This window comes from Dermacentor albipictus, unplaced genomic scaffold, assembly GCF_038994185.2.
Source record: "Dermacentor albipictus isolate Rhodes 1998 colony unplaced genomic scaffold, USDA_Dalb.pri_finalv2 scaffold_46, whole genome shotgun sequence".
In the NCBI taxonomy this organism is placed as follows: Eukaryota; Metazoa; Arthropoda; class Arachnida; order Ixodida; family Ixodidae; genus Dermacentor; species Dermacentor albipictus.
This window is the reverse complement of record NW_027225600.1, coordinates 309,215-381,303: the sequence shown is the minus strand read 5'-3', so window position 1 is coordinate 381,303 and position 72,089 is coordinate 309,215. Positions and strand designations below refer to the sequence as shown.

Below are 72,089 nucleotides of genomic sequence, written 5' to 3'. Positions count from 1 at the left end.
ATAAAGAAAGGCGTCAGACAGGGAGATACGATCTCTCCAATTCTATTCACAGCGTGTTTACAAGGGGTATTCAGAGACCTGGATCGGGAAGAATTGGGGATAAGAGTTATTGGAGAATACCTTAGTAAATTGCGATTCGCTGATTTACCTTGTTTAGTAACTTGGCAGACGAATTGCAATGCATGCTCACTGACCTGAACAGGCAAAGCAGAAGGGTGGGTCTAAAAATTAATTTGCAGAAAACTAAAGTATAATGTTTAAGTCTCGGAATAGAACAACAGTTTACGATAGGTAGTGATGCACTGGAAGTGATAAGGTAATACATCTACTTAGGGCAGGTAGTGACCACAGATCCGGATCATTAGACTGAAATAACCAGAAGAATAAGAATGGGCTGGGGTGCGTTTGGCAGGCATTCTCAAATCATGAACAACAGGTTGCATAAAAGTGTATAACAGTTGTGTCTTACCAGTACTCACCTACGGGGCAGAAACGTGGATGCTTACGAAAAGGGTTCTGCTTAAATTGAGGATGACGCAACGAGCTATGGAAAGAAGAATGATGGGTGTAACGTTAAGGGATAAGAAAAGAGCAGATTGGATGAGGGAACCAACGCAAGTTAGTGACAATAAATAAATGGGCATGGGCAGGGCATGTAATGAGGAGGGAAGATAACCGATGGTCATTGAGGGTTACGGACTGGATTCCAAGAGAAGGGAAGCGTAGCAGGGGGCGGCAGAAAGTTAGGTGGGCGGATGAGATTAAAAAGTTAGCAGGGACAACATCGCCACAATTAGCACACGTATGGGGTAGTTGGAGAAGTATGGGAGAGGCTTTTTCCCTGCAGTGGACGCAGCCAGGCTTATGATGATGATGATGAAAATAGATTAGGGTTGATGGAGGTGGATTAAAGTGAACTACAGTAGGTTTTACAGGGCTTTCGCATTCGCGTCTCTCAGGCGATACCGAAGGACACCTTCAGTTTTGGAATTTGCTTTGAACTGCACTTGCATGCACGCATAAGTGGGCAACGATTATTATTTGGTTTTCTCACGGATACAGACCATGTGCAGGCGGTGTTCACATGATAGCGCACGCTTGCTGTTGATATCGACATCTGGGCGGAGGCTGGGAATGTTCGCTTTAATAGCGGATGTTTGAAAACCACCTTTCTGCAGTTTTGTTCAGTGGGGAAACTTTTTGCATTGATAAGCACGAACCGAAATCATTGCATCAATGTACTTTGATTACGAAGTTTGAGCAATCAATCACGATTGTGGTCATGATGTAGTAATGCAGAGAATATTCTGCAGAATATTTAGCACTGCAACGTATTTCATCCTAATGCACCCTAATCCACCTTCATCAACCTTAATCCACCTTAGTTCTTCTTAATCCTCGTTAAAGGGCCCCTCTCTAAGTCTGGCCTTTTTGAGCTGAGAAGCGCAGAGCACACATTGCGGGATAACGAGCAGATCTGCAAAGTAATACATCGTTAGGTGCCGCGGAAAGATCTGAAATTTGAAACCGAATGCTGTTTTCCCTTCTCGCCTCCGCCGCGCTTCAAGCCGAAGGATGATGTAACGTGCTAGTGTGTCTACGTGCACGTGTTCGCTCTGTGACATCGCTCGTGGTGACACGCGCCTTCGAGAATTATTCAAGCCAACATCTTTTATTTGTGTAATATGTTGGTAGAATATACGTATTAAAGCTTAGAGAAATGATAAAACTCACAAACCGAATGTCTGCATGTTTTTGTTTTACTTCGCACCGCAGCAAGGGAAATGTACTTCCGTTTTGTCTGCTTGTTGCCACGTCGTGCAGTCGCGCGCGCAGACACCGAAACTATGTCATTTTCAACTGTGTTCCTGCATGGGATCATGCTGTGATCCACTTGCGTCTGCCTCAGTTTTCGTGTAGAACAGACTTATACCTCTAGTCAGGTGCCCTCGTGCACAGTGAGCAAAATCGTGTGCTGCGCGAAACGAGACAAACGCAACAGAAGCGTCTCCCCGCAGGCCGGCTGCACCTGGTTTGGAGCAAAACCGGATATGATGTGAGGTCAGGGGTGTACTCCCTGCCCCCAGACAGGTACTTTTGTGCCTAGGGAAAGACGCTGCTAGGTGCTGCTGTTGGGGTTTCTGCCGGCTCACATAGGTGGACATTCATGTGGTCTTGTTACCCCTCGCCAGACTGCATTCACGTGGACTTGTTACCCCTCATCGGATTGTGTTCAGTCATGCCATATTTGCGCAGTGTCATTATTGGCGACAGTCAGGTGAAATTCTTAAATAGGTTACGTCTGCGCCTAATTAAGCATTTTCAAACCTGCACATTCATTTAGGTGGCTACAATGCAGTGTGGCTGGTGGGGGCGGTGTACATGAGGCGCTTCCAGCATGTTCATTTCGCCGTTCTCTATGTTGGCGGAAACGACCTTGATAGCAACATGGATCCGCAAGAATTATGCGGCAACATCAAGGTAAGTCTACTGAAATCACAACATTCTTGCTTGCTTAACCGGCTACGCTCTAGCGCATGCCGTGTCTGCGGATTTTGAACCCCAAAGTATGAGCCCCTTTTCCCAAAGGCATGCCGTTGCATACCCTGCGGAACACGCATGGCTTAAATTTTTGACTTGGTTGAATATGCTTCACTTTTTTCGCTGCTCGCTGCGGTAGAAATGCAGACCGTTTGTCGTAGGTGTGAGCCTCCATGACAGAATCGCATTACTGCGGTGAACAAAGGAAGTGTTGCGATACATACTGTACTTATAGTTACGCATTTAATTCACCCTTTGTTGGACAGTCGGAAATATTGGTCCCACTTTTCAGGGCAACTTCGCAACTGTTTAGCGGTGAAGTATAATTTCTACAATTGAACATTCCTGTGTGGATATATGTTCCTGAATCATTTTAGGCGTATTTTTTCATTCATTTCTTTGTCAAACAATGCGATAGAACTATTTCGTCGATTGTTTACTTTCTTTTCTACAGTGTTTAGTTTATTCTATTGCCTTCCTTCAAACAACCACAGCGGAAAATGGACTCTTTTGATTGAAATTCGATGTTTTCATAATAGCTCTGCTTGTAAGATTTTGGTGAGGTTAGATGTCTAAATTTATGTGCCCCCAACTACCAAAACAGGTGATCAAATTGTTAGCATCTCCAAGAAATCACATTGCTACACATGAGAACTGCATAGCCTTCAAGGATTTTCAAGAAGTATATTTTTTCTAAGAACCCTTGCGATATTGGAAAGCCCAGAATGAGGATGCTCGTACAAAGCATGTTGAATAAGTACAATGAAAACATGAACAAGCTGCATGAATAATGTACTGGGTACTCTGGCTGCTTCTGATCATGGGGGCAGCGACCATGAGGAGTGGGAAACAGGCCTTGAGGTTGTATAGTGGGACATAATATTCCCACTTTTTGCTATTACAGAATCATTGTCAGCTTTGAGATTTGACGTCTTAGACACAAAGCGATCTGTTCTCTGCTTGTGTCTATGAAAGGGTTAATACGCATGCAATATTCAAAGGTAAAACCATGCACATAGCTTATAATATGAAACCCTGTTTGCCTCTTCCTTGGTCAGTGGGCTGCCGCAGTCCTGCCGATTTTGGTCACGGTGTGTCTGGCATTGGATATGTGCAACTTGGCATGTGTCCAATTAGCAACTTGGATTACCGTTTAAGTGCAGCTGAACATGTGTCACTGGGTATGTGCCTCGGTGTACTAGTAGAACAAGAGGCAACAAATTAAGTCCCCAACAGGAAATGAAGAAGTCAGCCACAAAGAAGTCGGAAAGCCAGCATCAAAAGCAGCCGAGTGTGGACAAAAATGAACAAAACGAGACCAGGACATGCATTGAGTGTAGAGATACGTAGAAGCGAACGAGTGATTACATTTCATTGAACATTACAAAGGCTTCACTTATAACCGATTTTCACATATGCATGGAATCTGCAAACTTCTGTTTCTGTGCAAAACACAACCGGAAAGGATGTATTGCATCCATCGGTGTTAGTATATTTTCAAGCATATATTTTTGTTTCCAGCCAACACACATTCCCGTTAAATGAAGCATATCACTGTAGATGACTGTCACAAGCATGTTACAAGAACTGTGAATTGGAAGCTGTTAGCTACCTGTGGCATGAAGTCATGCAAGGGTACATGTAGTCTTTGTGCACATTGACCATGTTTTACCAGTTTGATCGGTTCCTATTGCACTCCGCATGGATAGCAAAAGCACATAGGCCCCTTTACGCTCGAGCTGCAGAAAGCCTGCGAAAGCTGAACGTACACCCATGAGCAAAAGTATACGGACCAGGGGTTCCTGGATAAAATTGATTTTCTCCTCTTCCTGTAAGTGTAGCTTGAAACTAAAGACTGCAGTCTAAACTTGACGTTGCGAATTTTCTAGTGCACTCGTCAGTTTCAGTTTACGCCTGTTAATTACGAAGACATTCTGTTTTTTTTTTTGGCGACCCTGTGGTCCGTATATTTTTGCTCACGGGTGTACATTCATGAGCAAACGTTCATATAAGATCATGGCATTAGCGAAAATTTTCAAACTTTTCTGGTACAGCCGTACGCTTTAAGAAGTATCTCAACGCATTGTATTTCTTGGACAGGAACATATTGGCTGTGCCACTTGGATTTCAGCGTGCTTGCGTAGGCTGGATTCTGCCATATTTTGCCTCCAAACTTTTACTCACGAGTGTAAAGCGCTGTTTCTGTTGTAAATAGATGTGGTTTGCACAAAAGGCATATGCATGCTAAATTTCTGGGTAAAAAAAAGATATGCTGCATGAAACACAGAAGTTGTTGCAGCCACATAACGTGACCTTTGGTCTTCGTTGCGCGGACAGCTTGAAGGGACGGAACTAAGCAAATATCTTTTAAATGCTTGATTTCAGCCAGTTGAATTTACCAACATGGGGATTCAAAGCACAGCTGTCCATCTGCTGTTAGGCTGGACTCTATTTAGGGAGAATTCTAACTACTGCGTTCATTGGTGCTGACAGATATCAAATCAGTGTAGCTCAGCATACTGTATTCCATTTGTCACCAAAATGCTTGAGAACCACTTGAGATCCTTTGGTGTCAGCATCCTCATAATCATCGGGCACCCCGTAAGAAAAATAGACAAGTTCAGTTTTGGAAGGTATCCTTGCAAGTACTGGAAGTTCTTGAGACATGCATCAGGTGACACGGGCAACTATGAGAAGGCTAGGCCACATAAACTCGCATTTCTGATTTCTGCAGTACTTTTTCAGCCTATTTTATGTCCACTCCAGGACAAAGGCCTCTCTCCACGCGATCTCCAATTATCCCTGTCCTGCGCCAAGCGATTCCAACTAGCGCCTGCGAATTTCCTAATGTGAGGAGCCTAGCCATCTAAAGACGAGGAGCAAGCAAATTGAATGCAGCTACCAAGCAAGAAATGTGAAAGTGCAAGCTGTTGATTTCGACTCTAAAGCAAACACAACGAGCATAATCAGTATCAAATGAGAATAATGAATACAGCAAAGTACGGCAGACATTTGCGCATGTGAATGCATGCTACCCTCTTGCACCACCTGCAATGTCCAGGTTTGTGCTCCATATGGTACATATCGCAATGACCTGAATACTTTACAAACATTTGTCCCAATTGCATTGCTTTTTTCCCCTCCAGCATCAATTTCTCAACGCGTCCAAGAAGCCGAGGCGCGCCATGGTTGCAGACGATGGGTGCCATCTGCACAGGGGCCGAGGAACTGACCAGTTAGCAAAGATAATTGTTAATGCTATTGCTGACCAGTTTGACCACGGTGTCAAGTCATCTGCACGTGCTGAACCAGGCGCTGTCTACAAGGCAGTCAAGTGCTGCTTCTGGTACACCAAGGGCCACAAGTCAAATGAATGCATCAAGTTTCGTAAGCCACCTTCTCGACAGATGTCAACACAACGCTAAATGTTGCCTGTCATCAAACGGTCCTTCTCAGGGACCATATGTTGTCCGGCAGGTTCGAGATGCTCCTGACCATTGCCCTCTCCTTTTTCCTGTTTAGCTAGGAATCGTCTTGCTTAGCAAGGTATGTCGAGAAGGTAAGGATGCGCATCTGGCATGATGCTAGGATTTCTTTCCCTCCAATTCTATACTTATCATGATCACGGCCAGCCAGTTTCTGCAATAACATAGGCAGAGCATTGCTCAGACCATGCAGTGCAAAAGGCATAAGATTTGTAGTATAAATGTTACATTATCTCGGCCCAAGACTTGGGCGTGGTAATGTCATAGGGAGGGTGTTTGTAGAATATGCAGTAGAATATACAGGGTGTTTCAGCTAACTTGTGCCGAGGCTTTAAAAAAAGAAAGAAAGAAACTAGTTCTGCAACACTCAACTGCAATCAATTCAGTAGACTACCCTCTTGAGCAACTTTAATACTTACGGCTTATTGAGAAATATCTAACTGCTTTATTTTTTGTGAGGATAGCTGCTGTGGTTATTTTTTCAGGGCTAAAGAAAGTGCACAAAATCGCAAAAAGTACCACGCAGCTATGCACTTTTGCGTAGTGACGTGAATGCTCTCACACATGCTTTAAACAAATGAACAATACGACCTGCAGACAAGATATAAAAGATATACAGATCCCACGACTGTGGAAATTATTTAAGCTAAGCTTTATGTGCAGTCTGTGTTTATTGATGCCAGTTGGCAATGATTTCGACGGCATACGACAATGATGTGTTAAATGTTAGCTTGCGTGCACCACTTGTGTTTGCAGTGTATACACAGAGCTCACAGGGAGACATGCACTTCGGCGCTCGAGTTGGTGTTGTGCACCATCCATATCCTGCGAGAATGGTGGCACTGTCATTCCCTCTCACAGCGTGTGGTATGGTGGGTGAGATAGAGAAATTCTTTTATTGAATCCTTAGGAGAAATAGCTGCTGCCACGTCCTGTGCCCGACGGACCAGCGCGTGCTGGCCACACAGGCTTCTGTCGCGCAGCACGACCTCCCAGTGTTGCAGGGTAGGAACATCGTGGTTGAAGTATTCATGATGGTGGACCACCACTTGCGTATTGTCGTTTTGATGCCGCAGTGCTTTAATGTGGCTTTGCGTCTGCCCGCTCTGTGTCAGTTATTGGCATGCGCATATTTTGCACTGTTTATTTTTCAGAAATAACATAAACATGCCGTTCTGTACCTTGAATTATCATTATTACTATATTTTTAGTTTGCCCACAACTGTCACCATGTCTAGTTGTAGCTATTTTTACTAAGGAGGCTCCATACGAAGGATCCTTTCCGACGGCACCTTTACCTTCTCCCGTGATCATTTCGTGTATGGAAGCGGTTTCATTCTATTCATTCTACCATTCTATTTCCCCTCTAGGCTGTTGCACGTGAGCACAAAGGTAAGCACTGCAGTTTCTGCAATGCTTTTGTCTATTCCTTCCAAGCACACAACTCGCAATGTATCGTTGGTGCTGAAATAGAACACTGCCCATTGATCAAAGTAGCTCCAATGTAGGTTCCTGATCGGAACAACAGGCATAGACTTGTGGAAGTATACGACGTTCTATAGCCATAAAAGGCAAGCCAACATAGTGCGGCATCTCAATGCTCGCAAAAGCATTCAACTCCATGTACCTCCAAATAAGTAAGCTCAAGCAGACACTGTCAAAATCCGTGTTTGTCATGGTGAGTTGGTGTGGTAACTTGGTGTTGTCACTCTTCCTTCATTTTTCTGTCTCTTATGTTTTTACTAAGGCTCTTGCCAAGGTTAAAGTTGCTCTTGTGGTATTTTAGAAGAGTACTTTATTACTCACCTAGGCGATGTCATTTCCTTAATTTGGTTGCACCAAATGCCCCAGTTCAGCATCAGTGCAACAAATGGGTCAAACGGCTTAATACGAAATGTCGCCAGGCCTTTTTGGCACATGACACTCGTGGATAATGTCACGTGGTAGTAACGGTGAAGAAAGCAGCCCAACTGGGAAAAACAAAACTAGCGTTTTATTGGGCGAACTTGTGCGCTCAAAAGCAGGCTACACTCAAAGAATGGTGACAGCGGCAAACACAGTCGACGATCGTCGAAAAACTGATCAGCGGGTCAAGCGCGTCGGCTTTTATACATCAATCGACAAATGTTCCAGAGCAATCGCTGGGACCCGCGTTCCTTCCACAACGTCCTAAACCATTCGCGTTGTGCATACATGCAATCAGATTGCGCAAGGTTCGGCACCTGATCTAGACGAACCTTTCACTGTGTCAGAGATAATACACGTTCCCTTCAATCTAAATGGCAGATCAGCCCCGGGACCTGATGGAATCACGAAAAAACTTCTCAGGAACCTAGACGATAGGGCAGTCGAGATAGTCACGGCCAAAATAAATGAGGTATGGAAAAGTGGACAGGTCCCGATAAACTGGCGTACCGCAAAAGTGGTACTCATACCCAAACCAGGAAAACCTCCACATATAAATAATCTGCGGCCTATTTCTCTTACATCATGCATCGCCAAGACTGCGGAGCACGCGATACATAACAGGATCACTGAACAAATTGAAAACAAGTAGCTCTTAAACACAACCTAATCGGCTTTAGACAGGCGTTGTCCACACAGGACGCTATGCTTTTTCTTAAGAAAGCAATCTTTGATAACCCTACTCGCGACGTGAGAGGTATCCTCGCACTGGACCTCTCCAAGGCCTTCGACAGGGTCGCGCATAAACACATTCTGAAAGAGATTTCGTCTCTCAACCTGGGCCAGCGGTTTCATGATTACACCAGATCTTTCCTCGCGGATCGCAAGGCACGCCTCCGACTAGGCATGGTCACGGGAGGACCCTCCGAACTAGACACCTGCGGCACCCCGCAGGGCTCAGTCCTCTCCCCACTCTTATTTAATATAGCCATGCACGAACTCTCCACTCGCCTCGCTGCAATCCCGAAAGTGGGTCACGCCATTTATGGGGACGATATCACGATCTGGGCGCCGGGCGGATCGCTAGCCATGCTCGAACACTCGTTACAAAGCGCGTTGGAGGCTACCGAAAATTTTCTTTCAAACACGGGCCTTGAACTCTCCCCCGCTAAATCAGAGCTACTGTTATACCGCCAGTCCAGACAGGGGGTCAGAAATCTTGCGCTCTGGAAACACTGCCGATAGAAATTCGAGCTAAAAATGGGCATCCCATACCGAGGAAGGACTCGGTGAAGATACTAGGCCTCCTCATTGATGCCAAGGGCTGTAACTCGACGGCCCTCAACAGGCTCACTAGACAGTCTAGTAATGTCCTAAGTCTTGTAGCCCGCGTCTCAAATCGAAGAGGCGGTCTTAAAGAGAATAATTTGCTCTGAGCTTATCAGGCATTCTTCCTGAGTCATGTAATCTACATCGCGCCGTACCTTAATTGGGGTAAAGCGGAAAAGGCCAAGCTCGACTCCCTAATCAGAACCGGCCTCAAGCGCGTGCTCGGCCTTCCGCAGTCCACAAGCACTGAGAAGCTGCTGGAGATAGGACTCCATAACACCATCGATCAGCTAATAGAAGCTCACACAGCGGCTCAGATAATGAGACTTTCATTTACTAAGCCAGGGATTAGGATTTTAGAAGAAGCAGGAATCCAACCAAGACACGAATCGGCGACGAAAGTTAGCTTGACCCGGGAAACCAGAGCTAGCATCATGGTTGACCCCGTCCCGCGAAACATCCACCCAGTGCATAACCAGGGTAGAAGATTCGCGAGAGCCAAGTCCATCCTTAAAAAAGATCAATCAACAGAAACTAGATGCCCTCTTTGTTGATGCTACCAGATATGACAGTGGGGATAAGTTCGCTGTCTCGGTGGTAGACGCGGGGGGCAACCTGGTCAATGCAGCCTCTGTTTATACGAAGTTTGCCCATGTGGCGGAGGAAGCGGCGATTGCTCTGGCTTTTCACAGCTCAAAAGTTCCCGCTATCGTCTTCTCGGACTCGCACACAGCGGTTAGACCCTTCTCGTCCACCCTCATATCTGAACAGGCGAACAGTATTGTGATTAAAGCACTTCAAAGGACTAAGGAGAGTACCGAAGGAGGATACCAAATCTCGTGGTTCCCAGCCCATCTAGATAGCTCACTTAACCCGCTTGGATGTAATCCTAACGAGCAGGCCCACCGGAGAGCGCGCGATTTCACGCACCGCGCTGTCGCAAGTAGCCAGGCTTGGAACGAGGTCAACATCCACAAAGATCCATTATGTACATTCCACGAAATTGTTACCCATTATCGACTAGGCAGGAGGACATTTCCATCCCCTCACCCCAAAGTGGACAAACCTCAGGCTACTACACTAAGACTCCTGCAAACCCGTTCGTATCCCACTCCTCGGTTCCTTAACAAGATAGATCCTGAACACTCACAGTCGTGCCCCAAATGTGGTCATGACTCATGCTCCTTTGATCACATGCTCTGGCTGTGCCCAGCCCTTAACGCCTCTCTACCCATCACAAAAGAAAAATGGCAGTAATCTCTCAAGAGCAGCAATCTCCACATTCAACTCCAGGCTGTCCCGAGGGCCCACGACACTGCGGCGGGACTTGATCTCCCGGTTCCATCGTAGGCGGAGCCACCGACTTGATCTTCGGGAGCCTTCGGTTTTGACTCCCCGAGGTCTCAGTCCCTCACGACTCAAATAAAGTTCTTGTCATGTCATGTCGGCGACAACAGACAGCGGATATAAGCATCGATAACATTCCAGAAACTTCCGATACATACAAGCGCGTTCCGCGCTGTGCGATATAATTTGTTAGGCAGTGAAACGTGTCGCCCGCGAAAGACAAGCAAGTGCACGTGTCAAAACCCCCTTCTTAAAAAGCATCGACTCGATGCTGCAAACAAACGAAAGTATAAAGAAAAACACCCGTAGCAAAGAAACAACAAAACAAGGAACTTCGGCAGCGTGCGTAAAATGGTTTAAGACGCACCACGTGGACAACTTAAAGTCGTGCGCGGCGCCGCTGTGAATGCGAAATGCCGTCTGGCACGACCTCATAGTCCAGTACGCCAATACGTCGAATGACCTTGTAGGGTCCAAAATAGCGTCGCAGTAGTTTCTCACTGAGTCCTCGTCGGCGTATCGGGGTCCAAACCCAAACACAGTCACCGGGCTGCTACTCGACGAAGCGTCGTCGGAGGTTGTAGTGTCGGCTGTCGGTACGCTGCTGGTTCTTGATCCGTAGGCGGGCGAGCTGTCGGGCTTCTTCGGCACACTGGAGATAGCTAGCGACGTCAACATTCTCTTCGTCAGTGACGTGCGGCAGCATGGCGTCGAGAATCGTCGTCGGGTTCCTGCCGTAGACCAGCTTGAACGGCGTGATCTGTGTTGTTTCTTGCACCGCCGTGTTGTAAGCGAATGTTACGTACGGCAATACGGCATCCCAGGTCTTGTGTTCGACGTCGACGTACATTGCTAGCATGTCGGCGAGAGTCTTATTCAGGCGCTCCGTGAGACCATTCGTCTGCGGGTGGTAGGCAGTTGTCCTCCTGTGGCTTGTCTGGCTGTATAGCAGAATGGCTAGCTTGGGTGAGCTCTGCTGTAAAAGCCGTTCCTCTGTCGGTGATGAGGACTTCTGGAGCACCATGTCGCAGCAGGATGTTCTCGACGAAAAATTTCGCCACGTCGGCTGCGCTGCCTTTCGGTAGAGCTTTACTTTCAGCGAAGCTGGTGTGATAGTCCGTCGCCACGACAATCCACTCATTTCCGGACGTTGATGTCGGAAACGGTCTCAGCAAGTCCATCCCGATCTGCTGAAAAGGTCGGTAATGAGGCTTGATCGGCTGTAGTAATCCGGCTGGCCTTGTCGGCGGTGTCTTGCGTCGCTGACAGTCTCTACGTGTCTTTTGTAACGGGCGACATCGGCGGTTAGGCGCGGCCAGTAATACCTTTCTTGTATCCTCGATAGCGTCCGTGAGAATCCGAGGTGCCCAGCGGTCGGATCGTCATGTAGGGCGTGCAGTACTTCTGGATGCAGCGCCGACGGAACAACAAGATGGTAGTTGGCGCGGACTAGTGAGAAGTTCTTCTTCACGAGTAGCTTGTTTTGAAGCGTGAATGAAGACAATCCGCGCTTAAATGCGCTGTGGACAACGTCGGTGTGCCCTTCCAAATAATCGACGAGGCCTTTTAGCTCCGGGTCTGCTCGTTGCTGTTCAGCGAAGTCTTCTGCGCTATTTATTCTTCCAAGGAAGGCGTCGTCATCCTCGTCATCTTGCGCCGGCGGGTCAATGGGGGCGCGTGATAGGCAATCGGCATCAGTGTTTTCGTCCTGACTTGTAGGTTCCAGTGGTATCATATTCTTTCAGTCTGAGGCTCCACCGCGCCAGCCGTCCTCAAGGGTCCTTCAAATTCGCTGCCCAACACAACGCGTAAGGGTCGCAGACGACTTTGAAGGGCCTGTCATATAGGTAAGGGCTAAATTTTGCTGTTGTCCAAACGATGGCGAGGCATTCCTTTTCGGTCAAAGAATAATTGCCTTCCGCTTTCGGCAGCGACCGGCTAGCATAAGATATCACCCGTTCAAGTCCGTCTTTCATCTGGACTAGGACGGCACCGAGGCCTAGGCTACTGGCGTCAGTGTGGATTTCGGTATCGGCGTCCTCGTTGAAGTGTGCAAGTACAGGCGGCGACGGCATGCATCGTTTGAATTCTTGAAATGCATCCTACTGCGGCGTTTCCCACCTGAACTCGACATCACATTTGGTTAGATGTGTTAGCGGCTCCGCGATGCGTGAAAAGTCCTTGATAAAGCGCCTGTAGTAGGCCCACATGCCAAGGAATCTACGCACTGCCTTCTTGTCGATGGGCTGCGGGAAGTTTGCGATGGCAGCTGTCTTCTGCGGGTCGGGGCGGACTTCAGATTTACTGATGACGTGGCCTAGAAACAGAAGCTCGTCGTAAGCGAAGCGGCACTTTTCCGGCTTCAGAGTAAGCCCTGACGACCTGATGGCCTCTAGTACTGTTGCAAGCAGCCTAAGGTGATCGTCGAAATTTCCGGCGAAGACGACGACGTCATCCAAGTATACGAGACAGGTCTGCCACTTCAAGCCTGCTAAAACCGTGTCCATCACGCGCTGGAACGTTGCAGGCGCCGAACACAGTCAGAATGGCATAACCTTGAACTCGTGGAGCCCGTCTGGCGTGATGAAGGCGGTCTTTTCGCGATCTCTCTCGTCGGCTTCTATTTGCCAGTAGCCAGACTTGAGGTCCATCGACGAGAAGTATTTAGCGTTGCCGAGCCGATCCAATGCGTCGTCTATTCGTGGAAGGGGGTATACGTCCTTCTTCGCGATCTTGTTCAGTCGATCATAATCGACGCAGAAACGTAGGGTTCCGTCCTTTTTCTTCACGAGGACTACAGGAGATGCCCACGAGCTTTTTGATGGCTGGATGATGTCGTCGCGCAGCATTTCGTCGACTTGGTGCCTTATAGCCTCACGTTCTCGCGTAGAAACTCGATAAGGGCTCTGGCGGAGTGGTCGAGCACACTCTTCGGTTATTATGCGATGCTTTGCGACTGGCGTTTGTGGAATCCTTGATGACGCCGAAAAGCACTCTTTGTATCGTCGAAGTAAACTTCTGAGCTGTTGTTGCTTAAAGGGAAGCTGAAGAGTCTGTCGAATTCAATAAGCTAAACACTCATATTCGGATGCGGGAAGTCAACAACAATACCAGTACATATCCTAGACGAAGACGGAAACAAACTGGAAGAGGAAGCGGCATTAAATTACGTCCGAAAATTAACAGCCGAATCTTTCCAAGGCAATGACGAGGTTATAATTGAAGAAAAAAAGAGCATGAATGAGATGCAGGTGGGAGAAGGAGCTGGTGCTGACAAATTTCAATTGGAAGAAAGCCGACGAGAAAATTCCGAAGTGCACAGCCACAGGGCTAGACGAGGTTCCCGTTAGGCTGATGAATGAACTAGGACCAAAAAGTCAGGAAGCTATGGTGAAAGCAGTGGAAAGAACTATAAAAGATCGACGAATATCAGACAGTTGGCGACAAAGTAGAATTAATTCAATTTATAAATGTAAGGGGGAGAAAGATAAGAACTCACTCGTATAGCCCGTTCACCATTACATCGGTAATATACAGGTTAGCAATGCAGGTAATTAAGTTAAAGCTGCAGGATGGGCAGATAATAACGGCATTCTGGGAGAACTTCAGAATGGCTTCAGTATACGCAGGCGTTTGGATAATAACTTATTTGTTTTAACTCATTGTATTGAAATATCAAGAGTAGAAAGGAAACCGTTATTTGTGGCCCTTTAGACATTACAGGAGCTTATGAGAACTATAGACCGCAGCATTTTGTGGGATATTCTGGAAAGCGAAGGCTTAGGCGACGATTGTCAAGAGCTTTTGAGACAGATTTACGTAGAAAATACCGTTTGCGTTGAATGCGAAGGGATGAGCAGCAAGGAGAAAGTTCATATCAACAAGGCACTGAGGCGGGGGTGTCCTTTATCCCCATTGCTGTTTATTATGTACATGGTGAGGATGGAGAGCGCGCTAGAAGGAAATAATATCGGGTTTAATCTCTCATACAACCAGGCGGGTACAGTAGTAGAGCAGCAGCTTCCTGGTTTATTTTATGCGGACGACATGGTGTTGCTTGCTAACAAGCAAAGTGATTTGCTACGTCTGGCTAATATCTGTGGACAGGAAGGCGAGAACTTAGGTTTGAAATTTATATTTAGAAAATCAGGTGTTACGGTATTCAATGAAAACAGTGAACAGACAGTGGGAATATAGGACTACGAAATACATTGGGTAAAAGATTATAAATATCTTGGTATATGGATAAACGAAAGCAAGAGATATATGGAAACACAGGAAAAAACAATAACAGTAAAGGGGAAGAGAAATGCAGCCATAACGAACCACAAAGCGTTATAGGGATACAATAGGTACGAGGTGCTCCGAGGTACGTGGAAAACAGTTATGGTTCCAGGACTTACTTTTGGAAATGTAGTTTGCATGAAATCAGGTGTTTAATCAGGACTCTATGGCAACCAAAGGTCAGTGGGACACCTCGCATTGGGCGCTCACGGGAAGACTACAAATGAAGCTGTGCAGGGTGATAAGGGCTGGACAAGTTTTGAAGTGAGGGAAGCTCACAGTAAAATTGATTATCAAGAACGACTGAGGAATATGGAAGAAAGTAAATGGCCTGGGAGAGTGTTCAGGCATCTGTACAGGCAAAACATTGATTCACAGTGGAGGAAAAGAACTAGGAAGCTTACCAGCAAGTATGCGGCCTGTAGGGTGAGCAGCACAGCAACAAAGAACGTCAAGCGGAAAGTACGAGAGGCTGAAATAATCTCGTGGGTGGTGGCAATGGAAAAGAAACCAGCCTAGCCTCGGGCACCAACATCAATAACCGTTGGACAAATAAAGTTTATTCCTATCCTATCCTATCCTATCCATAAGTAACTACTTAAGATGAAAAAACGAAATCAGGAATAAACAATTTATGATAACCCAAAGGGAAGCTCAATACTTTTCGAAGCGAAATCAGGATGCCTTAGAACACGCACCTCTAAAGCAAGATATAAGAAGGAAGAAGAAGCATGTGCTTGCTGCGGTAAGGCTATGGAAACGATGGAGAATGTCTTATTAGAATGTGAAGATGTGAGCCCAGCGGTCGATTTAGGCACCACTGCACTCCTGGAGCCGCTGGGTTCAGCGAGAGCAGGGGGAAAGTACACATGTCCACAATAGAGATTAGTAAGAGGCGATTAGAAGATTGGTGGACGACAATTAAGTAGGGAAACTACAGAAAGCGGTGACGTACAAAAACAAAGTTCACAATAGGTGGTCAGAAAACTTGGTTATGGGAATTCATCGTGTTTTCTTTTTATCTTGTTTCTCTTTTTTAACCTAGGTAGGACATTAAGCAGTATAATAGCAAGAGCTTGGTGGCGCAACCCACCGCCCCGTTCCAAAGGAGACGCTCATCTTCTTGCCTAGTTGGTGATTTCAGCGAACACAGTGAGAGTGATTTCACAAGGCTTTGATCGGTCTCTTGGCTCTAAAAGTTGACTGCCCGAACCTGAAAAATGTCGGTGCGTGTAGTCCGCTGCATGCTCTCTAAATTAGCGCTACCTTCTTCAACAGCGCAGTGTTGTTTCTGCCGCGAGCCTTTCGGACTCGCGCGCGGCACTGTGTATCCTGGCGAAGGATTACCTGGGACCTCCGTTGGTGCAGCGCGTCGGCTCAAAGCTCCGCCATGTCGTCAGCCAGGGCTGCGATTTGGCGTTGCAATGGGTTCCAGCGCACATCGGCCTGCTAGGGAACGAAGCCGCGGATGCTCTCGCAAAGCAGGCGCATTCCTGTCGCTTCCCCCTCGCCATCTCGGTCAGCGGCTTCGACGTAGCCAAAGCAACCATTCTGCGAACGCTCCGTGCGCAGCACCCGGACCAGCGCGTCGCCGCGGGTGCGTCACTTCGACTCCTCCCCCGCGTGGGCTTCTCCCGGGCGGACCGCTCTTTCCTGCTTCGCCTGCGCTTCGGCTGCTACAGGACGGCTGCTAGAACGCACAGGCTGCAGGGACTTGGCGACCCCGCGTGCAGCAACTGCGCCGATTTGGAGACGCTCGACCACTTGCTACTTCGCTGCCCTGCCTTCAATGTGGAGCGCACGGACTTGTGTACAGTGTATCGGCGACTGGGTCTGACTTACGATACGGCGACCGCGCTGCTATTCCCTGCAGCCCACTCGTCCATCGTGAAGCACGCTCTTTCGGCACTGCTGGACTACTGCAGTGCCACGCACTTGAGAGCGCGGCTCTGAGCCCCGCACTCACATTTTTTCCCCCTTGCCACGTTCGTCCTGTCTTTCTCTCCTTCATCCTTTTCTTCCCATTCCCCCTTCCCCGTGCAGTGCTGTTGAGGTGCCCTCCTGTGAGAGACAGTTACGGCGCTGCACTCATCTCTTCCTTTTCCTTTCCTAAAATCACTTCACAAACACACAAATTAGCGCTAAATAGCCGCTCCTATTGCCTTTTTCAGGCAGTAGCATACGGCACAAATCTTGCACATTGCTATAAGTCCCATGGTTTACAAGTTCGTAAAGTACACAACAGTTTCACTGTACACATTGCAGTGGCATAGGGGGGGGGGGGGGGTAGGTCTCGCGTTGCAGCTTGGCTTCCTCCGCAAGAGGAAGCTTTAGCGCGGGTGCTCCTGTGTAAATACATGTAGAATGTGAATTCGTTTGTCTCGGCAACCACTGCACCAAATTTGACGAGGTTTGTTGCATTTAAAAGAAAAAGAACTTAATTTTTAGTGACTTCTGGTTTCTAATTTTCCACTTAGGTTGTCAATTCTTTATTAAAGTTAGCAAAAATCGCACATTTTCAGAATACGAAACTATCACGTTTAAAATTCTGTAACTCAGCAATGAAAAATATTATCACAAATCTGTAAATCGCATCTAATAGCACATCTACAGCGGACAAAATTGATATGAATCTAAAAAAAAATTGTATTACGGAAATACGGCGTTTGCAGAACCCTTGTACACCACACGTAACCAATTCACGTAAGACACGAATTAACATACCAAATTTGTCCGATTTGACTCTGTTAATAGATGCCGTTTGAATAACCGCGATATCTTCTCTTGATGCCGAGCTATTAGTTTCTAAACGTAGTTCAATTTTTTTTCGCAGTTTCGAATTTTTCTAAATATTTTAAACAAAATCCATGCGCTAAATCGAAATTCCACTTCCAACAGATACTAGAATTTCACTTTCTCTCTCAAATGCCACAATTTTCATTAAAAGTGATCCAGGGGCTATCTCAGAAAAGTGTTTCTGCGTTTTACATTTATTTGAATAGGCCGCGTCGGAGTTGGGCCCGAGCAAAAACTTCCTCTTAAACAATTTGTCGAGGGATCAAATACATGAATAATAACTGCATTGCCATTACCAAAGATGCTGCAAACGAATTCTTGAATGCTAAGCACTGTCAAAACAAGGAATATATGTATTTTTTCATAAAAAATATACTCGTATAAGTGCCAAAAATTGTGCCCATGAATAACTGATATCAATGCTTCCATGTTGTCTATTTAATAAGTAAAGAAAATATCACACGAAGTTTTAACTATATCAGTTCGAAACCAGCAAAGCAGTGCATGCCACTGATATGAAAAAGGTAAAGGCCACGAAGTGAGCAAGTTGAGGACAAATGCGTTAATGAAAGTTTGTCATTCAAGAACCTTTTTTACATTTTTATGCAATGGCAAGTGAAAAATCTCAATGACCCTGTCATTTATTCCAATGTATAACGCAGGAACAGCTGTCACCGGTCGTGTATCGTGAGTAATTGCACCGAAATTACTGTCCGTTCTGCGAAATAAAAGCCGTTCTGCAAAATATACGAGGGCGAGTCGAATGAAAGTGAGCCAGTGCGAATATATGACAACCGGAAGGAAGGAATGAAACCTTTATTTGAAGTAGTTACTTGTCAGTCGAGGTGGGAGGGTCCCTCATTCCAGGAACCCTCTAGCTTGGATCGCCCTCCGGGCCCCGGCGACGAGTTCGCGCTGGTCGACCAGGTCCGGCTTGGAGATCGCAGCCTCCCACGTTTCAGCGAGGAGGTTTGGGTCTGCGTCTGCTGCTATTAGTTGTGGCGCTGTGATGCTTGCACGGGTGTTCTTGCATTGCAGGAGGAGGTGCGCCAAGGTGCCTGGTACGTTGCAGTATGGACAGGTGTAGCTGTATAGCGTCGGGTGGAAATGGTGCAGTAAGCTTCCGTGGGTAGAGGTATTGCTCCGGAGTCGCCTGTAGTCGGTGCCTTCGTTTCTCGTTAGTTTTGGATGTGGTGGAGCGTAGACCCTGCGTCCAAGACGATAGTGATGCAGTAGTGCTCGGTAAGTTAACGGTATTGTTCCCGTTTCCTTCGCTGATTTGGGTGGGCGGGACATGTCTAGAATGTCGTGCGGGGAGGCCCGGTTGACGCTTGCGCGGGCCGCGGTGTGTGCCGCTTCATTCCCCTCGAGTCCCTCGTGTCCCGGAACCCACATGATGCATGGTGTGAGGGGGAGGAGTATCGCCACATTTCAGTAAGTTGATCGCTTTGATGGAGATCCTGCCCTTGATGTAGTTGCGTGCCGCTGTTTGAGAGTCGGTGAAGACCACTATGTCATCCTCGCTTGTATGCGTGGCGAGTGCCATAGCGGCCTCCTCAGCTGTGTCCGCGCGTTTGTCGAGAAATGTCGCCAACGCCAGTGTCGTCCCCCTGAAGTCTGGGACGCTAGTGGCGAAGTCATTTCGGCCCGGATACTTGGCTGCGTCCACGTAGTGCACCTACGGGTCGTTACGGTGCTTGTGTCTGATGGCGTTTACCCTGGCGAGCCGTCTGCCTCGATTGTGTTCTGGATGCATGTTCCGAGGGATCGGAAGAACTTGTTGACATTCTCGGAGCTTCGACTAGATCTTTTCCTTACGTTCGCGATCGTGTTCTAGGTTGGTTACGTATCCTGTCTGTCGGAGGACTGCTTAGCCTGTGGATGTGAGCTTGGGTCTCTCGATCTGGTTGATGAGGCGCGCTTCCGCGAGTTCTTCCCAGGAGTTGTGAACTCCCATGCGAAGAAATCGGTCAGTAGAGGCGGTTGTCGGCAGTCCTAGGACGAGCTTCGTGACGTTTCGTATTAGGAGGTTTAGCTTTTGTTTCTCGGCTGTCTTCAGGTTGAGGTAAGGAGTTCCGTATGTAATGCGGCTGTAAAGGAGGGCTTGTACCATTTGCAAAGTGTCGTGCTCTTTGAGGCCATTGCGGCGATTGACCACCCATCGTATCAGATGAGTAAGCTGGGCCACGGTGTTTTGTGACCTGGGAGTGTGGCGGAGCCAGACCCGTTCTTGTGTGTATGGACTCCGAGGACTCGAAGTAAGTCGACCTTCGGTATCGGGACTCCCTGAAGAGCTATGACAAACGGGGTACATTATTTAAAAGTAGACTCCATGAGCATTTAGACATTTGTCCCATTGACTAACGAGTCGCGAGATTCCCATCTCATAAAACTCCTTGGGTTGCTGCTTCAAAAGTTCTGCAAATGACTCTTTCCCGTCATCGTCTGACACGAATCTATTTCCCTTGAGCAGTTTTTTCATTTGTCCCAAAATGTGGAAGTCGCAAGGCAACAGGTCTCAGCTGTATGGCGGATGTTTCAGCGTTTCCCACTTGAACTTCGCCAGTTTTGTTTTACCCACATCAGCGACGTGGGACGGGCATTGTCGTGAAACAATTAAAATTAAATTATGGCGTTTTAAGTGCCAAAACCACTTTCTGATTATAAGGCTATAATCAGAAAGGATTATAGCCTTAATTCCTTAAATCCTTATAATCCTTAAACCTATAAGGATTATAAGTAGTGGAGGGCTCCGGAAATTCAGACCACCTCGGGTTCTGTAACGTGCACCTAAATCTAAGTGCACGGGTGTTTTCGCATTTCGCCACCATTGAAATGCGGTCGCCGTGGCCGGGATTCGATTCCGCGCCCTCGTGCTCAGCAGCCCAACACCATAGCCAAGTAGTGGAACAAGATGACCCCATTCGTCAATTTTCCACGTCGTTTGTTCCTGATTGCGACACGCAGCCCATCCGGCGTTTCGCAATATCGGAAACGACTGATAGTCTCACCAGGTTCAGCAAATTCGATCAGTAATGCACCCTGACAATAAAAAAAAAACAAACAAACAAAAACAGTCAACACCTTTCCCGCGGAAATGACGGCCTTTGCTTTCTTTGGGGGTGGTGAATTCGAATGTTTCCACTGTAAAGCCTTGCCTTCGTGTTCCAGGCTAGTATCAAAGCAAGAAGTTGTCAACCACTTTGTGATACCGGATCACATGAGCCAAGGATGCGCCGTACCTCTCAGTCTTCTGGCAGTGGTTCAAAATCTTGGGCATCCATTGCGCACACAAAAGCCGATAACCGAGATGTTCATGAATTATGCACTGTAAACACAAATGAACCCATATGGGCGTTTTAACAGTTGATATGCCATTTTCCACCTCTAGCTTAAAATGAGTACTCCCACGAGAAGAAGTAAAATAAGCTAGACCCATTATTGTACCCCCGACCCCATTTGATGGGACATTGCGGTTGTAAAATGGGGGTTTTCAAGGAATAACGGTGGCGTACGGGAAATTAGGAGTGTTGAAATACACCCATATCTGAGACGAGCCAAATAGAGAAACGAATAACTCAGCCGTGACTAACAAGGCAGTCAGCCGCAGCGACAGTTTCAGTAGGATTATCTCTGCAGTCAGATTCGAAATATCCCGCTCAATGTGTGTCGGCGCTCTTTTTCTGTTCGGAGTAGCCGCGCCTTGGCGCTGCAGAGGACCGCCGAAAGTCGGAACTACGCGCGGAGGAACACTAGCCTTCGGAGCGCTCGCGCGCGCGCGTTGAAAGCTCAGCCATTTGTCAGCGACTGCACATTGTTCTACCGTGGTTGATGTTTCACACTGCTTTGAACCCTCAAGACTCCACGGTAAGTGACTTTGAACGATTATTACACGTTCTATGAGTGTGCATATGTTCTAAGTGAGGAGACGCGCTGATATGACTTATTGAAGGTCTCAGTACAACATGGCGCGACAGTTGGCCGTTTAGAACCATTTTGCGCGATCACTGTGTTTCTTCGAGCTTTGTCGTAATCGAGGTGACTTGAGTGTTTAGGGTCAAGCGAGTGTACTTAAACATTAGAATTTTACATGATGAGGGACTGTGCCGCGTCTTTAATAGGGTGGATGTGAGCATTCGACATGTTCCCCGAAGCGCAAGCCACTATCATAATAGTTATGTGCAGTGCGAGGTGAGCTAAGCTTCGCCGCCTAACCGCGGCCTGAAAATGTGGCGGCTCGTTAAGGGTTTACTGCGGTGCGCGTGTGTGAGTGTTTGTACAGCGATCATTTGAGCGAGAACAGGCGGCGCTTCTTTGTGCGCGGTATCTGCTAGCTGGCGCGTACGCGGCGCCAGTCCCCTAGCTCGTGCGATTGTGTGCAGTAAGTCGCTCACTAAGGGCCGATTTACGCTCGAGCCGCCCATCGCCGCAAGCCGCACCGCACGCGTGCGGTTGCGTGAAAAATTGCACGTATCCAGCACATGCGCACAAATTACCGTTTACACTGTGTGCACAGTGTACACCTTACACATTGTGAACCCAAATTTGTGCACAAGTTCTTGATACGTGCAATCTTTCGCGCGACCGCACGCGTGCGGTGCGGCTTGCGGCGATGGGCGGCTCGAGCGTAAATCGGCCCTAAGCGCGCATTGTGCAGATTTGCCAGTACGCTCCGTGCTATCGTCTGTGTCTCTTCGCGCCCACGCCGCTGATTGTGCAGGGAGTGTGCGACTGCGGCGTGTAGCATGTAGAGCCTGCGCCCGTCGACTTTGATCTACGGGCGTGAAATGTCGGCGGCGCGTTTGTGGTATTAAAAGCGTGTGGTGAGCTTCCAACGGCACTACGGGTCAACGCCGCATGAACTGCCGGTCAGAGCATAAGAAACGCTTTATAGTTTATAGTTAGCGTACTGCTTGGCGGTAACAGTGTCCTTCCTTTATTCAGATTACTGGATACGCCGTCACTTGAACCTCGGCGGCCGGAGCAGGTGAGTACCAGTGGCGCCGGCACCTCGGCGGCCAGAAAACGATGCCTGTGCCGTGACGGGATATATCAATTTACGCGATAGAATTGCCGGCGATGGCTCATACGGGCGCGTCGCTCCATGGCTGTGTTCTTCGCTGGAGGCCGACACTACGCCTGCCGTGCACATACTACGCTACATCTATACAGTCGATGCTTGTGCAATGTTGTTATTCAACAGCTGGCGCTGTGCACTGGATACCTGGACTTGTTTAATGTTTAATTACTTTGCTGCTTTGCCGTTGCGTATTGGGTACAGATATTGAGTTTTGAATTCTAGGTGCCAAATTCACACAAAAAAGTGGCGCTTTTAAACTCAGGATCATATCACACATCCTAGCATCATCCTATATTGCACGAATATTAATAACAAAATTTCTACTGCTGGTGAAAAAAGAAAGGCAGACCGATCAACCTGTATCTGTGACAAAAATGTGCTTGAAGTCTGCCATCGTCTATTATAAAAAGGTAATACCTTGGTGTTCAATGTCAGTAACACTCATAATTTATGCATCCTTTTGTGTGAAATAATTTGTCTTAGAAGCCATTCATTGTAAGGGATCAGTAAACATCTCATAGCTTAAGTAGTGCATAAGTGTATGAGTTAAGCGAAGGTTTTAGTTTGTAAAGAGCAAAGCCATTAAGGTATAAAATTTTGGCAAGCTTAGTTTAACAATAAGCTGACATATATACAAAACCTAATGTAGCAGCAGATGCTCTCCAAGATAAACTGGCGACCAGCTTTTTCGTGTTCCATGTGATCATTGTAGTGTCAACTTTTTCTCTTTTATTTCAGGACTGTGGTTGCGGCCGTTTCGTTGCCAGCTGTGAGGATGAAGCAGCTTCATAACCGGAGATCAGTCGCCTCCCATCAGTTTCCCTTTTCAGCAATAGAGGTCTTGGTATGCTCTTACCTAGAGTTTACTTTTATTACCCTATATGTTTTAAGTGCGATGGCTAGTTTAGCGGCATCACTGCCACACCTGACACCTGTTCCATGGGACGTATGCAGGTTATCCCACGTAACTTTAGCTAACTTAAAAAAATATGCATGTGCCACCTAGCTGCACAGAACCTAGGTAATGTTGTTTCCTGTCTCTTGGAAATACTTAGATTTTCTGCATTTTGCCTAATTACCTAATTATTCTTAATCAAATAATCAACTCAGATATTATAATTAGATAAAAAGTCTCAAATATAAAATTGTAGTGTAGTAAGGTGTAGTGAAGCCAAGCGAAAAATATTGTCAAGACAAAATGGCTAAAGTACATCCTTAAGAGTCTTAAGCGCATTTGGATGACTTTACAGCATGTAGCAAAACAAGAAGGGAACTGAGGTGCTTAATTTTTGTTCATTATTACCATATGGCACCAGCATGCAATGAAGACAAAAGAGGAAGAGAAATGAAGTGCACCAAAGGGCAACTCTATCCTGATGGGAGCTGCATTCACATCAGCATGGTGCATGTAATCTTTGAGTTATAGCAGCAGCTGTCCACCTGTTCACTTTGTTGCACATTTGTATTGTTTGTGTACTAAGTCTGGCCCTGGAAGTGTTAGGCAGTGCCACTTGTGGCGTTGGTGCGGCATGCAACACATCCTTCTAACCACAGGTGTCATGTATTATGTGAACCAAAGTTCAATTCATGTAATGCCCAAAAGTTCCATTTGAATGGATGTGCCATATTTGTCACCATTGCCATGAGTAGCACTGGCTGACAGTCACAGGGCGAGACGTTAACCTTGCTCAGCTATTATGCAAAACTATTTTACATACAAATGTAGTAATTTGTATACATGCCAAAAACCTCACAGAATAAAATTTTTGATCCGCATCTTACAACGATTGTTATTTTGCTTTACCTCAGGGTGCCTTTCTACCCGTGTTGCATCCTGTGACTGACCACTCCAACGATCTCGGCAGAATCGTTACGCAGGTGTGTTCTTTTGTGATTCTCAGTACTGATATTTTGTAGTTTACGTTCGATGTAAATGCACAGATCGAATGAAAAACAGGTTAAAAGATGAGCTCACAGGCACTGTGTCCAAACGTTTGTGAGGAAGGAAAATCTTTGTTACAAGTTGTAATTATAGCAACACAAGAGAGTGTGCACATCAAACCACTAGTACCTAGCAAGCCTTATACACAGCATTATACCGTAGAAGCCAAAACATCAGGTGAAAACCTGTACTAAACTAGGGACTGTATTAAAACGTTTTGGAGGCTTGAAGTATTTCTTGGGTTACTAGGTCTAATTGCTTGAACTGAACTGACGTGTCTTGCAAAACAGTTTGCATTCGCATTTGATACAATCTGCAGCAAGATCTGAACAAAGGGCTGCAATACTGTAAGGGCTTCCTATTGAAGTAGCAACCAGTCTTCCCAGTGTACTGCAGCCTCAGGAAAATGAAAGGTGGTACACTGCACCACATGCACACACAACAAATTTTAATCCATAAGCATCTTTACACTGTGCTTGTGCAGGACTGGGCAACTGGCTGTTTGTTCGTGACCGAAACAACTACGTACATCAAGACTGTACTGGGAAGCCACTATCTTTTTCAGTTAGTGTAACAGTCCATAAACATATGGATTTACATGAACATTTTGTCTGCTACACTTTTAATTGTCGTTTTTTTGCGCTCTTGCTTTGATGGCTAGGAGACATTTCAGGCTCGCTGAAGAGACAGGTAGCCCAGTAGCTGCCCTCACAAAGTTGTTATTTTGATTTTTAAGAGCCAACTTGCTTTGGACAATGCTGAATAACACATTAAAAGGCCCGGGATTATTGACGAGGTTAGAATGACTTTGAAAGAAGTTTATGAGTGTTTTTTTTTAACTCTGATCTGTCTGCTGAGACCAAATCATGTCAGCTTTTAATGAAGCAACGTTCAGGTTGGAAAACTGCAAGGCTGTGTGGGTACTCAAACAACATCAATGCTTCAGCTAGCTGAAGTTGCTCCATGACATCAAGGCAGAAGCGAATGACATGGCAAAGGAAAGGTTGGTGGACAAAGGACTCCTGGTGGCAATGATGTAGGTTCAAGGGCTATTGCACTGAGTAAGAAAATGTGTTCCTGATACAGCGTGAACATAGTGTTAATGCTGAAGAACTGGCACCATCTGCCTAGTCCTACACAAGCACGTGCGCAGAAAGGGACGCCTGTTGGCCTTGAGGGCCACCACTAGAGAGATCAGCTGCTATCGCTATTACATAGAATGTGACATTAGATGACTATAGTTCACACCTTTGCTGCAGCTCGCTGGCTGGGCAATTGAAGCCTTGATTGTAAGGTTGAAAAGTTTCAATCTCAAGGTGGCAATTTAGTTGCCAACTCTTACAGCATGGTTCACTACTCAGTGATGCAGTGCTGGACGTATTCGACCAAGCCTGGTGCGAGTTCTCATGAGTGCCTATGTTCAAGCTGCCGCTAGTTACTTCGTTGATAAAGTCACTGAAAACGAAATATGGTCATCGAAAGAGTCATGAAAACGATGCACGCAAGGTTTGTAGTGTGCTCACTTGGTATGACATTAGTCAAAACACCCTGTGTAGATGTTCCAAAAGGACTTCTTCTTGGGCAAGTTGGTGCTTAGATTTCCTAGGTATACTTTGTGGCGCAAAATACATTTCTTGAAAGGGACAGAAGAAAGGAAGACAGTGAAGTGCCGAACTACCAACTGTTTAATGACAGCCTGAACAAACGTATAGAAGAAAATACAGCTTCCGCTCAAGCGCAGGGAGCCTAGGTGCGACAGAGCAGCATGGTCGCGATAACATACTTTGGATGAAGCACATTTCTGTGGAAAAAAAAGCAAATTTCTGCACATTTCTGTGGAACTGCAAGGGAGTTGTTGGAAGCATTTTATATTGAAAAGAAAGGGTCTGATTGTGTCAGCGATACATCTATCGTACTATATTCCGCAGAAATGTGCTTCATCCAAAGTATGTTATCATGACCATGTTGTTCAGTCACACCTTGGCTCCCTGCGCATGAGTGGAAGTTGTATTTTCTTCTATACGTTTGTTCAGGCTGTCATTAAACAGTTGGTAGTTTGGCACTTCACTGTCTTCCTTTTTTCTGTCCCTTTTCAAGAAATGTATTTTGCGCCACAAAGTATACCTAAGAAACCCTGCGTAGAGAAGCTGGCAGAAGTGCAGCAGATGTGTGGATTGAGGAGAAAAATATAAGCTGTTCAAGTTCCTCATATAACAGACTGACAGTAAATCGTCGTTCAGCAAGAACTCTGACAAAAGGGGCAAGCCGCACTCCCCACGACAAATGCTATAAAAACAGTAGGGTTATTGCAGCAAAATTGCCTATAGCTCTTTTGTGAAAGATCATGCCAACTGAATAACTAATATAAAAGCATGAAGTTGCTACAATAAAAGCCTATAGCTGGCACATGCACTGGCAACTATAGCTGGCATTTGCACCTTGATTGTGACTTAGCTGCCAGAAGAAATTTGTTGTGTCTTGTTCTTTTTCTGCTAAAATGTAGTTTTTCTTTGTTTACTTTCGTTTGGATTTTTGTAGCTATATCATGTGCACATGTGACCAATAATGCCGTCTGGAAGTTAGTGGTTGTTGGTATTTCTCACTGCCTGTCGTTTGTTCAGTGTGTACTAAAGTCAAAAGAGCACCAACCAGTATAAACCAGTGTGTTGAATTTGTTTTCTTGTGTTAGTGCAAATGATCTGACTGGTTGTGTCCAAATAAACAATTAGATTATGAAAACAAAGTTCATCAGAACATGTCATTTGTTTTACTTATAATTACCTTATTTCAACTGCAGAACCCACATGTTCAGGCATGTAGATTTAAGTAGAACAAGTCTTTTTGCGATTGTTAGTTCTGAACAGGTGAGAGCAGTGCTAAGGACACAAAGTGAGTCCACATATATAAATGGCATGGTGCACTGTGCACGAACCTGATAATTGATGTGTTTTTGCAACAGACAAGCAAATAAATATCTAGTAACACCTTGTCAAAGGCACGAAAGCACATAAAGAGGCAGGGGTTGGCCACATACAAATGTGCCTTGGTTGTAGGTTTGTTAACAAGCATGCCACTTTCCTGTAACTTCAGAATACAGGTGCTGCACTGACACACATCTCTTTTTTGTTATTATGCGAAGCATACTAGCCGCACAACCACACTCTTCCTTGCTGCGCCGCGCGCGGCCGCGTAGCTACCATATGACGTCATAACAGCTGCAAAAGCGGAGGCTCAACTCGTGCGCTCGCTTGCAGCCGCGTAGCTACATAGCCGGGTCTCAGCTCGTGCGCTCGCCTGCATGAGTTGTTTCTTCGTCTAGCCGAACCAAATATAGCCAAGCAACAGCAGTTCACCAGGCTAAACAGTGGTTCAACAACTAAAATAAAGGCTAGTATGCTTCGCATCCTGGGCTTAAGCTTATTTAAGCCACAGCCATTTTTTTGTGGGATTTGATTAGTTTCGGGGTTAATGGTTGCTGCTTTCGCTAACATGTTGCACTTGTGATATTCGGGACATCATCTGTACTATTTACAGTGTATGTACCCTAATGGTCACATAGTGGTGCTTAATCGTGAAGGCTCTCATTCAAATATTGCCTGGTCTACATATGCTTTTCTTCATGCCAAAAAATAAGATATACTACGTTTGTGTCAGAAGGAAAGAAACTGAGTGGTGTCTATCATTGCACATAAATCTATGCTTAATTGTTGCATTAACATTTTTGCATAATTTCAACAACTTATTTGGTGCATTTCTGTAACATTCACACTCTGGCTTATCCACTTAGGTGTAACGAATAATAAAGGCAGAAAAGTAAAGCATTGCAGTGGATTTAACCTACTGCTGTTGATTCTGTTACCTTTTCACAGCTTTTCTTTTTGGAAAAGCATATGTACAAAAGCACGCTTTGACCAAATAGGCTGCTGTTTGCGAGGCTTTTCAAGCACCACTATAACGTGACAAAAGCAGTGTGGCCATTTGGTTATACAAATTCTGGTGTATTCGCACCACAAAAAGTAAAGGCAGAAAGATATGTACGCATGACACAAGCACCGGATCTCACTTCAAGCTTTAAAATAAGGAAACGCAATATTTAATAACAGGTGGAAACATTATGTGATGATATCTGTTAAAAGAAATTCTTTATGCAGTGCAACTAATGGATCACTGATACATTGATCATTCTTTTTAAATGTTGCAAACCACAATTACCTTGCTTGTTGTCAGGTCATAATACCTCGCTACAACGCAAGTTTTGTGGAACACAGGACCGTGGTCACATTCTTTGCAGCATTTCCCATTGTGTGAGGGAGGGTTGTTTCACACAGAAGACTCATACTGCCTCAATCTCCCCGATTTCGCATTAATAGAGCATCCCATCTGTCCGATGTAGGCACGGCCTTGTGATGGCAGCAGACTACGCAACGCTTGCGGCCTAGCTCACCAGATGCATATTGTGCTTCAAGCCACAACCAACCTCTTTCTTTTTTTGGCTTCTGCCTTTTGTTGCAGCACAAAACTCTCCTAACAAGGGCCTGAGAAAAAGGATTTGCACAACTAAATCAGGCATGACTAGGGAATATAATGAATGAGATGATGAAGTAAAGAAGTGGTTGCAGTTGTTTCATATGCATTTGGGATTTTCGTGAGTAATTGTGTAGCTGGTCCCTACGGGCAAACATTTTTTCTTTTGTATGAAACATGTGAACAGAGATTTGCTCTGATGAGAAAAAAGACTGAAGCCAGGAAAACAAACTAATTTGCTTGTTGCGTGCAGCACAATTTGGAGGCGTTGCTCTGTGCAACGGAGGTTATGTACAGTCTGCCATTCCTATCCAGTCATGCTTGCATTGCATAGACACGCATTGTAATAATTTGAGATTGAGGCTAATGAAGTTTGTGTGCAACAACTCTCATCCGCACATTGTGATGCACTGCAAAATAGAGTGGTTCGTTCCAGTGTTCTTCGAAACTCGTTGCCAGAAATTATGAGCAAATGTACATAAGATAATTAAGCTTTGGCAGATTAGCATGAAAAGGACAAATGCATCAGTCATTCTCAATTAAATTGCACAAAGAATTTGTTTTTGAATTAATAACGTCACTTCATGTCACTACGGGTTGTATATGTCTGTTTTTTATTAAACCCAGAGTTGAGGTTAGGCACTTGTGTCTTGCGTGTCTTTGTCTTCGTTTGCTTCTGTGGTGCCATTACACCAGAACAAATCCATGACAGGAGCTGCCAGTTCATGCAGCTATACTACATTGGGCTCAGTACGGCTGGCGGCCTGAATGTGACGAGTGCGAAGTAGCAGTAAGAACTCCAGAAGGGTAGAATTTTGTGTCAGTTGGTGGTGCATATTACAGTATGGTGAAGCGCTATAGCTGGAACAGTGTGAGGCGAGACAGATGGGAAAGTGCTACAGACAACTGTGAATGTTTACTGGAAAGTTTTGCTGCAGCAGGACAATGCGGGCATTATCCTGGTGCAGCAAAATTTGCCAATGTTCATAGTTGTCAGTAGCACTTGCCCATCTACATTACACTTCACCATACACTAATAGCAGTAACAACAGCAACCAACTGACCCAAGCAATAATCAAAGCCCACAGAATTGCCAAATTGTAGGAGAAATTATGTTTCAGTGTAACACATGTTTTGTTAACTGACAAGTAAATGGCATACATGTCTGCAAACCGATGATCAGGTGCATTTTTCATGCACATACATTATTTTGTACAACTGCTTCCTGCTTTGGTCTTTTATGGCTTTTAGGAAGCATTCCAATGTACTTAACTGCTTGTCTGTTCTAAAATTAAGTCTGTTGTCAGCCAGCACTATGTGTCATTACTGTATACGCCCTTACTTCGTCCGTGTCCTTCACGCTGTTCCCAACTAAATATGAATAACCAAATAACCATTTTCTAGTTTTCAGGTTATGAAGAGAATACTCTTAATATGTATTTCATTAGAAAAATTTTCTCAATTTTAGGAAGAAGTCCGGCTGGCCCCAAGCCTGGTGTGAAATGAAGAAATGGCACTCCACATCAGTTCATGTTTACTTGTCATCACAGCCAGTCTGCTAGCTTAATTTTTGGTTCTTCCTATTGAATTCTCAAAAAAGGTACCAACTCTGTCATTCATTGAAAACAAAGTTTTGCAGTTGGGGACGCAGCCATGCACAAAGCCTTTGAGCTCATTAATATCTTTATTTTTTTTTTAAAGTGCAGCTCCTGTTGGGAGCAATAGGTTGAATAAGACGAAGGTAAACGCAAAAATGGGGACATTAGTCATCAACAGTTGTCCAACAAAGAGTCTCAAGCTGGAGCCAACATCTTTGCAAGGGAACCAAATGGCTCCAGCCTGAGACATTCGTTCAACCTGGCAAGTCTCCTTGTCGAAATATTTCCTGCCCGCGGTGGTTGCTCAGTGGCTATGGTGTTGGGCTGCTGAGCACGAGGTCGCGGGATCGAATCCCGGCCACGGCGGCCGCATTTCGATGGGAGCGAAATGCGAAAACACCCGTGTACTTAGATTTAGGTGCACGTTTAGACCCCAGGTAGTCGAAATTTCTGGAGTCCTCCACTACGGCGTGCCTCATAATCAGAAAGTGGTTTTGGCACGTAAAACCCCATAATTTAATTTTTTTTAAAAATATTTGCTCTAGCCTGAGACCTATATCCGTTCCACCACCCTCGACCAACAAGACACCAATGCATTTGGCAACCCATGGCAAGGTAACAAATTCACATTCAAAGAAAGGGAATGTAGTGTGCACCCTGGAAGGTAGCATGAATAGTACTTTATTTTCTTGAATGAAATGCAGCTTTGCTATCCAATTACTTTATTTTGATCCCCATTTTATAACTGGACAGCATGGTTCCTCAGAGAGAATAATTATTCGAAGCTCACACAATTCTGCTCCTTTATGTCCATTAATTCTGACCTGGTTGCTACACTATCAGCCCTGTCTGCCATTGCATAGCAGTGTTTTGAGTATGCATCCCAATTCAAACGAATAGTTAGGCTTCTACCTCAGAATGTCTGCTACTGCGTTGCAGCTCGAATTTTATATCTAGGTGGTGACTGTGATGCCATGTGCTTTTTAAGTAAGACCAATATGCTATTTGAAGTGCAATTAAATGCAATCTCAGATTACCTCAGCTCGGGGGATGACACGATTGGAGGCCAATGTGATAAGGAGGATTTGATTTCTGAAAACAAGGCACTTAAACGTGAGAAACCATAACTAATTTCATCTAAAGATGCTGCTATTGGATATGATCAGGGGAGGGACTTGTTCGTGGCTGCATTTTCAACATGTTACATTGCTGGTACAGTGAAATGTTGCTGCTTGCACGATATTCAACTAAACATGGTAGCCATGCTAAAGTGTCCATGCAGAACACAACTCATCCACTATTATGGACTACAGTGGAATCCCGATACACGAAAATCACTTAAGCGAAACTGCCGCTTAAACAGGACACCATCTTGATGGTTGGTTGGCTCACTGCAATGTCTCGCAGTAAATAGAACACCTGGTGTGTGTGTGTGTGAAAACATTTATTGTAATGAGATCCGGAGGCTCGACTTCTTAAGCCAAGGCTCCCACGTTGGCACTGTCAGGCCAAGCCTTTCAGCGACATCATGGGCCCTCTGGACGGCCCTTAGTTGGTCCTGAAACAATGGGCTTTGAATCCTTTTCTCCCACTGTGTCCATTCTTCAACGAGGTTGGGAAGAGTCGCGGGACACCGCGCCAGCATACCGTAAAAACCCGCGTATAGTACGAGGTTTTTTTCCTGTTATTAGCGTCCCAAATTTCCGCCTCGTACTATATGCGGATCCGGACAAAAATTTCAAAGTTCGGCTCGAAGTTTTGGTTTCGTTATTGCTCTGTGGCTACGGCTTGGCTTCGTAATATCTGCATGGCTACGACTTGGCTTTGTTATTGCTGCCTGGCTACGGCTTGCCTTCGCTATTGCAGCGTGGCTGGCCGGCGTTGCGCGTACCCGGTGGTTCTAACGGGTACGTTGCGTTCACCCAAATAGCCAACTTGTTACTGATTTGGCTTGGCTCCCGTTGGATTTTTAAAAGGTGACGGTAGTGCGTTTTGGACATTTCTTGAATTTCTTGTGAGCGTCTGTGAAACAGGGTGTAACCTTTCTTTATGGTGAAACCTTTTCGATGTGTTTCTGCGTTGTATTTTCGATTTAAGTAGTCTTCGCTGCCGTGGTTAGTTTGTTTGGCTGGTTAGTACATGTGCAAACGGTCTTTTGCGATGTTCTGGAGTTGTGGTCGCGACATCATTCGAACACTATACAATCAGAGCAGAAACAAGTGCTGTAACCTACCCCGGTTATTGTGTAGGCGTCAGCTCTCGAAGTATTGGTCAATGCACTGTGGGAGCCCGTTTTATCTGCGGATGCGTGCTTGCACCAACTCTGACGAAACTCTGATCATTCGGGACCTATGAAACCAGTGCTGTGTTTTTGTTCCCTGCTTAGTTCGCCTGTTTACATACTCGCCTGAATGGGTGCTATTGTGAATTGTCAGTTTTCCCCCGTCGGTCTGTACCAGATACCTCGCATTCAGCTGCTTGTCACCTGTGGTCGTTTTATAACTTTGCTACAGAATTTTGTCCTTAAGTCGAATAAACTTGGGAAGGAAATCGTGAAGCATTACTCCCGAAAAGCGCTTGTACGTCCATAGAATTTACAGTTCAAAGCAACACATATCCTCATTTAAATTTTAGAAGAATTTATCATTTCAGTAAATTGAAATTGCAGATAAACAGAATTCAATAAATTGAAGATTTCTATATGCACACCAAATAAGTTCTGCAAAGTAAAACGGTTTGTTACATTAAAAAGTTCTTTATATGGAGGTCTAATTGCACAAAATTGATTGATATAGGGGTTGATTGGATACAGGGTGTGCATATTCACATGCCTGCTTCCTTAGTCAGTCGTTACGTGCTGGTCTACTTGGGTAATAAACCAAGCAACAATGTTAATGTTTTCGAACTGTTCATATATCGGGAGCACACCAAGAAGGTGATCTAAAACCTCCAGGCATATGGGGACTTTCTGTTCCAAAAGAAAAAAAAGTAATCGTAATAATGTGTACAGTGGCATAGCTGTCTTTTTAAAGCTGTCTTTTAAAGACAATGCTACATTTTCTTTTCCCTAATTACAGCAGCCGTGCAAGGTTTTCTAGATCAGTTACAATATTTGAAAATTCATTGTGATGGGCCAGTCTGTTTACCTTAGTGTTATAATGGCCTCATATTCTTGCAAAGTTAATCATATTACTCCTGTATCCTTACGTACTACATTGAACTCCTGAAATGTTTTATCCCGGCCACTGCTCCTCATCCACCATGCTGCTCCTGCTTAATAGTTCTCAAGGCAATGATATTGCCCTCCTCTCCCTATTATTCAGGCAGAGAAACAGATCCACATGGCCATCACAAACTAATTTTCACTTGTACATGCCCTGACGTTCAAAACATTGCAGTTGAGCTGGAAGCTAGAGGGAAGCTAGAATTAGCACTAGTGAAATGTGAAGGTTGTTAGCAAAGGTGCCCACAGTGTGTGAGGCCACAGTTTATGCGAAGATAAAAGTTTTGAGAAAAATTATATAAATTTTGCAGTTGATATTGCTGTTTTATTAATGCTGCTCTTGCTTTAGTTATCCTTCTTTTGTAGTCACCATATGTGTTAAATGTCACAGCATTTGATATTATAGCATTGACATATATCAGTGGGGTGGGGGGTCCTCATCTGGATAGTTCATTTCTAATGCATACACTTTGCATGGCTTGTTCGCGTTGCCAACACCTACTGTATTACTTTGCAATTAAAACCTTCACAATTGTTTTTCGCACAAAAATAAAACAAGCAGTCAAAAAACGTTCCTTTGTATCATGCAATATAGCGCTCCTCTCACCTAAAACTGTATGTTCTCGAGACACAAGTAAACAGCTACATGTTAGCTGCAAAACCTCTTAAATTTGCAACAATATCGAATATATTGAGACAAAAAAAATATCCTGGTGAACATATTGCTGCAGATGCTGACCAGCACATGAGTAGTGCTTCTTTTATTACAAACATTTAATCACATTGCAGAGAGTGTGTACCACTTAAATCACAATCATTTTATTGAGATATTTTTGTGTCATTTGCATGTGGCAGAAGCAGGAAATAGTAAGCTGACTCTGCCTTAAAGCAAACATATGCATGAGAGAGCGCTTGAAGCATTACTTGTTCAAACCGAGGCTTTGGTGTCTAGATTTCATGACGAAGAGAGTAAAATGTGAGGTCACTTACCCTGTATTCTGAAACCATCTATGACTGGAAGCTTCATTCCACTGAGCTGAGCGCAGTGCCACCCCTGGACTGAAGACGACGCTGTGTTTCACAGTAATTGACATGAAGTTTAATTAAAGCTAAGCAACCGCCTCTGTCTAGGAGTGGGGCTGCTGTGCATTTGAATCCAGGTGGAGTGTTGAGTGGAGAATACGGGAGTTAGTCATCTTTACCTATCCTCGAGCCTCTTAAGAGATTTCCTACAACATTTACGCTCAGCCTTTCTGTTTTCTTACAGCATGGCTATTACAGGTGGTACAAAACATTCCATTGTACAGTTTCTATAATTCTTTGGGAAAACATCCATCACCTCACTAAACAGGAATAGGCTGAATAGGTTCACTGGTATCATCTATAGTGTTTCCATCCAAGACCTATTGCTATTACAAGGCATTACAGACATTCAGTGACATAGCCTGAAATTTATTTCACGGAAGGATTCTCCACTGGCCACTACCACTCCCCCATCACCTCTCTCTCTCGCACTATATAAATGTGTGGAGGGTTTTACATCACACCAAGACAAACTCCTAGCACTCCCCGGACAGGAATGCTTTAGCAATGAGGATGCACATTTTTATGTTGCCAAAACTTTGCTTAACTTCTGACAAAAGTTTCTCATTGCTAAGACTACGCCTAAAATTATGCTATCATCCTTGTGCTGTTTTTAAAAATGACTATATTAAAAATAACATTTTGTTTACAAATTGATGTATTTATATAATGTATATTATGACCTTGTTGGTACAATACTTAGGAAAGCGAACAGTGCTAAAAACATGACAGCGCTCTGTCTTGTGTCTTCTTGTTTGCAGCCCAGGCTTGTTGCAGCCCAAGTAACAGTGGAGGTCAGCGTTATTTTCTTACCAGATTTGCTAGTGAGTGGTTCAGCCATGGCTGTGTATGGAAGAGAGCGGGCACTATTTTGCAAGTCGCCTATTACTTAATTGCAGGCATTATGGGCATGCTTCCCTGACACCTGCCTATTCTAAAGACTGCAGAGCAGCAAGCACAGCACATACTATGACAGGGTAGGTGAATCTCGGCTAAGGCAACTGGCCACAGCTATCTGGTGTTGAGCGATCGAGCAGTGATGAGACAATCCCCCTATGTTCCATAATTTTTCACTTTATTCTTGATGCCCTTAATGCGCATCACCACCCTACCGTATCCATCTCCCCACTCCCTGGAGCTCTCTGAAACTGTTTTCAGCTAATCACTGTCCCACTTTTCAACATTCACGGGGTTGTTGAATGACACAGCATTCTCTAACATTCCTATATTTATGCTTCTGTGTGGACATCGAAGCCATTCACCTAGCTCCCCTAGTTTGTTGTGGTGGCTTTTTAGCTTCCCTGGTCCAGCAACCCGTCGTTGATATAAATTGCCGCGCGCAAATCAGCATTCTGTAGGCCTTTCTTTCTTGTCCCGTTTTCTCTCCATTTTTTCATTCTTAGCAGCGTGTACAAACTAGCCTGAGAGCAAGCTCTTCTGAAGTTTATTAGCATTATGAAAGTCAGAGTCAATGGAAAGTAAAAGAAGAAAAAAAAAGTGGGGGGAGTGTTTTTATGAGTTTTCTAAACAAGCAAGTTTTAATATAAGTAAGTTGTATAATAGCAAGCACCAAGTATGAAAGAATAAAAAACGCATTTGCACTTCTCGTCTGACGAAATTTACTGTGCTTTTACAGAAATTAAAATCATTGAAAAGGAAGTAAGTGTTTACGTTGAGATACGAGCACGTAATCTGTAAGCCTCGTAAGCTTATGTCAAGTAAAACAACATGAAATCCTGAGAGATTGAGCTTCTTAAGTACACGTGTTATAATAGGAACACCAACGTTCTTCAGGATGATAAAAGCACTGTAGATCAAGGTTCTCCACGTAGTGGAAACATTGCTAAATCTGTTAAGATGTGAATGTGGGCAAGTTGGTAACAAAGTTCTAACTTGCTAAAGCACATTACTGTCCTCATCGAACTAATAACTATAGTTTCTTGTACATGTGTCTTGATCACATTTAGCACAACATTATGCATTTTTAGCTTTCTTTGATACATTCTGTAGCCCCTCAATGTATTCAAGATGCTAGAAACCTATGTTGAACAACAAAGTGCTTGCCATTAAAAAAGACAAGAAGTCAGTTCCTGTGTTAGAAATATTTATTAGTTAGAGAAAGGCTAAAATTTAGTATGAACATTAGTCATGTCTTGAAGTTTTCATCCTACTCATTTTACAGTTGAAGCTAGCTTGCTTCTCAGGTTACTTGTGCTTAGTATTGAAGCACAACAAACAGATGAATGGGTGCCGGGGCGTGTTTCACAGAAAGTGGTCACTTTTCTCACTCTCACCGTAGTGTCTGGGCTACTGCTGGTACTGTTGGCCGCATAGCAGCCAGTGCAGTGCCACTGAGTGTCGTGTGCCGATGTGCCAGTTTTTCTTAGCATGTGGACACTTCTCCCACGAGTTTCTTCGATGTTGTCTTGACGAGGGCCGAACAGTGAATGAGCCAGTTCATCTTGAAATTGTATAATTGGCGTAGAGTTTCCTTCAAGCATGGCACGAATGTTCCACGCATTTATGATGGCACATCCAACAAGCAACTCAACAGCTACCTTTCTGTACCACTTGAGTCCTTTTCTAAGGCAGTTATGGTATAACGTCATTTGGTCACTATAGTCGACGCCCTTTTTTTGCTGCATTGTAATTGAGACCGGCCTGATGTTTCATGATTGGTGCGCCGTCCCTTGTTTTCTTCCCACTGTCCACCAAAGTTGCTTCATATTTGGCGACAGATGTGAGTATCAGAACAGGCCTCTTGTCCATCCACTTCAGTGCCTTCACCCCATTTTTGGACTGAAGTCCGGTAACACTGCCATTTGCAACCTTTACTTCAGTGAGATCTTTTCGCAGCCCTTTCCTCACTGAGCGAACTGTGCCACGAATGAAAGTGTCTTCCTTTAGAAGGCGAAGAGTGAGTGGCAAGCTTATGTAGAAGTTGTCTACGTACAGTGGGCACACGACTTCCTTGTAATTTTGCAGGAGTTTCAAGCATACATCTTCGGCATGTCCGATGCCAACTGTTCAGTCACACTTCCCGGCATATACATCAACGTTTAGTCTGTAACCATCTTTGGTACATGCCTTGAACAGCCTGACTCTGTAAGAATGAAAGTCTGCCACGCCATGGCACTATTGTTTCATCTATCACAACCTCCTTTCCCGGCTCAAGCACAGTGGCAAAAATTTTGGTTCAATTTCTCTACCAGAGGGTGGATCTTAAAGACATGATCCTGCAACTCTGCAACCAGTTAATTGTCCGCAAAATGCCGGAACCTCAAAAGTAGGGAAACGGCGGTCACGGCTCATATTTTGACAAATGAGTTCAACACCATACAGGTTACTTTTTGCCCAGTAGTGACTCAGATAGGAAGATGGACGAGATTAATACAAATTGGTATTCCAACAAATGCTTTCGTTTGTTCATTTGGCAGTGTTTGTGATTGGTTTCCATCCAATTTTTCAACTTTGATTTAGATTTGGGAGTAGGAAGACAGAGGAGACCAATACAAATCAGTATTCGAATAAATGCTTTAATTTCTTTGGCATTGGTTTCCGTCCAATTTTTCAAGCGTGATTTAGATTTAGGAGTAGTTGACTTCAACACTTGTTGTGTGAACCTGTTTGTTTCATTGACCATCATTTGCCAAATGTCATCCGTAATAAACAGTGAACATAAAGATGGGGCATAACGGCTAGATGGCAACTGAATGATAGTGGGCGGCCTAGAGTGTGGTGTCACACTAGGCGAAGTGGTTGTTGCCGATGTCCATTTCTCTAGAGAGGGGCTGAGAGAAATGAGAGCATCGTATCCTGAATCATTCACCTCAGAATCATCAGTCAGGTCTGACTCTCCATTCGACATGCTGGCTGAGGTCTGTGACGGTTCGTAAACACGATCTTTGTCACTGTTTTCACTGTCTCTCCACTGCTGAACATCTGACACTGAAGCACTTGACTCATCCGCTGGTGATCGCGAAGTTGCTGGTGCATTCTTCTGGCCCAAAACTAAGTATATTTGTTTCCTCTGCATTGTGCTTTTTTTTTTTCATCCATAAGGGGCATGAGGATCTATCTATTAGACACGCTGAAAAGTTTGGGAGTAGCAAGAAAAATGCAGTTACTTATTACAACGGCACGTATTTCAAAAACTGCGGCGAAAAGTTTGCAAGAAACCCAACTGAGAAATGCGCCGCCACTGCACTCTCCGAAACAAACATGCCACCCCATGTCCAATGCAATAAAAAGATATGTTAGTTGCAATTTCAAACCTCGGATGGCAACACAAAAGCGAGAATTCTTGCGTGTGGGTCACTGGTGAGTCACGCCGCACACAGCATAAAAACGTTTTCATTGAGTGCATCATGGATTGCCAGTGGGTCATAGCATTTAACATCAAACAATTGTCTACTGGCTATCTATAACCTCACACAACAAAAATCGTACCTCTGAGTTCAAGTGTCATAATGTTATCGCAGCAGCAAGCAGATGAATGCCCCTAACTTTGCTGCTGCATAGGAGGAGCACAGGCTGTGCTGTGATGTCATTCAGAGTGACACGTGACTTAGATTTAAGGCAGCATCAGTTATTTGTTGAATCTGTTGCTTCAGTGGACTAATTAAAGTTTAGAGAAATAATGAAAAATACAACCCGAATGTCTGGGTGCTTTTGTTTTACTTCGCACTGTAGCAAGAGAGATGAATTTCCGTTTCGTCTCCTTTTTTCCGATGTTTGCACGCACGCAGAGAACGAAACTATACGTCATTGTCTACTGTGTTCCCACATTGCGATCATCCTCTCGCGTTTGCCTCAGTGCTGGGGCACTGACTTATACCGCTAATCACGTGTTCTCGTGTAGAGCGCCCCTTATCGTCCGCTACAGGAAACGAGACAAGCGCAACATCTCGCGCGACACCGTCACCGGAAGTGTGCCGGTGACGGTGAAAAAAAGAAGACGACGGCAGGGTATACCCGCCGCGCGACTTCTCGGCTCCGGTATGGGAGAACGCAGTGAAGGAAATTTGCTTACACAGGCGAAACGGGGAAAGTCGAGAGAGTGTTTATATAGGCGGCGACGCTCGCCTCCTGAAATCATGTGTTCGCGGCACTTCAATCATTCTCTATCTGCTGTTAATGAACCAATTTGAAAAATGCTTGCGGTAGAACACTTCTTAGAGGGCACGTAACAACTTTCAGCGTACAACCAAAATTTGTTATATAGCCTGTGAGGGGCTCTTTAAAACAAACTCGGTAAAAATCGGGTGTACTGTGGGATGTTGTTACAGCTGCGTCGAGCTTCACAGCCCTCTACACAAGCATTGCTGTGAAGCCTGTGGCAGAAATAGAGTTTTATTAAATCAAAGGACTGCATAGAGCGCGCTCTCGTGTTGTGCTACGTGAATTAGATCATTCGTTTCCTGCCTGCACAAACGTTTGCATCTCGAGTGGATTTCAAGCACACCGTATAATAATGTGCAGTTCCGTCGTGTTTCGCAGCACTATACACAAGCACTGCCGTAAAGCTATAGTGGCAAAAGTACGATGTCATGAAACCAGATCAATGCATATACCACGCTCTTTTGGTGCGCTGCGTGAATGGAAACATTGCTTGCCTGCCTGCACAAACGTTTGCATCTCGAGTTAATATCAAACAAACCATATAATATGTGCAGTTTTGTCGAGCGCTTCACCGCACTGCATGCAAGCATTGCCGTAAAGCCTGTAGTATAGATAGGGTTTCATATGAAGTCAAATTAATGCGCAAACCTCGCACTTGTGGTGTACAAGGTAAACAAAGAATTCGTTGCCATGTCTCCGCAGTAGTTGGTCACATTGACTTGTGTGAGCATATAGGTTCATGTGCCCCATCTACCTCTGTGATGAGAAAATAAGCAAGAATATCAGCTGCTATGTGTCGATGCATATGCTTTTTATTACAAGGTGTAGGAGCAGTACATCTTACTGCATGAGTAAACCACTCATGGAAACAGTACGTTCTTTGAACATTGTAGCTATTTCATAGCCTAGGAAACGCGCTATATTGGAAGGTGCATTTTTTTTCTGTTCGCAATATTCAATAGCTCAATGCTTTCTCTAAAAGCAAAAAAAAAAATATGAATTTCGCAGTGATACGTGTGCTGCGTCAGTAAGTTAAGTAGGTAGCACATAATTAGGCTAAACCAGTGGAATATCTGCAGGTAGGGACTTATACAAATTGTAGTACAGAGTATTTTTAAAAAATGTTTTCTCAAATGTTTTCAGTGTGGAGTAAGGAGTTGCATATGCGTCCAGTGCTGATTTCCAGCGCTTAATTTTTGTTGAACCTTGATGTAACAAAGACGTAACACTCAGCATTCTACTTTGTTACATCAAAAATTTTTTACAATGGAACACTGCATTCTACTATACGTGCTGCTCATGCGCCCCAAAATTTTGGCCCCTCTAAGGAAGTCACTGTTTTAAGTCACTGTTCTCCAAGTTTCGTCCGAAACTTAGATATCGCTACTTCCAACACTCGTGAAACCAGCAGCCACGTCGGCTTGCCGCCTTTGCACCGGCCGCAAATTACTTTTAAAAAATGTGGCACGCGCGGGCCGTGTATATGCACTCTGCTGCGCGCGGACAGCCATATGCACGGGCACGGCCAGGCAAGAGACGTCGCGCGCTCTCCTACCCTAGCGCGCGCTTGATCACGGGACGCGGACAGCGCGCATATAGCTGCCATCCTTCTCGGGTCACCCTCACACCCTTTCATTCGCAATTAACCCCAGCAAGTGGGATGCAACAGGGCACTATAATTTTTGTCACACTTGGACTTTAAACCAAACATCAGGGCGATGGCGAAAATTCGCTTAGGGTGTCCAAAAATTGCTATCGCAATAATACACTATGTAGAAATGTATTATGGACCCTAATAACCCCCTAATTTCCCAAACACGCACCCATCCACTGGCACGCTGCACACATGGATACCGCGCGGCACGCTGCATCATTAAGGCGTATCGTTCTTCTCTAGCTCTATGATCATTTCTGCAGTAGTCACTTGGCGAGAAGCTTAATTTCCAACCTATGCGCAAGTGTCGTACCTGAATTTCGAAAGTACACGGACCATATATATGTTGGCAAAATAATCGGAACTCGCTATTTAGACTCGCCAAAATTATACTTAATAATTATACATAATTTAGCTTATAAGAATACTACTCAGCCGAGCTCACTCAGGCTCAAACTCGCCAAAATACTGCTCAGCTGGGCTCACTCAGACTCATGGGATGATCTGAGGGAGTTGACTCATCAGTGAGTTTGCTAGCGTATGATGTGTGCTGAACCACAAACCTGGCTTTCTTGAATAAAAACAGTTGGTCGCTGCAGCATATGGATGCACATAAGTGTAATTCAGAGAGCGCGGCATTGTAAAGGCTGCCACAGTTACCATGCCATGCTGCAGCTCATTTCAATCATGTCAAATGCAATACCCCTGCCAGCTTTTAGTCAGTCGATCAAATGTGATTGCTATTTATCTCACCACAACACCTCATTTTCCTGCCTAAGGCTTTGGGTGTATTTTCCTTGGCATCCATTTTGTTACTCTAACAGGTTACCAGTTATCTGTTGCCTATATGAAATTTGAAGTTGTGCACATTTCATGTGGACTCCATGCCAAACTCGTAGTACTGCATGCGTTTTTGCAGTTAGGTCTAGAGTTACATAATCGCATGTGGGAGTTACTTTGTTAGCAACTGTAGCTTTGGAACAAACATGTGCATGAGAGGGTGCTTAAGTGTTACCTGTCAAGACTGGGAGCACCAAGGCAACTTGTGCAGTAAAGGCATGGGCAGTACGAGCCCACAGATTTTACTAAGTGTGGCTGACATGATGCGTCTAGACTTCACTATGAGGAGAGCCAAATAAAAGGTTGCCTATCTTTTGCCTATCCTTTTCTTGAGCTTTTCTAAACCATTAAGCTCAGCGTGTACACTTTATCACAGCATAATTATTACATGTGATATAAAACATTGTATTGTGCAGTTTCTCCAACTCTTCGTGAAGGCATCTATCCATAGATTAAACAGGAATAGGCTCAATGTTGACATATCTCCACAGTAGCATCTCCAGGACCTCGTACTGTCACAATGCATCACAGACATTATTTAAGTGAACTCCAAAACTGAAGCTCTTCATTAACATTGGCTAAAATTGTATTTTTATATAGCAAAGTGATCATGCATAAATCTGTATGTCATGACAGAACACTTCGTTTCTCAAGGACTTTAGTTTACAATTGTTTTCAAGTTCAGGAAAATTGTGCAGTGGGCTAGTTGGTTCGACATACTTAACATTGTTGTGTGGAGTGAAGAAGGGACAGGACTTGAGCGAGAAAACAACAGACGACACCTGAGCACAGACTATCAACTGGTGATTATCACAAGACAATGATTCTGCTGAAAAGTAGGAACCAAAGGAAAAGAGAAGTCGTGGAAGCATACAACCTCAAGGTGGACCCACAGGGCTCATGTGTCAGCCCGCCGTCTATTTCACTCAGCAATAAAGAGATTAGCATAATCGCTGACAATAGAGGGTGTAGGTAGACCGGGAAGAGGACTCCTGTGCATGCATGTAGGCTTTATGTACGCTTCACTTGCAGAAAAATAAACCAGTTCATAGTTTGCGCTCAGGTGTCGTGTGTTGTTTTCTCGCTCAAATCCTGACCCTTCATCGCTCTGCGCAACAGTGTTAAGTTTTCAGGTTGTTCACAATGTGATGTAGGAAGGGCTATATTGATGGGAAATCCCAATATTCTCGGGCATATCGCGAAAAATATGGCCCAAGTCAAGGGTCATTTTAGGCTTCACTGTCCCCTTTTATAGGGCAAATAGTAACAGTTTGAATTCTATGGATGCTGGTTGCTTTTTCTGACTTAACCTAGGCGGTGCTCAGCTCTCAGTTGAAAGGAACAGGTAAACAGGAGGACTTGCCACATAAGCAGGAGGTAGCACTCCGGACTTAAGCTTAATATACTGCGTGCTTCCACAGCCCTAGGGGGCTAGTCTGTAAGTGTTGACTAAGTGGACTGTCCATTCCAGTACACGCTGAATGAATAGAGCACGAGAGCCCACGGTGACGATTGCCGCTTGCTCTACCTAATCAGTGTGTGCTGAAATAGTCCACTTAGTGGATCCTTACAGAATCCTTCCCTAGACTGATGTTTGTGTTGGTAGGTTGCAAGTATTGCACTTCCTTTCCTTTCATGTGAGCAGTTCCCACATATGGATGTAATTTAACATATTGTATTCATATTGCCTTTGGTCTATACATTTCTAATTCATGCTTATAACCAGGCCTACCAGCTCTTGTCCTGCATATTTATATAGCCTTCTCATTTCTGCATCAACACTGCACATATCTATAGCAAATTGGAGTCATTCTCCATTATACCCTCAAGCACTTGAAGTAGACACTGCAATAACCCCAAGGGAGGGGGGACAGTAACGCAAAAACCTTATTGGGCTTGTAGTGCTGCTGAAGGATGCACACATACCATTTATGCTCAAATTCTCAGCAGACATTCCAAAGTTTTTACGAGTTCGACTTTAGCTCGCTAAACTGAATGATTCATATTGAAGGCAATTCTTGCAACACTTGGTCAAACTGAATGAAACTGGACAGCACAATTAGCTGTGTTCATCTACCATTTATACGACTGCTGCCCCGAACATTTTGCCTGTTACTTTGCCTTTCGTTTCTGTACTATCAAGTTCAAGTACACATGTACTTTATCACTATACAAGTAAAATGGCTTCAAGGCTTTTCCTGGGCATTCAACAGTCACTATTTATTCCTATAAACCTTCCTGCATGTGAAGGCAAAAGAAACTTATTAATTCATGCTGGAAGTACAAAAAGACAGGTATATGCACAGAAAATGTTTATTTTGAGCACCGAGGTTCTTGCTGATGTAGATATGGTGCTGGCTCCCTCCTTGCCCGAAGCATGTGCTTGCTGTACACAGCACCAGATGATGGCTTCCTAGGTCAAAAGATCAAATTGAAATAAGAGGCATTTTGTTTTAGCTCCAGAAAGAGAAAGCAGGATTAAGACATTAACATGTATAAAAAATACTTGCCTAAAGAAAAATTAATACACAAGCAAATTCACTAAAGAGGTTCTCTTTCAAGAGCAAAAGTACGGTTACAATGAAAATTACAAGGAAGCTTCACTGCTCATTGAGGTTTCGGTTCAGTAGTTGTTGAGCCATGAGGTTTCGCATGCTACATCTTGCATATTATGTTTTGTAGAACAATATTGCACTTTAAACAATGTAGTGCCTATTTAAATGAACTGACAAAGAACGCTGAAACTCCAGGCTAGTTTGGTCTGCACAAGATATGATACAGACACTGTACTGCATTCATTTAGTGTTTTTGTCACTGATCTCATGCACAAAGGTCATTCACACCTATCCTACATGAAATGCAGTTACTTCTTTGAAGCTTCATCTAGTCCTTGAATTTGCTGCATGCTTATGTCTAAGGGAGTTCGTTTGGTTCCTGTTAATGTAGTACATCTAAGCAACTGCTATCAAATGCCCATAGTGTTCCCTTGCATGTACAAAACATCTTTGGCCCTTTCAATGCACAATACTCATTACATTTGACACTTGGGACTCGTGCAAGGCGCCATTTAGTATTATATGCTTGTCCACAACTGATAATACCTTCATAGCTGGGTCATTCCCATGCCAAATGCCTTGGTTATTACTGTGACCATCTCACACTTTTCGTTTAGAATCTTCTTGTCCACTTTTAAGGAAGCATCCCACGACACAATGTCTCCATCCTAGTGGTGCTATGGAGTTAACTTATGTGCTAGTTGTAGCAGATGACGTCAACTGAAGGCCACTGAAGATAAAACTCTCTGCGAGAATTCCTTTTGCACAAAAAATGCAAACAATACAGAATAGTCGAAATGTAGTTATCTGGCAAGACTGGCTGCATCCATCATCTTTGTTTGGTGCAATTCTGAGGTGGCTCCATGTTACAAGACGCTTGGCAATTATTGCCATGCGACTGTTCGGGACCCTATAAAACACAAGAATTGCCTTACTCCGGCCTTTCTCTTTGTGCAGCAGCCAAGGTTATTATTCGTCCAATCGCACTGTGTACTGTTCGTGTGTCTATAGACTAAATTCTTCACCACATTGTTTTTGCGGTATTTCGTGAGTGACCTATGAACTCATCTTGGGGTGGGACTTCTTATCTTTGGCGTTCGCTTCTATCTCTTGTCGTCAGCGCCTCACACAATTGGATGCCACTGGCAATTCTCTTCCTAACCACGAAGAATGCATTCGTCTCGTCACCTCTTCCGATTACGTTCTTTGGCCACCTAGAGAAGAGATTATAGGTGTAAACTCCTGTAACATTGTGGATGGCGGCGTATTCATTCTACTCTATGACCCTACCCTATCTCAAGCAATTCTGATTACCCCTGGCCTTATTCGCTTCTCTGAGGGGTCTGCATTGCTTACTGCAATAAACCAAATCGAACCCCAACTGTTGCCTTGTGGATCAACTGTCACTTGAGCTGTTGACACTCATGTCGCTGCAATTGTCACGAAGACAGCTCAGTGTGTTCTTGCGTCTATTACCGTGCGCTGAACAAAATTGTGCGCAAAGATGTTTACCCCGTGTCACGGATGGATGATACAGTAGATTCACTCCACGGTGCTGAATGTTTTTCTAGCCTTGACTTTAGACCAGGCCACTGGCAAATACCGATGTCCAAATCCGACAAAGCAAAAATGACATTTGCTACCCCTGATGGGCTCTACGAGTTCAGTGCGATGGCTTTTGGACTCTTCAATGTGCCTGCCACATTCGAACGCATGATCGATAAGTCTTGTGTGGCTTGAAATGGAAAACCTGTCTGTGCTATCTCGACGACATTGTGTTTTCAACCATGTTCTCACAACATTTGCAACATCTTGATGAAGTCCTTGCCTGTCTTGCAAATGCTGGTTTGCAGATCACACAACTGGATGCCACTGGCAATTCTCTTCCTAACCACGAAGAATGCACATTATTATTCGTCTGACTACACCATAACCAAGCAGGAGTGCCTTGCTGTTGGGCAGTGCAAAAATTTCACAGTCGTTACCGACCATAACACACTGTGCTGGCTTTCATCGCTAATGAATTTATCAGGTCACCTGGGTTGCTGTGTGCTTCACCTACAGGAGTACGATTTCAATGTCACCTACAAGGCTGCAAAGAAGCATCAAGGCACCAATGCTCTCTCTTGCTACCCTCTGCCGAATCGTGACGATTCACCATAACTTCTCCGTGATTGTGTACGTCCTGAGTCCTCTTCATCGGCTTTACCCATTGTAACCCTCGAATGGCTAAGACACAACAGCCCATCTGTCCTTGCGTCCCACTAACGCATCGACCCATACTGCTGAACTATTCTCCAACGCATGGAAGATTCTTCGTCACCTCCAAACGCCTGACTTCGTCAACAACTTAATCAATTCAAGCTGCACAATGGGGTTTTACATCGCAACATTTATCACATTGATGGCAACAAATGGGTCCCGGTCATACCATGTTCTCTGCAATGTGAGGTGCTTGAAGCCTTTCACGATCATGCGACGACTGGTCACCTAGGCTACCACAAGACTTACAACAGAATATGAAGTCGCTGCTCCTGGCCTGGCCCACCTTCAGCCTTTGCGAAGTATGTTGCACCCTGCGTTCATTGTCAAAGCAAACCCAACAGCTCCTTCTGGCTCTTTACAACCTCTGCCTTGTCCCGCTTCGCCTTTTGAAGTAGTTGGAATAGACTTGTACGGTCCTCTTCCCATGACCTTACATGGAAATCGTTGGATTGCAACGGCCATAGACCATCCAACAAGCTATGCGGAGACAGCATCTCTACTATCCGGGACTGCCACTGAAGCCGCTGATTTCTTTCTACACGACATTATCTTACACCGCAGCGCTCCGCGCGTTCTCCTCAGTGACCGCAGCAGTCTTCCTCTCTTCTATCCTTACCGAAGTTCTGTGCACCTCTAACACAATTCGCAAGACGACTTCCAGTTACCATCCACAGACCAACAGCTTGACAGAGTGTTTTCACCATAGCCTCTCTGACATGATTGCGATGTACAGTCACGTGCAATATGAATTGCAACACCGGTGCCCGTGGTCGAAGGGGCTCCAAGGCTGTACGGCTGTGCAGACACATGGTAAGTTTCAGACCGAAACACAGCTTCAATTAGTGGCGTCTATTAAACTGCTATTTCGCACGTCAGAACTGCTGCGCAGCCGTGGAGCCCCTTCAACCACCAACAAGAGTGTTGCAAGTCATATTGAATGCGACTGTACATCCACCCTGGCCACACGAATGGGGATGCAATCCTGCCGTTCATGACATTCGCCTATAACATGGCTACGCAACGTACTACTGGCTTTTAAAATTTTTTCTTCATCTATGGCTGTTCACCAAGTTTCATTCTTGATGTATCATTCCTTTCGACTCCTGTAACCCCATCAGTTCCTTTCTTGGAACAGTTCGTGTCTCGCCCCGCAGAGTGCAGATGCCTCGCCCCGCTTAACACCGGCGTCTCCCAGGACGCTCGCAAGTTTCGTTACGACTCGACCCACTGTGCTGTGACTTTTTCTCCTGGTGACGAAGTTCTTTCGACTCCTGTGTGCGTTCCTGGCTTATGCAAAAAATTTCTCGTGTTTTATTCGACTTTCCATGGTCATTGAGCAGACATCACCTGTCAATTACCATTCTCGCTTGTTAGAACGCCACCCGATTCCCGTTGCTGTGGCACAGAGATAGTGCATGTCTCCCGCTTAAAACCAAATACTTGACGCATTTTATAGTACTTACGCACTGCCAGGCGGCCGCTTCCACAGCGAGAGAGAATTAGCATGGGCACAACACATGCCTGACTTTCAACTTCATCATCTGCACATCTTTTTCATCTGCATATATCATCACCAGCAGCACAGTTTAATCCTCTAGGCAGTAGTCCGAGCTTGGCTGGAATAAAGCGGTTCCTTACGATATATATATATTTCTTGCACTTCAAGAAACTTCGCTTGACCTCGAAGACTTGAGCACTGAAGTGACGGCGCTAAGTATATACAAGACCTCATAGTAGGAGACAGTTCAATTTCACAGCCTGAGTCCCCTTGCTGGTGTAATCTTCCTTCGTGTAATTGTCGCATACTTGGCTATCACTAACACTGCTTCGCCTTTCTGCAAAACAACAGCCTCTCTATTTTTTTTTCTGCTAGTCCGAGCATAAGTGCTGCCGCGCATGACTGCTGTTGATTCTGATTTCGAGTGAACCTGGCTTGGCCTCATTATGGTTACTGAGTGAATTATAGAGAGAGAGAAATAGAAGAGAGGAAAGGCAGAGAGGTTAACGAGACTCATGTCCGTTTTTCTACCCTGCACTGGGGATAGGGGTATAGGGATGAAGAGAGAGAGTGTTCCACAGCTATCATGCACTAAGATTTAAAAAAAAAAACAGTTCCGTTACTCGAAGAAAACCTAGTGCATATTGTTTCCAGTGAAGTGGAGTAGTAGCCAGTAATTCTTTCGTTACTGAGATTTAATTTGGTAATTACAATTATCTAACTCGAGAAGTACTCTCATAATTTTCAAAGTGTCAATGAGGCATTTGTTGGCATCCCAAAATGACATCTAACTGCAGTGTTTTCAGCCACATACTAATTGCGTACAATTTTACCGATTGGAAAATAACCTCACGAACTATGAAAAATACCATGTGAGTGAACTCTCACCCGCATCATAAAGCAGTGCCCTCAAATAAGCTGATTGAAAGTAACTGCATTGCCTATCGCAAACCCGAATAGACAGTGCACCACCTTGATAATGGTACGAAAGGAGCCCCAACAGCAGGTTTCGCAGCTTCGCAGCTACTCCTTTCTCTCTACATCACACTTATTATCTCTCTCTCAAGGCCGACTCATAAATGATAACAAAAGCACCTTGATAACGCAGCCAAAGTGCAGCTCTGATTACACACGAAATGTGAAGAGCAATGTAATAGGCACAGAATGTTTCAAAATCCAGACTTTGCTCGCACCGCATCGAAAGAGTGTGGCCAAAGTTATATTTCACACCAGAAACTTGCTTCGGACCAAAGCCAATATAAAGTGAGCGTTTTATTTTTCATGAAAGTGTATACGTGCTGCAAAAACAGGTTCATGTTAACAAATAAAAGCGAAATAATCACACTGGAAAGCGACTAACTGGTAGAGAAAAGGCAAAACCAATGCGTTCACGAAATTAAATATACCACTTCTATGAGCCGAACTGGCAATCAGAATGTCGCATCAGAATGTCGGCACACACGCACACACAGACAAAAAAAAACAACTGTGTGCTCTTACTATCTATTAATTCGTAAGCCCCGTTGAACATCAGTCTAGAGGATGTGTTCAAATAAGTCTCCTTTTGCAGCTACGCAGCACTGTCTATTTTATCACACCTTTAGTGGCTTTCTTGATGACCGATGCCGGAATTCTATGGCAGACATCCATTATCCTTACCTTGAACTAATCTGACGTCAGGCACAATCTTTCACATAACCTGAAAGAAAGAAACTTAACGGAGAGAGGTCAGGTGACCTAGCCGGCCTATTTACAGGCTCGTGCCTTCCAATCTATTTGAAAAGTAGCACTCAACCAGTTTCGTGCTCGGCTGCTGCTGCATGCAGGTGGCCCATCTTGCTGATACAGCAGAAGTGGAAGATGTGACAGCGGGACTTTCCTGAGAAACTCATCAACCACTCCTTCAAGGATATCGTTCACCTAACGCTGTCCAGTCAGTGCGTGATTGAAGATGGTACTGATTATTGCACCGGCGTAAATTTCAAACCACACATTGAGCAACCACTGGTACTGGCACCGATTGCGCTGTACTTAGTGTAGATTGGAGTCCTTCCAATAGTGTGCGTGAATGACAATGAATGTATATATGATGGCACTTGCACTGTTCTTTTGCGCAAACTCATCATGCCACAGGTTCTTAAGTGTCAAGATGTAAAACTTACCAGACCCAGCTTGTCAGTTAACAATATACACTATAGAATTAACGTCTAAGGTTATCACTAAGATGAGTGCTAGAACCCCTTAATGCTTACATTAAGACCAGAATTCACAAGTGGCTGTAATATCAACGTGTAAGCGCTCAGAGGGTTCCTGAAGCCCTGTTGAGCACATGAACATAACTTCCAGCCGGGATATACACGTGCGATGGGAGGCAATGTCACACTCTTAAGAGTCACTTGTTACAAAGCAATACACAACACCCTTTCTCACAAAACCTTATAACACTAGTAACATTTGTTGGCCAAGTTTCGATTTATCCTACTTTGAAGCAAGCACATAAAGAGAACATCCCAGTCTTCATCCACAATTAAATCACCAGTATTAAATGGACCCACCTTAAAGGTTATTTGGCAACAGCATGTGTATGTCCATGCTTGTATCGTTTATTGATTGTCCCGCTCTAGTAGAATGGACGACCACGCAGCCTGATCATGCACTTTGTAATGAAGCTTCTTTCTAGAAAATCACAAATACCGACCGCACACACAACCTTTGTCACATCTGCACAGAGCACTCGAGCGTTACGCTGCGGAGAAAGGTTACCAGAGAATGGCTGTTGACAGCGCAGCGATATTGCTATGTAAAGGCTAATATTACAATGTAAACGAACGCTGTTTCCCGCGCGTGCAATGACGCCGCAAAGCACTCATTTAGCGACTTCATTCACTACCACCCTTAGTCGGCGGACGGCAGACCTGAACCATGAGTAAGGAATGTGCGTTTACATTGCGAGATAATGATGAATACTCTTTATTTTCTCTAAACAAGTGCGCGCACATGCCGCACTTGGGTCATCTGCCATTTACACATTCTGCCGTGTAGCAGCACCGTAACCAGGTAATGTTACGTTCAAGTGATTGTGAAAAAGGCTCTTACCAGTACACTGTAGCACTGGCTGATCGGTGCAGCGGTCCGCGGGATGCGTCACAACGAAAATGAGCTGGTGAGGGACCTGGAAATGAAGTATCAGGCAGCCGAAAGCGTAGGTTTGCATAGTAGAGGCACATTGAATGGAAAAATGAAGTACTTACGATAGCTTACGCTAGCACAAGCCCCCCAAAATAAACGATTTACATCTTTGTCCAGTTGTTTGTGCGTAACGTTGGCGTAACTCACCTTTGAGCTTGCCATTCTGCCACCAAAACCAAAGACGGATGTGACATCACGGACGCGAAAAACAAAGAATGAATGCGACATCCCGGACGTGACGTTTGGGTGAACCTAACGTCTGCGTTCCGTCGACCGGGTGAACGCAGACACTTTCAGCGTGGCTACGGCATCGTTTCTTTCTTTGTTGGGGACGTATTCTGAAACGTTCGCCGCGGCGAACTTTTCGCACTGGCCACGCCTCCACCGTTGCGGCGTGCGCTGAATGGCTGCTTTGACAAAACCGGAAATTCACTTGCGCCACCTGAATTTCCGGTTTTGTCAAAGCAGCCATTCAGCGCGCTCCGCTACGGCGGAGGCGTGGCCAGTGCGAAAAGTTCGCCGCGGCGAACGTTTCAGAATACGTCCCTTGAGTGCGGACCTTGGCAGTTCACGTGTTAACCGCGCTTCGCGAAGTGCATCGTTTTTAAGGAGCACGATGTCGGGGGCACGGAAGCAGTACTCGGCAGCTTTCAAGCGAAATGTGATTTTAGCGGCAGAGGAAATCGGCAACAGTGCGGCCGGGAGGCAGTTTGGCGTCACCGAGGGAAGTATCCGCGGATGGCGACGGCAAAAAGAAGCACTTTTCGAGTGCAGCGGAAAGCGAAGAAGCTTTCGCGGCCCGAAGAATGGGGCATTCCCTGAAATTGAACTCAAACTGACGGAATTCGTCCGAGAACAGCGAGCCGCGCATCTTGCTGTGAGCGTGGAGCTCATGCAGGCAAAAGCCAGGGAGCTTGCGAGAGAAAAAGGCCTAACGAGCTCCACCTTCAAAGCAAGCAAGCATTGGGTTTATCGGTATATGTGCCGTGCAGGATTTTCATTGCGCCGGAGAACTTCAATTTCACAAAAGCTGCCGGAATCGTTTGAAGAGTTACTGGTGGCTTTCCAGCGCCGCGTTATTTCGTTGCGCAAGTTGAAGAACTTTCAGCTAGGGCAAATCGGCAATGCTGACCAAACACCAGTTTATCTGGACATGCCATCGCCCCTCACCGTGCACGAAAAGGGCTCGAAACAAGTTTGTGTCCGGTCCACTGGGAACGAGAAGACGCGTGTTACTGTCATGTTGTCATGCATGGCAGACGGCCGCAAGCTCCCGCCCTATGTCGTCTTCAAGCGCAAGACAATGCCGAAAGGTGAGCTGCCGAAAAATGTCATCGTTAAATGCCATGAGAAAGGGTGGATGAATGAGAGTCTTGTGCTCGACTGGATAAAGTCCGTTTGGTGTAGGCGGCCCGGTGCACTGTTGTCGTTCCCGTCCATCCTCGTGCTGGACGCGTTTCGTGGCCATTTGGCCGACTCGGTGAAGAAGCTGTTGCGTGATTGTAATACTGAACTCGTCGTTATCCCTGGTGGGATGACGTCTCAGCTGCAGCCTCTAGATGTTTGCGTCAACAAGCCTTTCAAGGACGCGGTGAAGCGGTGCTACGCAGAGTGGATGCGGTCAGGTGAACCTGCAGTGACGCCAACTGGACGGCTGAAGCGGGCATCGCCAGCCACGCTGTGCAAGTGGATCGTGGACGCATGGGCGAGCATCCCAGAAGACCTTGTGCGTCGCGCTTTCAAGAAGTGCGGGATCTTGAACGCGCTCGATGGCACCGAGGACGAGTACCTCTGGGAGGATATGTCAGACAAGGAATTGTCCGATGAAAGCGCAGCGGAGGACGACAGTGAATGAAGTGCTGAGTCCGATTTCAATAAATGTTTTCCCCGAGTTTCTCTCACTCGTATTATACGCGGGTAAACCTTTTTTTTTTCCATTTCTCGTCCCAGAAATTTCACCTCGTATTATATTCGGGTTCGTATTATACGCGGGTTTTTACGGTATGTCTAATTCCAATGATGCCATTAGCAGTCCAGGTAAATGGAACCAATTTCTCTGGCCCCTTGAGGCTCCATTTAAAGAGCGTCCACTGTAAAAATATAGGGGGGATCCTGTTTGGAACTTTTGCAATTGTAGTCTTAAACAAAACCGCATTTCAGTGCGAGTGAAATGCAAAAGCACCCATGTCCTTAGACTTAGGTGCATGTTAAAGAACCCCAGGTTGTCCAAATTAAACCGGGGTTACTCGCTACGGCATGTCTCATAATCAGAAGGTGGGTTCTCGTTTGTAAAATACAATATGTTTTAATAGCTTGTCTAGAAATACAGCCCAATAAATACACTAAATTATGTAGGTTGTTTGTGTGATGAGTCCCAATTTCTTAATTTAGTACTTTGACATTTATCATATTTGTGTGCTAGTCCATGCAAACTACCACTGAGCGGCCTCATTATACAAGCCACTGTTAATTTGGAATGGCTTAGTCAAGCAACTTAAACTTGCAGCACAAACACCTAAGATGGACCACAAAAGGAAGATACGACACACATTAGCGCTAACAACTTCTTTATTTCTTCGTCGTCGATGCAATATAAACCCTAGGCCACACAACTGCGCAGGCACTCAGATTACATTACAGAGATCTGCCAAATTATCACATACGCAAACGTTGGAAGTGAAATTCAGATGGGTGCAGGGGCAAAGATATCTCACTGATGCAATTATCGCCTTGCCTTTTTATGTGGTAGGCCTCTGGTAAGCCGCGCATGCTCATTCTTGCTTTTGCCTAGAATCGACGTCCCGTCAAGTTGTGCCTCACAATTGTTGCAAGAGTTTATATGCGCACCAAGGTGCGCTCCTCTATCTACATTTTCGTTTACTTTTTGTGCATGTTCCCTGAGTCGCTCGTTGATGCAATGCCCTATCTAGCCGAGCTATGTCTTACCACATGAGAGTGGAATGGTATAAACCATGCCGACAGCGTGCGACACATATGAAGCACCATGCCGAATTTGGCATCCTCCTCAGCTCTCTCCGCAGGTGTGGGAGCATAGCTTTAAAAGCTTGTTCGGCACAGAAAACGCCAAAGGAACACTATGCCTGCAAGCAACATTCTTGAGTTGATAGATGATCTTATGTGTTTAAGGGACCACGCAGGGATCATGCACAAAAAGTAAACAAAAATGTAGATAGAAGAGTGCACCTTGTGCATATAAACCGTTGCAACAATTGTGAGACATGACTTGATCGGACGTCAATTCTTGGCAAAAGCATGAATGAGCATGCATGGCTTGCCTTAGAGGCCTACTACATAAAAAGGCAAGGGGATAATTGCATCAGTGACATATCTTTGTCCCTGCACCCATCTAAATTTGACTTCTCACGTTTGCATATGGGATAATTTGGTAGATCTCTGTAATGTAATCTGTGCGGTTGTGTGGCCTAGGGTTTATATATGCATCGACGACGAAGAAGTAAAGGAGTTGTCAGTTAGCGCCAGTGTGTGTCGTACTTGCCTTTTGTGGTCCGTCTTAGGTGTTTGCGCTGTAAGTTTAAGCTCAGAATTATGTACCAACTAGGCCCAAATGAAGTTTTACTGTTAGTCAAGCAAGCTCAATATATACTATGTGCAAAAGTGTGGAGTGTCAGTATAAAGTAACAGTCCAAACACATGGCTCTGTAGTTACAGTTCAGTATGAAACGAGACAAGATTTCTTAGCCACCCGCCGTGGTTGCTCAGTGGCTATGGTATTAGGCTGCTGAGCACGAGGTCGCGGGATCGAATCCCGGCCACGGCGGCCGCATTTCGATGGGGGCGAAGTGCGAAAACACCCGTGTACTTAGATTTAGGTGCACGTTAAAGAACCCCAGGTGGTCTAAATTTCCGGAGTCCTCCACTACGGCGTGCCTCATAATGAGAAAGTGGTTTTGGCACGTAAAACCCCATATATTATTATTATTATTTCTTAGCCTTCCTTTCATTTACTAATTTCATTGTGTTAGGACATGGGGGCGCGACACCGCCGGACACACTATATGCTCACCCCTTCTTGTAACACAGGTTGCTCTCGCTGTCTGGCTCGGCCCGCTTGGAATGCTCGTCAAAGGTGCTCCGGAAACAAGCGTATCGGATGAAATGGCATCGACACGCAGGCCTTCCATCCAGCCGGGTGTTCTTCAAGCCGAAATCGTCTCTCCGCCAAAACTGGGTCGCCTCGGATTCCTCGTCTGGCAACCTGGAACCATAGCAACAGTATTTAACCGCCCACCTACGTCGCATTCACCGGGGCGCGACACCGCCGGACGCACTATGTGCTCACCCCTTCTTGTAACACAGGTTGGTTACATGAGCCATTGCGTATGCATGCGAACTTCAAACCCTTTTTTATTTGAGGTGTCGTGCCCCAGTGACACCAAGGACTAGCTATTTTGGTTTGTTAACCGTTGTATGTCCGCGGTGTGTCATGTTGCGTTGTCACAATTGCTGTTAGCTTTGTCAGGCGATGTGGAGTCGAACCCAGGCCCTGATAGCGTTCAGGAATCTAGTACGCAGACCGACGCAGGGGAAATCTCTGCTGTCTTGCAGATGCTTACCAAGCTTCAGTCGGGTCAAGAAAAAATTTTGTCGAATTTAGCGGACGTACGGACTAAACAATACGCCACTGACGAAAAAGTAAACTTGACTGAACGTGTTGACCTTCTAGGGCAAGGTCGCTCACAGTCCAGTAACTCTTCGGCCGCTTCGAAAGCCCCGTCTGCAGAAATAGCCGCTTTGAAAGCTTCCACGGATGATTCCAAAAATAGGCTACGAAGGAACAACCTTCTCTTTTTTGGTTGAGGATAACCCGTTGGAAACCTGGAAGCAAGCCGAAGAAACTGTTGCATTCTGCTCTACTAAGCTAGGTGTATCGCTTGACCCACTAAATATTGATCGAGCGCACAGACTGGGCACTTACAGTGAAGATGAAAACTGCCCCATAATTGTTCGCTTTGTTAGATTCAAAGATAAAGATGCGGTATTGGGAGCGGGTCCGAAGTTGAAGATGAGTAAAACATTTCCATCAGGGAAGACTTCTCTCGTTCAGTACGCTTAGCCCGCAGGAAACTTTCCGAATTCGCAAAGGCTCGGTCCTCCTCTTACAAACTCAGGCACGATAAGCTTCGTATGTGCGGATGAAACTTCATTTACGACGCTGATAGTGATAATATCGTGCTGCAAAAAAAGTTAACTTGAAACGGTGTCGAGCAATCCCTGTTACTGAAGTTAACAGTTCCATCAGCGTTCCCCGATGCCGCCCCGTTGAGCATGTGCCGTGCCGTCCTTCATTGGTAAATGTTATGCTTATCAATTGCCGAAGCGTCAAGAACAAAACAGACGACTTAACAGGGCTCGTATCATCTTTTGGCCCTGAAATTGTTATTGAGTCTGAATCTTGGTTATACGAATCAATTTCCAGCTCTGAAATATTTCCTGCGGAATACGTGGCCTATCGCAAGGACTGCAATAGCCAGGGTGGGGGCGTTTCTGTTCTGCTCAAGCACAGCTTGCCAAGTTTCGTAGTTGACTTGGAGGATAACAGCTGTGAATCTGTTTGGTGCAAAGTTGTTCTAGAACATAGCAAACAGCTTACAATTGGAGAATTTTATCATCCGCCTAATGACAACAGCAGTCATACCTTTAATACCCTTTCTCATTTATTACTTACGGTCTCAACTGATTATTTTCTCGTCGGTGGTGACTTTAATATGCCAGATGCGCAGTGGATTAATAAGCTGCCAGTACTTCCTTCGTGCTCATCCCTGTCGTCGGCTTTTTACGATCTTTTCGCAACGCATGGTCTTTATCAATTCGTGGAGGGACCAACACGGCGCCATGGCAATGCCGCTTCCATCTTAGATCTGATTGCAAACTCTCCTTTGTTGCTGCACTCTGTTTCCATAGTTCCCGGACTAAGCGACCATGATGCAGTGGTTGCCCGTCTCGTTGCTCCCAAGCCGTACATACCGTCACCGAAACCCAGAAAAGTTTATTTCTTTGATAGCGGAAATTACTCTCATATTTCTGAAACGCTTGAGTCAAACTTCGATACTTTCTCAGAACAAAGCAGCACTGTATCTGTCTCCAAGTTATGGCTGCTGTTCAAGAAACAACTTTTACAGCTCATTGACTTGCACATTCCATCTAAACTTCTTTCTGTGAAACAACGAAAAAATAAACCTTGGTTTGATAAACCCATAAAGGTTCTACTTAATAAGAGGAATCGTACGTTCAAACGGTATAGAGACAAGCCCGATCTACTGCAATTTTCTAAGCTTCTACAACTTGGTTCTGAAATCCAGATGAAAATCACAGAAGGAAAAAAAGCGGTATTTTGGCTCTCTTGGTTCTAGAATTAAAGAAAATCTAAAGGAACTTTGGAAACTAGTGAAATCAAGCAGTAAAGACGATGTTGGTATCCCTCCGTTAATCCACAATAGTGCAGCTGTTACTAATGATAGAGATAAATCATGCTGTTTTAGTGATTACTTTGTTTCTGTGTATTCCACGCTAGTACCTCAACATCTTCCAGTCTTCTTGAGCAACGCGCTTGATGATATGCGGAATATTACTGTTCATTACTTCAGAATAGTCGGCCTTCTCCAAAAATTAAAACGACACTCGGCACCAGGTCCAGATTGGATACCCAATTTTGTTTTGAAATCATGCGCACGTATATCAAGGTATCTAGAAGTACTGTATCACAAATCTCTTGAAACCTCAGAATAACCTGAAGGCTGGAAGATGGGCGACATTGTTCCGATTCATAAAAGCGGGCCTCGTGACAGTGTCACGAATTATAGACCTATTTCTTTAACATCTGTGTGTTGCAAAACCCTGGAGCACATAATTTACACTAACATCTTTACCCACCTTCAAAACAAGTTTCTTTGTTCCTTACCAACATGGGTTTAGAGCTGGTCACTCATGCGTAACTCAGTTTGTGGAATTTACCCATGACATATTCACATCATTTGACAAAGGTTTACAAACAAACTGCATACTATTAGATTTCCAGAAAGCGTTTGACGAAGTGTCCCATGTTCTCTTACTTTATAAGCTTTCACTTCTTGGTTTACCAGAAAAAATCCTTTATTGGCTGAAAAACTACTTGACAGGTCGTTTACAAAGAGTGGTAATTAATGGCACAGAATCAGAATACGCATGTGTATCTTCTGGCATTCCGCAGGGTTCCGTCTTAGGTCCTCTTTTATTTCTTATATATATGAATGACATTGGCACAGAAATCACCTCGAAAATCTGGCTGTACGCAGACGATTGCGTCCTTTACAGAGAAATTAATAATTATTCCGACCGAGTAGTATTATAGACAGACCTAAATAAGATTTCTTCATGGTGTGACAGGTGGCTTATGTCCCTCAACATCTCAAAATGTAAGCATATTTGTTTCACCCGCAAGCGGCAACCAATCCGTACACAGTATTACTTGAATGGCTCCCCTTTATCAGAAACAAGTGAAGCTAAATACTTAGTTGTCACATTTTCCGCCAATCTGACATGGAATCATCAGATTCAAAGCATCACTTTAAAAGCAGGGAGAGTACTTAATTTTATTAAACGGAACTTTAGTCACGCGCCACTACATGTCGAGAGAACACTTTACCTAAGCAACGTTCGCCCGATTCTCGGATACGCGTCTGTTGTGTGGGACCCTCGTACACAAATTCTTGTCAATAGCTTAGAAGCGATACAGAAACGTGCGGCCCGTTTCATAACCGGCATTTACTCATTTCCAAGCAGCATCATAGAAGTAAAACGGCACATATGTTTGGAAGATCTTTCACTACGCCGTGTTGTTTCCCGCCTCTCTTTCCTTCGAGATACCGTCTTCATTCGCACACCAGTAAACAGAGTCTTATCTACAACCACCAACATACATATCCGGGCGCCGCGACCACTTACTTGAGATAAAAGAAATATGCGCGCGCACAACAACATACCAAAACTCCTTTTTTCCCCATACAATACACGAATGGAACCTGCTGCCTCCTGAACTAATTGAAGTTGCTTTTGATGCCACATTCCCCACTGCTCTCCAAGCATGTTTGTAGATGAAAATGCACTCGCCATTTGAAACTTTCTTTGATGTTTGTTTTGCAATGTTAGCCAGCGTGCTGTGTTAATAATTGTATCTTGTTACCTGGGTGAAACTTGTTCTTAGTGCTGTCTCATGCGCTCCCTCGGAATGTAACAAATGTATGATTAGTATTGTGCCCATGGTCTGAAGTGTTTAACGTTTTCAAGAGTGTGCTATCTTGTATTATATATTGATTGTCTGTCCTCCCTACTGTAATGCCCAATGGGCGAAGCAGGTATGTAAATAAATAAATGAATGAATAAATAAATAAATAAATAAAAATGTAGAATACTAGTAACTGCCATTCTTACACAATGTATAGCGTTCTTTTTTAAAATCCAGACAATTGTTTTACTGGGGCAGAAATGTGCTTTCTTTTGGGCCCGAAAGTGAACATATTATATTTCTTACATTTCGTGTCTAATAAATTCTCCTCTCTGTCAGTCTGTATCTCGTGCATTTTTCCTTTCAGCTAGTAGCAACTGCTCCTGAAGGCGTTTGCTGGCCTCGGAGGCACTGCCGATAACTAGGATTTTCGCTAGGTCGACTGTATAAAAGCTTTGCGAAGAGTGATCAGCGAAAGGAAAAAAATGAAGACGTGGGTTGACGGGTTCATTCGCCATTGGACCACGTGTGCGCGTGACTTGGTCAATTCAGCGGTGGCCCTGTGCCGTCGAATGGACCACGTGTGGCGAGCCTACGGCGAAATGCTTCGTGGTGGTACGCCACGCCTATGCAGCAACAGACGGAATACCGTGGTGGTGATTTGGAAGTGTGGTCCACAAATTGTATGGGTTGCTGTGATGTGCTGTTGTTTGCCATGCGCTTAAAAGCTTCAAACACGGCTCGTAGCTTGGCTAAATTGTTACAAAGTATTTTGTTTTCTTCTACTATTTTCTTGTACTCTCGGTCAAGATGATTGGTGTAGGTGTAACCTTAGCATTGGCAGTGGGAGATGCGGCTTGTGCCCAGCTTACCTGATTATATTGAGGGGTGCTGCATGCCAGTAGGATCCCTGGCGACTTGCTTCTTGGGGCTTCCTTTTTTGTCTGATGTTGCTGCTGGGGCACCTTGGGTCGGGATGCCGATCGTCTTCTCTGGCCCGGCTGCCCCGGAATAAGATTGGCTCCGCGACGGCGAGCGGGTTCTGGAGCGGCTACCACGATCCATCGCCGGACGGAATTTCAGCTCGGAGTCCTCGTCTTTTGGTGGTGAACCACTGTAGCATGGTCTTTGTTGGTTTCTTGGGCCGTGGTCTTGATATCTGCCTGACTGGCTTTAGTCTTTTGGGACATGCGTGGTGACCTGTTGGATGATCACTCCCACAAATGGCGCATTTAAGGGTGCACGTGTGTCCATCGGCAGGCTCCCGTACTTCGCACGAGCGGCACACCTGTACGTTGGGCTGTGGACATACGTCGGTGCGGTGTCCCACGATGCCATAGATATGGCAGAATTGTACCGCATTTAGGTAGGGTGTGCAGAGTTTCTCCCCCCCCCCCCTCGAAGTAATAAACACACCTTGGCACTTGGCTGCCGTAGAAGGTGAGCAAAACACTTTGCGAGTCGCCCATCATTCTTGCGTCGATCAACTGCAGTCCCTGCGTTCGGATACGTAGGTTCGATTGCAGCACGTCAGAATGGGTGTGTGCTTCTATCCTAGCTCTAGAAGTTACTGAGCTATTGTACCTTTCGCAAAGACATGTTAACGATGAACATCTTGCCAATGAACATCTGCACATTGTAGAGGGCTCGGCAATCGGCAAGAAGACATTGAAGCAAGGACCGCCTTCAATGATGTCAGTGAAGCGCATTTACGTTTGCAATGCTCCTACGGGAGGCTAGTTGGTTTTCGAAATATCACGTCTAGATTGCGCTGCTTAAAGGCGTTGCAGAGAACCCATGTTAACTACAAGAAAAACAAACTGATGCGTAGCATTATGTTTCCTCGGTCGGATACAAATGCCCCACATTTCTTTGTGATGCTAAACTTTCATGTTTACCCAAAAGGGCTCAAGAAGAAGGGTGCCACAGGCGTCTGCATAAGCGTGACCCCAACATCGAATTCCGCGTGCCTATTGCACTGGAGCGCAAGCAAACGGGTGAATACGGCACTCCAGTTTAGCTCTCATATCCTGTCGCGTTCCTCAGACGCCTCTAAGCCCCGCTCCATTGGTGGCACTGATGTGACGTTGGTACAAATTGTGAACGCCGCCAGGAGCCTCAGATGCTTGCGCGCCTGCTCTGTGTTTGTCCATTTTATTTACGCGCGAGGACGGCAGCAACTGGTCGGCATACGTTTGCATGTGTCTGAAGCCGAGCACCTTTGAAAAGCTTCATTTTGGGTTGTAGACCTCACCCAAATTGGACAGTCGTAAATACAAAAGCACCGTCAGAGCCTTTACAAGACAAAAACCTGCAGCAACCGTTTCTAGAAATGCGGTAGCGTCGCTGTGTACTCTCCTTCCCTGTGTTCGTAAGCTCTCCCCAGTGGGGTTATATGGATGTTATCCTGTTATACGGTTGCAACTAAGAAATTTAGGCCAACTTGTCTGCCTTTATGTAAATAAGTTGTCTCTCTCCGCGTCCAGCGGTATATGTGCATTATCAAGTGAGCAAACGCAAGTTTGTTGAACTTTAAGGACAGATATTGTACAGCAGTGAGATAAAGATTACTTGGTTACGATATTCCATTTGTAAATTAAACTGCGTACTCTTACACTGTAGGTATACCTTGCTTATATTGTTGTGGGACTGTATTGGAGGGACCGACATTGTCAGTTGGAGGATGATGACAGCGGCAAAGTGGCCAGAGACATGCGAGTGCCTTGTATCCGATGTGGCTGCTTTTAATTTTTTTTTTACTTTTCAATAATTGTAAATATATGCTATTTCTGTAGCATGTTTGGTGGAAGTGACAATACCAAGAATTGCGCATGCGAGAGACTGAAGTAGCTGGTAATATAAGCACAGCCGCGACACTCCAAGTTCTTTCCAGTAAAAAAAAAAAAAAAGCTTTTTTTTTGTTTACTGCAAAATTGCATCAAGGGATTCATTGGGACGCGGAAATTTTCTATGTGGTTGGCTCGACCCAGTTTACAGGATTTACGCTACTGTGGCTGATGCTGCACTTGCGTTTCGTCAGATCCTGCGTATATTAACGAATTAGTGAATGGAGGGTCTGACACGAGATCCGCTGTTACAAAATTGTATGCTATTCAGGTAGACAAAGTACAGGAAAAAAAAATGTCAGATTCGGTAGCCCGACAGCGATGGGCTAAAGGAATTCCCTGCTAGCATACACAAGGCTCGATTAATCCCGGCCGTCTTGACAAAGGTGACGGTGTCTAGAATAAGAATCACACTGCTGGATATCTCTTCCCTCGCCCATCAAATTTTCGTAGACTTCAACACCAAGGCATTCAGGTCAATTTAGTCTCTATTGTAGGCATTTGGGCGCAGAACTGTTGGGCAGAAGAAGAAAGGTTACTTGGAAATGATAAGGCAGTGAAGTTGGATGCGAAAGTTTGACGTGATTGATGGTGACGTCTTTCTCGCGTTCTTTGAAGTGGGTGTAAAGCAAGTGCTCTCCATGCTTCTGGCCTTTGGAGCATACAATGAAAGATAGTGACCAAAACAAGGTGCTGTGGCATTATGAAACACAGGCCCGTGGGTCGAGGTTTCGGGGCACTTCCTGATGAACACTTCATGAGCCTGAGAGGAAGGATTTGGGGTAGGCGCAAGTCGCATGCAATCTAAGTGCATTCCTAGTTTCCCCCGGAACATTCGATTAGTTCGTGCAGCCTGAGGTTGCGTGAGGATGAATTAATCCAGCAAACATAAATTATTGCCCTAATCATTTTTATAACTGTGACATCACGAGAGCGATACCAGTGCGACATCGAAAAGTAGTGCGCTGTTAGGGTGAAATTGATATCGATGACTTCCGGCTTTCAGATGGTGAAGGCGGCTATTGCTCTGGACGATTGGCTCTCACTGTGTACATAGCGGTAGCATCATTGGCGAGAGCCTGAAGTGCGCTTATGTATACTTTGCCGGAGTATTCACAAATTGGCCTCGACCTAAAGCTTTTCATTTACTCCAACTAGTGAAGTGCAGGGGCACCCCTTGCTTCAAGAAGGCACTGAGCTTAAACAAGGCTTATGGGTGATTTCTACTACGGATTTTGTTCAAAAGACATCCCTCCATTAATTCAATTAGTAGGTACAATTTCCCCCACGTTGTCCTTGGTGTCCTTGTTAGCTTCTTATGACATGATTAATAAAAATCAGGACCCTCGGTTTCCTTTCCTCTCGATCATTACATTATGAGGGTCTCGAATCTGACAACATTAATGCCTTAAAGTAGCATGTGTGGGTTTATTGACCAGCTGTTGTCACCCAAATAGATTACACACTCGGGACGCCTGCTCCACAAAGAATGTTCCACATCCGCCGCCAACATTTGCGAGTGGTGACGCTGGCTGACGCTCCCAGGGTTAGTTCTAGTCGTAACAACACAAATACCCAAGAAAGTGGATGGGAAAACGGCGCCGCAGCTTAATTGGTAAGAGCATCGCACGCTTAATGCGAAGACGTGGGTTCGTATCCCACCTGCGGCCAGTTGTTTTTTTCATCCACTTTCATGTCCAATTATTTATCATTTCTTTAACTCAATTAGTAAGTACAAGTGATTTCGCCTATGATGTCCATGGTGTCTTTGTTGGCTTCTTATGATATCCTTCTCCAGAACGCATTCCAGTAGACACTGAGGATGTCTCTTTACAAAACTTCCGGGCAGGAATGTGCGTGGAGCGTCAATGAAGCGTAGCAACAACATCGGTCCCAGAACGGTGCTTTCATCCACTTTCTTTATGGAGAAAGGCAAAGTACTTTTTCCTTCCTCCATACTTTCTCGAGTCGAGGGAGAATGTTGAGTGAAGGGATGCTCTGGAATAAAGGGTTGTCTTCAAAGGAAGCTTTGATAATTTCCAACTCCCGCAAGAGGCGGATCACGTCTTTCTCGCGACTTTCGTGGTCTCACGAAAATCAAGAGAATTATTATGTTGTATTACCACAAAGCCACAGATGTACTTCTAGTGTTTCGCAGTCAGTTCGGTATTATTTTTAAAATGTGCAGTAACACAAAAGGTCCCATTGCAGTGTTTTCACCAAGGAAGTGTTTTCTTTAAAATCCTATAAACTCTATCAGTAATCCTACAAGCTTATAATTCATAAATTCAAACTCAAATTCGCCGCTCATGTCGCCATGGGTTAGCCAGTTCGGCCTGCTGCTTGTTCGTTGCGGTACCTTCAGCGGCCACGCTCGCGTACGCGTGAACTTAACGATTGTGGCTCAGCTGGAAGGACAGTGATATTAGTGCCGAGGTTGTAGGCCGAGGGTCTCAAGTGGTTTTGGGTGTGCACAACTCGGAAAATAGCGGTACATCTGTTCTTCGCGGCAATTTAGTGGAGCGCTAGTTGCAGGGCCTGCGTGCTCGTACGAACACAGCAGCAGCAGTCGACTCACCACCCTACGCCTGTCCCCCGAGAACAGTGTGTTATCTGCCATGCTCAGAACAATTATTTTCATCATCCAACCGTTCTTGCACTACAAGCTTTTGGAGATGACGTCGAGGTGGTGACAGTGCTGGAGAACGTCAAACGGGCGGTTTACCGTGAGCTCAAGCTACCTGCTGTGAAGGGCTGCGTTGACCTTTTGAATGGATATTAGAGGCAGCAAGACGTGTGGGAGCTTAAAAAGTGAGTGTTTTTTGTTCGTTGAGCACAGATCATGCGCTCATGCGCACATGTTTATGTTGTTGTGCATATTACCTGTTCAGGTAAAGGACAGTGGAGCAATATGCCCCGAAAGAGCAGATCCTGTGCGACCTCTCTGATTATGCACGGTCTGTTAACTACAACCCTGGGATAACACCAAGCAAAATAAAAGCAAGCTTGGTTTATGTTCATTTCATGATAACTGGGGTATGCTTGGGGTATGGGTGACTCAAGCCGTACGTACGTATTGAAGATTACGTCGGCTTCTTTCAGCTGCCATACCTTAACCACAGTTTCTTCAAAAGCGGGTGAGTCGAGAAACATTGTGGCTTGGATATCGCAAGCTAAGTAGCGTGAAAGGGTTCTACTAGGTTTTTCAATGCATATATGCGCCGTGTCTATCGGTAAATTTTGACTAAAAAAAAGAATATCTGCAAATTCAACGCGCGAAGTTGTGTATGATGCTTCGCTAAACACTTAACATTCCTTTAGTATTTAGCTATGAGAGGCATTGCATTTTACGTGGAAGAAAAATTTGGTAATTGGCGTAAACATGTTATCAGATGTTAGAAAGACACTGCCCAGCGAAGCTGTCATCATGATTCCTATTACTCTGGTGTGTTCTATTCAAATATGGCCATTAATTAATGCGTAAAAAATAGTTAGGCTCGCATTTCTTATGAAAAAGTTTGCTGCTACTTTCATCCCCCTCTAAAACAGGCCTCCAAAAAACGAATTGCTCATGGCTACTAACACGACGGCGCGTCATGTTAAGTATTTACATAGGTAATTCACAAACACCATAGTAGCAATCACCTGAGAGAGAAGTTTTATTGTTAAGATCGAGAGCCACTCAATTGAAAGTGATGAAATGTTTCATAGTGGCCCTCAGTAGCCTTTATCGACAATATGGCACACCCCTGATCACGTAACGGTAGCAATCGACTGTCCGTATGGCGAGGCACGCTATGTTCGCGAAACCCATCAGTTCACTACAACTTCGAATTAAAACCATAAAGCATTTTTTTACAGCGCCAACTGGAATGGCTAAAGTATTCTCGAGCTACTACACCGCAGCTTAGATTGCCTACAAAAGGAAAATTCAGGCACCTTTTGTCTCACCGTGTCTCGATCCAGCGTTATTTAATTATACATTCGCTTTAATTATACATTCGAATTATACTATTCGCTTCGTCGGTACATAAAAGAGAACTTTGCAGGCTAAATTAAGTTTGCTCCAATCCAATTGCAAACATTCATAAAGAAAGCACCACAAGCCTTGCATATACTTTCACTTGATTTCTGACCCTCCACCGGGGGAATTTCGATATCTTCAATATGTCCCATACTACTAGCCATTGACGCATCGACTTCTTTCTGGCTGCAGCTATGCGGTCCAGTAGGCATACTTCACTAAAAAAATTGGGCCGAGCAGCCTGTGTCAGTTCGCCAAACAGATTCGTCATGTATATTCCTCAAGCAACAAGCACCAGTAAATTTCTCAAGTGAGTTTGATTTGATTTATTAATTTCCATTTACACACACACATGTACAGAGGAGTGGTAAATGGAGGTGGATGAGGGAAAAAAGCCGCACAGACGCGGATTGAGGTAACCTCACCCTCTTAGGCACAATATGGCTGCATGGGGTAACACATCAAGCGCCATATAAATTACATTTATATAGTGGCCATAAAACATTGCAGTTATACAATATATGAAAGCACAGTGAAATATTTCCACGATAACAATGCAAAACACACTGCGGCATTAAAATAAATAAATGATATACACTTGGTAACATAGACAAAAAAAGAGGAACACAACATGCATTATTAATCATTAAGAAACGCGCTCTAAAGAGGTGAGTTGAACGTGTAGCACGGAAAAGGGAATATATATTGGTACATTCCTATTTGTGCTCTGTAAATAGCTGTCAGCCTTAATTAACTTTACTTCAAATTTCCGCCGCTTAAAAAAAAAACACGTGAAGAACCGCCTAATGTCGACAAGCAGTTAAAGAAGCAAGTGAGGCGTGTAGAATCTAAGCTCCAGTATTAGTTAAGTCCCCGTGCTACTGCCGAGCGTGTCTGTGAGGAAATGCAAAAATTCGATATTATACCATGAACTACTCGTCGTGAGCAAACCTGTTTTAGCGGAATCAACGTAACTGCTGTAGAAGTCATATGTAGCCAGCTTTGTGAAATACTTGTTGCACCGCGGCAGGTATGGTATCATAACTGGATTCCTATAGGCAAGGCTTTTGCGATTGTCTATCCGCGTATGAAAAACCCGCAATGGGCTGGTCTGCGTCGCTTCGGCTGGTACTGTAGCGTTGCCTTCGAGAGCTGCATTGTTGTCTAAGAAATGAGCTCTTTGAATAAATGTTCGCAAAGGAAGACGTCGTAAAAATATATTTGAGACGACCACCATAAGTATACAAGCAGAGAGAACGAGGGCGAACAAACGAAAACACCGCAGAAAGCGCCCGGACAACGCCCGAACTGTAGCAGACGACAGGCGCGAGTCCGTGCCCTGACGTCACGCGAGTGGCGCTCGCAGCGCCGCTCGCGTTCGTTCTCGGGGCTAATAATTTCCAAGGTAGCGCCATTAGTGTTCCTGTATATGCTCCCGCAGGGAGCAGAGTTACAGTGGCTAGAATAGGGTAGAGTGTACTAGAACATGGAGAGTGTCCGGAACGGCCGCTCTGTCAATGCATTCAAAGTGAAGCCAAACGACCGTAACGCCGCTGGGGGCGCTGCGATCGGTAGCACTCACGCGGCGTGGTGCCGAGGTAGAATGTCTACTTCCCACGCAAAAGACCTGGGTTCGAATCTCAGCAAGGGGTAATGTTTTTCTCTTTTTTTTAATACTTCATACACCGATCTTTTTATTATCTATACGGCTGCTTAGTTCTTGCTTCCGTTGCTATCTAATGCAACAAAGAGCCAACCATAACATGCAGGAATAATAACAAAATAATTTTTTTTAACGTTGAACGAGAATTACTGCAGCGCCACCTCACCGGAATGAACCAAACTATCCCAATTAATACATGGCCTCCGAGACTCATACGCATAGACAAGCCTGCCGACGCCGGCCCGACGGGCTCCGCCGTGCGATCATTGTGCGCTCTTGACTTGTCGTCTGCTAGGAGCGGCGACATTCGTGCGACTGTGCGCAGAAGGCATGTAAAATTGACTGCGAAACAGTCGTTTGAAGAAAGAAATAAAGAAAACAAAAATGTACTATTTCTTTACTCTATGTGACAGCTGAAGCAAAGTAAAATAAATTATGGAAATGCATTTATGTGTGTTAATTATTCGTCAACGGCCGCCTCGTTGTAGGCGCACTTTTTTCATCTTTTTGCCGTCTGCTTCGATTTCAACGGCAGTGAAACAGAAAAAGGCGCCCAAGGCTCCCCCGCTTGCTCTTCTTTTCATGTTCACATATCCAGCTTGCCCCCTAAAGAGGTAAGTGGAACTCGTAATTATAACATGCTGAATTAGGAAATCGCTAACCCCAATAAAGTATTGTAGCACATTTTGTAGTATGTGACATCGAATATGACAGATAGCAACACACGGCTCCACCATTGTCGGTAAAGTTCAAACACGGAATTGTTTAACATGAGTACGATAGCTTTCTAAAACTTTGGAGGTTAAATTAGGTGTTTGCGAACGTGACGAAGTGTTTCGAAAGAACAGGGGAAGGCGTACTCGTTGACGATGCTTTATATATTAGCTATAATGTACGTTTACTTGAAGGCGGGCAGAACATGGCAATAGCCGTGCAAGTGATTACATTATCTTAAGTAGATCAGTGCAATTCGGACCATATAGTGTTCCAAATGAGCATAAGCAAACATTTAATATATTTTTTTTCCTGTTTGTAATTAAGATATATTGCTCTACTGTAGCCTTTTGCCCATTGTGTAGCACAGCTAGCCCAATAAATGTCTCGTGTGGTTTGTGTCCTAGTAGCAATATGTATAACTCCAAGAAGCTTTACATTTCGGTAGCACTTGCATGACTGTGGGAATCCCTCAATTAAACCCAGACGGTAACCACCTTCCGCTAAGATATGATAGAAAATATGTATTTATTTATTTATTTACTTATTTATTTATTTATTTATTTACCTAGCTACCTACTAACTTATTTACTTTTTTTTTACTTAATACTAATAAATACCTACCATCGGAGTTGCGTAGTATGTATTGCGAATGTACTGGTTATATATTGTATGCATTATGTTGTAAGAAGTGCCAGAAGAACATTGTTAGGGCAGTTAAAGTGATACGATAGCAGATCAGGGAGGGTGTAACAAACGTGGAGATATATGTGCTACTTCGTTGTTTCTTTAATATCCATAATATTTCACCTAGATGAAAACATGCGTGCATTCGCCTATATATATATATATCCCTGAAATGTTAAGCCATGATCTGTAAGAACTTGTTGTCAAAAGCGTTTAAAGCTAGTTCACCATGTGAGCCATAATTGCCACTTTTGTATGGTCTGGAGCAGATTGAACAGATTGTTTTCGATCGAGCGTTTGCCAGTATTTACTGGGTATCTAAGTCAAGCCTCTTCGCTTGCAGTGTACACGAGAGTGATAAGTTTTATACATATTTCCAGGCAATGAAACCAAAGAGGCGGAACTTCTGCTCTGTTCCCGGGTGCGCGGCAAACTCCAGGAGAGTATCCGAAGATCGGAAACGTTCCCTGTTTGTTGTCCCTAGAGCCCTACCCTGAGAGAGAAATGGGAAGACAACTTGCAACTGCGCAAAGGAAGCTTGACAACCATGAGTGCGGTGTGCGAGGCACATTTTGAGCCACGTCATGTTATCCGATACTTTGTCCACATCATAAACGGCAAAGAAGTCAGGCTGCCCCGTGAGCGGCCAAAGCTAGCCGTTGGAGCGGTACCTGTCGGAGTCAGCGCAGGGCATCGACTGCAGGGCGATGGAGGGGAAGATACCAAGCAGCCGACGCATCCTGATCACACCAAACTGTTCGGCACAGCAACCTTGGATGTCACTCAAGAGACCCGTGAGCCATCAACGGCCCAGTGCGAAAAGAGAAAAAGGACATCCAGCACTGCGAGCCTTACGGAAAATCTGCTAATGAAGTATAACAAAGCAGATCACTCCATGAATGACGGTAGTCTGGAGATAGACTGTGTAGACAGCAATGACCAGAAAAACACGCCGGCCCTCCTGTCTCTGATGACGCCTTCAACATCCAGATGGACAGTTCTTCAGTTCCCGAACGTTGGTGGTGTGTTCTACGTGACCTCTAGACTGGCACCACCAGCAGAAATATATCATGAACGAGTTGTATTCCTTACGTATGAGGAAGACACACTGCTGTGCCGAACACACATTAACGGCACTCTTTACGATGAAAGGAAAGGTCTTTCCCTGGCAGATGCGGAAGAACATATAAAGAAAGTTGATGCAATGTCAGTGTGCCGAGGCGCCATATGGAAGAATGAGCTTGCTGAAAGCCATGTCAGGATTACAGCCTCAGGTCTCGATCTCAATCTCAGGTGCCATGGAGAAGTGTTCTACAGTACAAGCTGCCAGTGCACGGTACCTGACAAAGGTGAGCCGATTGCATGCGAGTCAGATGGAGAAGGGTTTCTGAGTAAAGGAGTGCGCGCATACTTCGATAAAATGTATGTGGTTGAGCAACCGGAAGCGCAAACATAGCGAAACTTACAGCATTATTAATGTGTGTTGTTATTTTCATTAGTTTTTCTTGGTTTTCCTCAGGAGTAGAAAAGGAGTGTCGGGCCATACGTATGAATATTGGATGCTTGAGCAAAATAATACACTATATACATATTCCATTAAAGCGATAAATTGTAGCCAGTCACGCACACACTTGTACGTGCGTACGTTATCGAG

At 44.9% G+C, this 72,089-nt stretch overlaps 1 long non-coding RNA gene across 3 annotated transcripts; it reads left to right on the top strand.

The window, feature by feature from the left end:
• Positions 1-21,425: 21,425 nt before the first annotated feature.
• LOC135913906 (uncharacterized) lies at positions 21,426-60,846 on the top strand. 3 transcript variants are annotated; one of them, XR_010568159.1, is made up of 7 exons: positions 21,426-21,554; positions 22,632-22,674; positions 23,506-23,611; positions 24,577-24,645; positions 30,702-30,833; positions 35,899-35,931; positions 56,322-60,846. It is a non-coding gene; the product is annotated as an uncharacterized lncRNA (long non-coding RNA). The 3 variants fall into 3 exon arrangements; XR_010568158.1 differs by lacking the exon at positions 35,899-35,931; XR_011510141.1 differs by lacking the exons at positions 21,426-21,554; positions 35,899-35,931 and adding an exon at positions 22,356-22,555.
• The last annotated feature ends 11,243 nt before the right edge of the window (positions 60,847-72,089 follow it).